This window comes from Hakea prostrata, chromosome 5 (assembly GCF_041222555.1).
Source record: "Hakea prostrata isolate BN-2017 chromosome 5, UWA_Hpros_2, whole genome shotgun sequence".
NCBI classification, from domain to species: Eukaryota; Viridiplantae; Streptophyta; class Magnoliopsida; order Proteales; family Proteaceae; genus Hakea; species Hakea prostrata.
In genome coordinates, this window is record NC_142604.1 from 49,117,855 (window position 1) to 49,189,943 (window position 72,089).

The 72,089-nt window shown below is 38.6% G+C and overlaps 1 long non-coding RNA gene and 5 pseudogenes across 2 annotated transcripts; 5 read left to right on the top strand and 1 right to left on the bottom strand.

The window, feature by feature from the left end:
- The first annotated feature begins 2,150 nt into the window (after positions 1 to 2,150).
- LOC149016318 (ornithine decarboxylase pseudogene) lies at positions 2,151 to 12,757 on the top strand (annotated as a pseudogene).
- Positions 12,758 to 16,827: 4,070 nt separating this feature from the next.
- LOC149016319 (ornithine decarboxylase pseudogene) lies at positions 16,828 to 18,111 on the top strand (annotated as a pseudogene).
- An 11,867-nt stretch (positions 18,112 to 29,978) lies between these two features.
- Positions 29,979 to 32,370, top strand: LOC149016320 (ornithine decarboxylase pseudogene; annotated as a pseudogene).
- On the top strand, positions 32,133 to 34,858 carry LOC149016321 (magnesium protoporphyrin IX methyltransferase, chloroplastic pseudogene; annotated as a pseudogene).
- A 13,406-nt stretch (positions 34,859 to 48,264) lies between these two features.
- On the bottom strand, positions 48,265 to 50,090 carry LOC149016322 (mitogen-activated protein kinase kinase kinase 20 pseudogene; annotated as a pseudogene).
- A 17,860-nt stretch (positions 50,091 to 67,950) lies between these two features.
- LOC149016323 (uncharacterized) lies at positions 67,951 to 71,488 on the top strand. Of its 2 annotated transcripts, XR_016173720.1 has the most exons (4): positions 67,951 to 69,947; positions 70,044 to 70,312; positions 70,429 to 70,609; positions 70,710 to 71,488. It is a non-coding gene; the product is annotated as an uncharacterized LOC149016323 (long non-coding RNA). The 2 variants fall into 2 exon arrangements; XR_016173719.1 differs by having other exon boundaries at positions 70,429 to 71,488.
- The last annotated feature ends 601 nt before the right edge of the window (positions 71,489 to 72,089 follow it).

A 72,089-nucleotide genomic window follows, 5' to 3' on the forward strand; every position in this document is an offset into this window, starting at 1 on the left:
CAGTCATGTGAGTATAGGTATATGGCTATGGACAGTTGTATAGAGAGGATTCAAGTTCTAAGTGCTCATGGCATATCCATATCACCTCTCTTTGTCTCCTTGGACGTGTTTCTTGGAAATTTAAAATCTGGTACTCTTGACTTTGTTTCTTAAGCCAAACCTGAAGACTTGGACTCTCCATTCCAAAATTGAATCTTTTGTTGTCTTCTATATGGTAAGTATACAAACGCAACTATTCTTACTGATTTGTTTAGTCAATATCGACATAAAATTCTCATAAATCATAATAATATTAAAAAAGGTGTACGAGGAACAATGAGATCTGCTTTATCATATTCTGTTTTGTCTTGGTGCATTTCCAAAATGAGCTTTTTCTTGTTTGTTCCGTCGTGATGAATTGTAAATGATATGAATTCTATTTATTTATATAGTTTACTAATCAAGCTCGTCCCTACAATTCCACTCTACCAGTCTACCTCGTCCCAACAATTCCACTCTACCAGTCAACCTCGTTCGAACACTCCTTTCTAGACAACTCTCTCTCTCTCTTATATTTAACTATCAAGACAGAGACCTCATTATTCACAGGACAATTACATACCTAAATGTCGGGATTGGAATCCATCAAATATATTAGTGCATTCCTATAATATAGTTAAAATTTGATAAATTGAATTTACAACAATCACTACACAATTCAAGATTTAGATGAGTTTTGATCCTCAATCCACATGAAGGGAGAAAAAAATTTCAATTTGCATGGTTGAATGTTTAACACATGCTCAATATAATAATATTCTATTTAGAAAAATTTTAAAAATATAAGAATTTAAGCTTTTTCCTCTAATGTTTAACCCATGTTCAATATAATAATAAAATTATGTTTAGAAAAATTTTGAAAATGTAAGAATTTAAGTTTTTTCTCTAATGTTTAACACTTGTCCAATATAATAATAAAATTCTGTTTAGGAAAATTTTGAAAATGTAAGAATTTAAACTTTTTCTCTCATTTTCTAAAACAAAAGATTTTGTTGTTAGAGTGGACATAGGTGAAGAATCCAATCACGTAAACTGAAATTTTTTTCTCTCCATATGAGTAAAAGATTCAAATTCGATTTAGACTGATAAAGCCCTTGGACTCAAATTTACTTAAAAAAACTTAAATTGTTTTCCTACTCTTTATTTTTCGACTAAAATTCAACTTCAATCAATTGGGCTGAAGAAAGACTGAACCTTAGTTTCAGACACCCAAAAGAAACATCGTGCTTCCATCAGACCTCTAGGTGAATTCAAGATTCACTTTTTGCCTTGGCGTAGGACTTCCAAAGCCTTTTGAGAGAAGGCTCCAAAACTCATAAAAATCTTTAGGGAAAGATTGAAACTCCAAGTCTTTTTTTAAGAGAAGACTACAACTCATAGTACACTAAACAAAAAAGAAAAATCTAAGATAATTAACTAATTCTTCACAAAATAATAATAATAATAAACTAATTGATAAATAAAGAAGTACATGATATGAGTTTTGTGTTGCGAACAAGAATGTAGTTAATTGCTACCATAACTCCTTCCCCATAATTCGAAATTATAGCGGACATCTTAGCTAAGAAGGTGCTCGTGGTGTCGTTCACAACCGAGATGAATGCATTTATTTTTACCAAAGAAAAAGAACTGCATTTAAGGAGTCCATTCTCTCTCACAGCCACAGGCATCCAATGTAAAGGGAATTTGGAAATGTATTTATAATAATACCTAAACAGTGGAGGGTGTTTGGTCAGTAAACATTTATTCTGTTCATGGAAGACACGTACAATCGCCAAACAAAACAGGTCACTCTTATCCAAGAAAGAAAGGACAAATTACCAACCCTTCCAATTCCAAGTTCCAACTAAAATCAGAGATAGAATGTCGTTGGAGGATGCAAGTGCAGCTCCTTTAACCTCGCAATTCTGTCACGTGAATCACGTGCACGTTGCTTTGGTGCTAAATGTTGGTGGAGTCGAGCAAGGAATAAGAAGGATAGTGTAATCTAACTCAATCCCTTGCATCGTTGCTCTCTGTGCTAGCTGCGTATATATATTGATAGGATTCAACATCCTTTAGACCAGATAAATTCAACTCTCTCTCTCTCTCTCTCTCTCTTAGCCATGGGTATGGGGTCAACCACCACATCTGTTCTGCCAGTTTTAGGAGCTTCTGGGTTAAAAGGGAAGACGGTGACTAATCTATCAACAAGGAATGGTGTAACAGACTTCATACAGTCCATCATCTCAAAGAAAGATGAGCAAGACCCTTTCTATCTGCTCGACCTAGGAGTATTGGTAAGCCTTATGGACACATGGACTCATTCCCTCCCCAATATCCGCCCTTTCTATGCGGTCAAGTGTAATCCCCAGCCAGCACTGCTTGGCGCACTTGCAGCACTAGGGGAAGGCTTTGACTGTGCAAGCCCTGCAGAGATTGAAATGGTGCTAGAACTAGGCATCGCTCCTAGTCGCATTGTCTACGCTAACCAATGCAAGGCCGAGTCCCAACATCAGGTACGCAGCTAGTGTTGGCGTTAACCTCACCACCTTCGACTCGTTGGATGAAATTGACAAGATTCAAAGATGCCACCCAACCTGTGAACTGTTGCTACGGATTAAGGCGTCCGACGATAGTGGTGCCCTTTACCCAATGGGTTCCAAGTACGGTGCATTGGCAGAAGAGGTAAAACCTCTCCTCCAAGCTTGCCATGCTGCTCGGTTGGCCGTGATTGGTGTCTCATTTCACGTAGGCAGCTGTGCTTTGCACTCACGCACATACCGAGACGCCATAGCCGCCTCCAAGGCAGCTTTCGATACTGCAACGTCATTGGGCATGCCCCGTTTTCGCATCCTCGATGTTGGCGGAGGCTTCATGGTAGGTTCCCTCTTCAATGAGATTGCGACTATTAATGACTAAAATGGCATCATACGGCGAACAGAGGCGATCCGACGGTTCGAACTAGTAGAGTTCGACCGCGATTCATGGTAGGACCGACGAGTGATAGCATCCACCAACGGATAAGAAACCCCAAGGGTAGAGTCCTACGACCAACAACCACGGAGGAGTTCCAGTAGGTTAAAGAACTCTCCCAAAGAGTTACCCCATGGCAACCTCATTAGAGTCATATTCCAAATATAACCCATCACATACTCATATAAACACCCGGGTAAAACACTATGAGGGGTATTCAACTTGTGTGATCAATTACTTGAGTTCTCCATTGAGTAGTTGAGATCTTATTATTGGTATTGACTTGTCGGGGACCCGACCCCCAAGGCGAGCCGACTGCGGGTCGTGAGGGAAGGGGCGAGACGATCAACAATGGCGGTCGGGGAACTTGATCAAAAAGCCACGAAAACGATCGGAACGCTAAATCAACCCCGAATAATAATGAGGTGATCAAATTCCCTTATGAGGTAATATTGTCTTCAAATTTCCTTTAAGGTAATTTAACCATAAAGTCGACATCCCCTCTTCTCTTAAATCAAAATAATCATTATTGATGTCGAGTTTGAGGGTTGGATACTCTTAAATCGAGTAATCGAAATTGTAGGCAACCGTACACAGATTTATGAGAATCGACCAATATGTTGGGAAGCATCGGTTTTGCAAAAGTTACACTACTAACAAGGTTAATTGCATCATCAAATGCATTGTCACATTGAATTTTCTATTGGTTATATACAATTACCTAAAGAGATGACAAATTTACAGTGAATTTACCATGGTTACTAATTGATATTGATGATAACCATTCTTTATGTCTTTTTGCCAAGCAAGTCACATATTGACAATAACGTGAATTCATGATAAGGATTCTTTATTTTTGTCTTTGGCTGAAGCATCTACAATAAGTGATCTGCAGACTTTGGCGAAGCAAAACCCAATACACAAGCAAAGACAAGCCAGCCATCGATGCAGCTGGCCGCTGTCGGCGGAGGGGTATGAGAAGCCCCAAGCATGCTCGCTGGAACGAAGGGGAGAATCGCCTAATCGGTCTATCTCTCCCAATGATGACCGAGATGGGCAAATCCCGATCGTGCAGACGCAGAGTATCCAAAGCCTCGATCTATCGGCTTGCACTTGGGTGGGATACACGCAAACCCAGTGCTGCCAGTGGGAAGGGCGAGGGTAGCCGGGCGATCAGCTCACGCAGACGCAGGGAAAGACTTTCAGAGCTGGAAAGGTGTTAAAGTATGTCTTCCCAAGTTGAAGGAACAACCGTTAAGCATCATCGCCCTGGCAGATTCAGCAGATCATGGCCCGATCATGGTCAAATTCATAATCGGGAGTGCCTTTGGTTCTTCCCCCCTCCGGTCGGCTCAACTCCTTGGAGAAGCCTCTCGGTTCGCTGCTTCAACTCCGGAGAAGACGAGAAGGCTGTTGTTTAGGTCCCAAAAGAGACGATGTTGGTTGTTCAGCCTTGGCCGACTCCAGCCATCATATCCCTCGGTTCCAAAACACAGGCGCTCTTAAGTCTTAACTATTTTTCTCTTGCTGCGCCAGCGATTCATCTGGGAGCGCTCCTCGAGAAAAGGGGTACATCCTCCACTTGTTTACATCGCCTAATGGCCTTCACAGATGTTGAAAGCCAATAAATCTCAACCCTCGTTATTGAAAAGCAACCATGAGCGAGGTCAGGGAAAGCGGCTGCATCCAAAAAAGAAAATAAATATCTGAAGGAGTGCGGTAACGTGTGGATGAAGGCAACCATGACACCGCGGGATCGGCGGAGAAAGGCTTCAATGGCAACGACGGTACACACAGCAGCAAAGCTGGCCCAGCGTCTCAAGCGACGTGAAGAGCGATTCAGCTCGTTGGGTGTGCGCCAATGTTGCCAGCAGCGAATGTTCTCTCACGTACGTCACCATCTGAATCCACCGGCCATGAACGCATCCGCGCACCGATATCAGTCTCCCACCGAGAACGAGAAAGAAGACGACAAGCCGGCAAGTCACTGGAGTGTTTTGCAGATAGTGACGCTGAGATTTCTTGCATTGTTTCAAATTTCATGGCGTTGAAAAATTTATGCATCATGGCAGTCCCGTTGCAATCCTCAATTTAGCACCGGTCCCGCTGTCGCTGGTTTCCGTAAAAACCGCCCTCGACGTCTCCATAGTATGCGCCTGAGATACAAGAGGCATTGATATCAGGTTGCTGCCAGAGGTCGTGATATTTCGCGGGACGCTGCGGGTGAGGAGACGCGAAAATAAAAGCTCCGCCAGATCCAACCTTTTCTAATACGGTGGCGTTGCTTCTGGACTCTTCACGCCTGGCTTGGCCGAAGAAGAGTTAAGGTTTGTACGACCTCTTCACTCACTCACAGATCGCAGGGAGTGGGTTCTAAAGAACAAAATCCCAGCGAAGGCTCCAACCAAGCAGCATCGACGTATCTGCAGCGATGTTGAAGTACAAAAATGGCAGTCCTATCAAACTTCACCAAATTGGTATGGGGCTAGTCAGGATGGCCTTGGGTCATATAATTGCCCCGAATGCAGACCCTAAAAATACTCAAAAAGTATTTGAGGGAAGCAAGAATAACCACCTAGTCATTCCCGATCAAACTCCTCGACCATCTCTAGAAAACGGACAAAAGTTAAAAGAGAAGGTAGGCGAGAAGTCCCTGGCATCTGAGAAAGAAATTCCAAATAAAGATCCTCTGATCAACGAAGATAATGATCGAGGAAGCAGCAACAATCCTCTCAAAAAACCAAAAAACAAAAGAGTTGAGTCCGGACCGAGCAAGCGGGAAGAGCGTTTGAGCAAACAAATCAAAGAGTTAGACGAGAAGGTAAACAAGTTAAACGATCCAAAGAAAGATGAGCTATATGCTTTTCTAAAAGAGGATCCTTTCATCCAAGCTATCTCTGAGGCAGAAATACCAAAAAGCTTCAAATGCCCAACTTTTATACTGTTCGACGGATCACAATGTCCAAAAACATATGCGGAACTGAATGAAAGATGTCATAAACAAGCAGAAATTTCGGAAACCATAGAATCTCGAAAGAGAGAACCAAGGGCCGAAAGAAGGAGCAGTCAAGAAAGGGCACCACCGACCAGGATGTTAGGGATAAGCTCGACCAAGAAAGCTCGAGCAGAATCCCCAAAAAAGCAAGAGATCAGTAATTTCCCACCACTGAATACAAGAATATCCGAAATCTTGATGCAAATCAAAAATCAAGGACATCTGAAGTGGCCGGATAAAATCCGAGCACCGCCAGGAAAACGTGATAAACAAAAGTATTGTGAATATCACAAGGATCACGGTCATTGGACGGACGATTGCAAAAATCTAAAGATGGAGATAGAAAACTTAATCTCTCGAGGACACTTAAAGAAGTATATCCAACCTAAGCAAGAAGGCCGACCACAGGACAACCCTGCCCCAAAGAGAGAAAGGTCGGACCACAGGGAAGAAAGAAGAAGTCCGGCCAAACGCCGACCTTAGGCGGATGAAAAACAAAGAAAAAGATCTCCAGTATATACTGTATTTGGTGGTCCGACAGAAGAATCAAATCGACAAGCAAAAAGAAAAGTACGATATATTGGGAATACTGAAACCCATAAAAATATATCTACTGAGCCAATAATTTTCTCTTCCAAGGATCTACAGGACATCATAATCCCTCATGATGATGCCTTGGTAGTCAAAATTCTCCTGGAAGGAACTGAGATCCATAGAGTCCTAGTGGATGCTGGATCATCAGCAGACATATTATCTTTGGACGCATTCAAAAAGATGAAGCTGAAGGAAAATATGCTCTTCCCATGCGAAACCCAGCTTTATGGTTTCACGGGATCATCAACCCGAGCAGAAGGAACGATCCGATTAGAGCTACGGATTGCAAAGCACCCACGGGATAGGATCGTATAGACCAATTTTATGGTCGTACGAGATTTATCGGCATACAATGCAATCATAGAACGACCAACCCTCTGCGCACTCGAAGCAGTGGTCTCCTTGCTACACATGAAGATGAAATTCCCGACCACAGAGGGAATTGGAGAATGTATAGCCGACTAGAAATGTAGCCGGCAAAGTTACAACGACTACATGCGGAAAAAGAAAAGGACAAACTCGACCATGACTATTGAAGTCAGGGACGACCGTGATGAAGAAACCTTGCAAAGAGCTGAACCAGTGGAAAAGCTAGAGAAAATCCACTTCTATCCCGACCAGAAGGAGCAAGGTACCATGATCGGTTCCGAGCAAGAAGCAGATTTCAAAACAGAGCTCACTGAGTTTCTAAACAAAAATTCTGATGTTTTCGCCTGGTCGGCTGAAGACATGCCAGGGATCGACAGGGAGGTAGCTGAGCATAAACTCTGTATTGATCCACAGGCAATTCCGATTGTTCAGAAAGGAAGAAATTTCGCCATTGAAAAACATGAAGCCATTCGAACTGAAGTGCAAAAGCTAAGACAGTCTGGCTTCATAAAACGCACAGACCACCCGTAATGGCTAGCTAATGTGGTAATGGTCCAAAAAGAAAACGGGAAGTGGCAGATGTGTACTGATTACACAGATCTCAACAAAGCTTGCCCGAAGGACAACTATTCACTTCCAAGAATCGATCTTTCATAGATGCAACAGCAGGACATGAAATGCTCATTTTTATAGATGCATATTGGGATACAATCAGATCCATGCACCCCGAGGATGAAAAGCATACAACATTCATGGCCGATAGGGACAGCTATTACTATAAAGTAATGCCTTCGGTCTAAAAAATGCGGGAGCAACATACCAAAGAGCGGTAAATAAAATCTTCAAACATCAAATTGGTGAAATATGGAGGATATGTGGACGACATGCGGTGAAAAGCATCTCAAAAGAAGATCATCTAACCGACCGCGAAGTATTCAAAGTACTCCAAAAATACAAGATGAAGCTCAACCGAAAAGTGCTGGGTATCTTGGAAAATTCCTCGGGTTCATGGTATCCCAAAGAGGAATCGAAACCAATCGAGAAAATCAAGGCAATTTGGATATGAAAGCACCCGAACCATCAGAGAAGTCCAATGCCTAACGGTCGGGTGGCAAGATCGAATAGATTTATTTCTAGATCAGGGGAGAAATGCCTGCCATTCTTCAAAATTTTAAAGCAGGTAGCAGGTTAGAAAGGAAACATCTGGAATGATGAATGTCAGGGAGCATTTGAAGACCTAAAAGACAAACTATCCCGACCACCCTTGCTCATTATGCCGACCAGCAGAAGAAGGAGCTACAACTATATTTAGCCGCCGTCGATGGCGGTTAGTGCAGCTCGTGCAAGAAGAGGGTAACATATAACAACATGTCTACTATGTCGGCCATGTCCCGAATGATGCCGAGACTCGCTACCCGAAGTGGACAAACAAGCCCCAGCACCGGTTATAGTGGCCGAAAACTCCGTCCATATTTCCAATCTCATCCCATTACAGTGATGACTAATTTACCACTCAAAAAGATCCTTCACCGACCAGACCTGGCCGGAAGGATGGTGACATGGGCAATGGAATTGAGCGAACATCAAATAGAATTCAAACCCCGACCAAGCATCAAAGCTCAATCCCTGGCAGACTTCATTGTTGAAAAACAAGAAACAAGTCAAGAGGAGGACGAGCAAGGGGTAGAATCGATCAAAAGATGGACTCGTCGTGGACGGATCGAGCAACTCGCAAGGAAGTGGAGCAGGCCATTAATGAAAAGTCCGGGGGATTTGAAATAAAATATGCCCTTCGCTCAAGTTTAAAGCATCCAACAATGAGGCTGAATATGAAGTCATGTTAGCAGGACTCGGGATGGCCAAAGCTCTAAGCATTCAACATCTAGAAATCAAAAGTGATTCACACTGATTGTAAATCGGTGAAGGGAGTTATGGAGCCAAAGAAAGAACGATGGAGAAATACCGAACCTGGTCAACAATTACAAACAAGACTTTAAAGAGCTAGAAATAACTCAAGTACCAAGGGTTGAAAACGACCGAGCTGATTCATTATCTCGCTTGGCTACGGAAGGAATGGATGTCCAAGCACCAGTGATCTACCTGAAGAGCTTGATAGCCCTAGCATAAACAAGGTCGACCACATGCAAATTTCAACCGAGCGGGGTGGATGGAGCCGATCATACATTATCTTGACAACGATCAACTCCCAGAAGACCAAAAAATTGCTCGGGCAAAAGGCAAAGAGCATCCAGTTCACGATCGGGACGGACTATTATACAAAAGATCCTTCACCTGACCACTTCTAAGATGCTTGGGACCATTAGAAGCTACAAATGTTTTAAGAGAAGTTCACGAAGGGACCTGGGGATCTCACGTAGGATCCCGAACACTCTTTAATACAATTATACGCCAAGGATTCTATTGGCCGACCTAGAAGAAGATGCCAAAGACTCGAAGAAGTGTGACAAGTGCCAGCACACGCAAAGATCTCCCAACCCCTGCAGTTCCTTTAACATCAACTCTATCCCCAATACCTTTGCAAGGTGGGGAATAGACCGGTAGGGAAGTTACCTAAAGCATCGGGAGGAAGAGAATACTTAGTAGTGGCAGTAGACTACTTTACAAAGTGGGTAGAAGCTGAACCCTTTGCAACTATCAGTACCGAGCAAATGAAACGTTTTGTCAAACATAACATATCGTACAGATATGGAGTTCCAAAAATATTAGTAACCGACCATGGAAAGCAATTCGAGAATGCAGCATTCTCAACATTCCGCAAAGAAAAGGGATCGATCATAGATTTTCTTCAGTAGCTTACCCCCAAAGAACGGCCAGGTGAGGTTACTAATAGAACCATGCTCGACGGGTTCAAGAAGAGGCTTGACCAGCTCAAAGGGAGATGGGTAGATGAACTACCTAGTGTACTGTGGTCGTACCGAACAACTCCCAGGACGACCACCGGAGAATCCCCATTCCGACTAGCATATGGAGCAGAGGCTAGAGTCCCAGAGAAATCCAAATTGGATCACTTGAGAAATAGAATTCGAAGAAGAGGCAAACATCGAAGGAATGTGAACCAACTGGATCCGATTGACGAAGTAAGGGACAAAGCCCAATTCCGACTTGAAGAATATCAACAAAGGATAGCGACATATTATAATGCCAAGGTTCGAAATGAACAATACTTGCCCGGTGAACTGGTGCTCCCAACAGCTGCCAGATCCAACCAATCAAGGGAAGTTATCCCCAAATTGGGAAGGACCATACATAGTATACGACAAGTCGCCCCGGAGCATATCATTTACAAGATCCGAGACGAACACGAATCCCCGATCATTGAATTCAAACAATCTCAGAAATACTATCAATAAGAATAGCATCCGAGAAAGTTGTGAACATGACAAATTTGAGCGTTATTCCAGTTTGCTATTTAAAGTGTGTAGACAACATGGAGATTCATAATCCCAAGAAGTCAGATTAGTTTTTATATATAAATAAAGACATTCGTACAAATTACTACTCAACTTCAACAAGATGCTCGAAAAAGACCAAAATCTCAGCGAAAAAGACCGAAAATCTCAGCAAAAAAAAAGACCGAAAATCTCAGCGAAAAAGACAAAATCTCAGCAGAAAAAGACCAAAATCTCATAAAAAAGACCAAAATCTCAGCAGAAAAAGACCCGAAAATCTCAGAAAAAGACCGAAAATCTCAGAGAAAAAGACCAAAATCTCAGAGAAAAAGACCGAAAATCTCAGCAGAAAAAGACCGAAAATCTCGAGCAAAGAAAAGACCGAAAATCTCAGAAAAAAAAAACCTAGGCAAAAAGACCCGAGATTCCTAGGAAGGCCCTACGAATCTTAAGGCACAAAAGACCTAAGATATTACTAGGCGAAAAAGACCTACACTCAATAGGCAATAAAGACCTAACATTCCTTAGGCACGAATACTTCAAAAGACATACCAAGTTATCATGCCCGGGAGGTAGGGGTTATGGACGAACATTTGTTGACGAACACCTATTTAGTCCATGACCGAACAAACCACTATACCGAACAGATGGCTTGGAATGATACAAGTGCATGACAAGAACGAGCACATATATATCGAACAAGGGTATTCCATGACCAAGTAAACTTTACAAAGGAGGAAAATATGCCAAGAATGGTATCATACCGAACAAGTATACTTGGTACAAAAAGAGGAAAATACCATTGACAATTGTTCAATTTACATAGGCAAAATAACCTATGATAAATTATCCATTACAACTACTATCAACGAAAAGAAAAAAGAAAAAAGAGATGCGAAGACTTACTCGCTTGAAGCTCCGAAGAAAAGAAGAAGAAACGAAAGTTGTAAACTCTTCCACGGGGGACAAACAGACCGTTTTCAAACAATCGCAAGAGGAAGACTCCGTTTTCAAAAAACTTGCAAGAGGGAAAATTTGCAAAACACAGAGGAAGAAATGAGGAAGAGACGACAATCACCTTATATATTGGAAAAGATTCCAATCCAAAGGCCTTCGAATCCCTTAAAAGAACGATGAGGATTAAACCATCCAAATATCCCCATCCAACGAGCGACAAGACATCACGTGGACGGTAGGAGATCAAAGCTCTCACATCCTCGAGCATAAACGACGTGACAGCAATGACACGTGTCAAAACACGCACACTTTTGAAAAACGTGCTCGCCCGCGCAAAAATGATGGTTACTCATGAGTGGACGTTACAGATTTCGATAAAGAGTGTGTTAATCGGTTCGACCATGCATCCTTTAAATTGAAAAAATACTCCTTAACCGAGCACAAAGTCCGACCACAAGGGACGGGGGCTATGTTAATGACTAAAATGGTCATTTATATCTCCCCGAACCAGCAGTTGCACATCCGACCAGGTCGATACTAGTAGAGTTCGACCAAGCGATTCATGGTAGGACCGACCGAGTGATAAACAGATCCACCTAACAGATAAGAAACCTCACAAGGGTAGAGTCCTACCGACCAACAACCACAGAGGAGTTCCAGTTAGGTTAAAGAACTCTCCCAAAGAGTTACTCTCCTATGGCAACTCTCATTAGAGTCATATTGAATATAACTCCATCACATACTCTATATAAACACCCGTAAAACACTATGAGGCGGTATTCATACTTGTGTGATCAATTACTTGAGTTCTCCATTGAGTAGTTGAGATCTTATTATTGGTACTGACTTGTTCGTCGGAGACGTACCTCGACCCCCCAAGGTCGAGCTCGTATCTTGCAGGTTCGTGACAGGGAAGGACGAGCGAGATTCCGTATCAACAGCGACTACCATCACGGAAGCTTTGTGCGACTACTTTCCTGGTGAATCTGGTCTAACTATTATCTCTGAACCTGGCCGATTCTTCGCGGCCACTGCATTTACTCTCGTGGCTCCAATCATTGGTACACGTGTACGTGGCAAGCGTAGGGAGTACTGGATCAACGATGGGATCTATGGATCCTTTAGGAGAGTAATTCACAATGAGCCTGTAACAGCCGAGCCGCTGGCTTGGTCATCAAACCGATCCAACCCAACATGCAAAGGGGAGAAGACCTACACGTCCACAATTTTTGGTCAGACATGTGATGGTGCAGACACAATCCTCAAGGGCGACCAATTACCTGAGCTCCGGTTGAACGACTGGCTTGTATTTCCCAACAGGGGTGCTTACTCTTCTGCCTGTGCGTCCACCTTCAATGGCTTTAACGGCTCAACCATCTCCACCCACCTTGTTTTTATAGATCCGATCGATGACACTGAGTGTCCAAAGAATAATTAAGGGAAGGAAAAAATAATAAACAAAATAAAAGAATGTTCGAGCACCATAGAATTGGGGTTAGTATTGTTGGATTTGGGTGTCTTGTATTTTGTGAGTCCATTTAATTATAGTTTTACTTGCATTTGTAATTGAATCAGGGTTTAGGTCAGCTACTAGTACTGGGTTAAAATTGTGATTATATTGGAATTAGAGTTTTAAGTTTCCCTATAAATAGTCTTGAAGGATAACCTAGAAGGGCAAGGGAAGCAAATGGTAACACTTTGTAGGTGTGAGGTGGTGCAAGGTTTTTTGAAATAATGGAACTTTTTTTTCTCTCTGGTGGACATAAACAGGGTTTTGTTGAAACAGTTAAATTTCTCTTGTATTTTTCTTGTGTTCTTCTCTATTCATCGTTTTGCATCCGTTATCCCTAACAAGTACCACTATTTTTTAATTCTTCAAAATTATTCGTGAATTATTCTTCTTAATTGGATTTTTTGAATAATATCAATAATTTTGTTTGAGTCTGAATTGAAAAAAAATGTTCTTAAATTATCAAATTCTTAGAGTTAATTAAAACAAAGTTCATGAATTATATTCAGCCAAACAGAATTATATCCAAATTATTCTCTTATATTTAACTAATTTTCAAAGCTCATCGTTTACTTTTATTCATTTTATTTTATTTTTGTATGAATAATGGATATCATGAACACTCAAATGCCATGATGTGCTTTTTTGGATTAATGATGGAATTAGATGGAAAAAAAAATCACACATATTTCAAACTTTTATATTACTTCTAGATATTATAAATATTAAAGATCATGGCTGAATTATTTCATAAAAGTTTTTTTGATAAAAGAACAAGTAGCCTTACAAATGATTGAAGAACATTAAAAACCTTTACATGATAAAATAAAAAATAAAGTCATGTTACAGAATAAGGAGAAGATATTTTTTGTTGTATGGAAAAAAAAAATGCATAATATAAGTATATTTTGCTTAACTTAAACATCTGACTTTTTTGTACCCAACTTCATATTAGTAAAACTCATACTAAAAATAAGTTAATAAATAAATTCCTTATTAGTAAAGTGAATACTTTTTGGATATAATATTTTGAATTAGTGATGAGAGGAGATGGAGGAGAGAGAACTCTGGAGAAAGAAGCTCTAGAGAAAGATGGTGCGACTAAGGCATCAGTGTTTCTGCGTTTACAACCTTCGGAAAAGGCTGGTAATGGCTTCATTCAAATGGTGGGTGGTGGTAGATCTTTTGCAGGGGTGGTAGGGACTTCGATTATGCCTGAGATCGATTCCCTCCTATCTCCTATGCAGGCAGGATCTTATCGGCATATTGTTATTCCTCAAACTGAGTACAAGCTGCAGCGTACTCAATTTCTTTTCTCCTTGATTGGGAGGGTAAACTTTCGTTAGACGACAATGGATGCTCTATGTGATCTGCCATCAAAATCTTGGAAACTGAATCAATGAGTTTTTTTACATTCTTTGGGGAAGAGTTTTGTGATTTTTCAATTTAGATGTGAAGAGGATTTGACAGAAGTTTGGAGATGAGGTGTCTGGAATACTGGCAATCAACTTATTTGTTTCCAACGTTGGCGACGACCGGATTTTAACATTCATGCTCCCCAACCTTCTGCCAAACTGGTTTGGATTCGCTTCCCTGATCTTCCTCTTGAATACTGAATACTGGCACGCCAAGGTATTACTCTCTATTGCCAAGACGATCTTCCTCTTGAATACTGAATACTGGCACGCCAAGGTATTACTCTCTATTGCCAAGACGGTAGGTCGTCCGGTTTCTTTAGATCGTCGTACTCGTCTAGGTTCTGTGGGACATTACGCTAGAATTCTGGTGGAATTAGAATTGGAAGCAGAGTAGTGCCTAAGGTTCAAATAGAATGCCTTGAACCTGGTTCCACATGTGTTTTCAGTTTTCTTCAAAAGGTGATTTATGAGGATGCCATTCATAGATACTTTCAATGCAATGAGAGGCTAGGCCAAAACCCCTTTAATCCTCCGCAAAAAAGACCACCCAACCCCACACGAAGATGAAAAAAACCCCCCCCCTAAAAGCAAAAGGGGGGGGGGGAGAAACACCCCCCCTTTAGTGGAGGCAGGTTTGGTGGATTCTACGTCAGCCAATGGGAATTTAGATAATTCCTCTTTAAATCCAAAGTTATATGTTAATGAGGTTTTGGATTTGGGTAAGGATTCTTCCTCGAATCAGTTTTCTCTCCTACTCAAGACAACGACCCTTTTGAAATTCAAAAAATCCTAGATGTGGGAAAGAGTTCTAAACTACTTGGAACCCTAATTTGATTTAAGGAGTTATCAATGATGAATTAGGGGCTAGTGGTTCAGCCAACAATTTTGAATTTAAAAAATTCTTAGATGCGGCTAGGAGTTCTAAATCAATTGGTAACTTTTCTATAGAGAGTCCAATAGTGGGACCCGCAGATAAAAATGAAGTTTGTGGTTTGGCAAATACATGTGAATTTCAAAAAGCCCTTGATGCTGGTAAGAGTTCTACTCACACTGGTAACCTTCATTTGGGGAGTTCTCATGTGGGCCCTGAAGATGAATTTGAGGTTAGTGGTTTGGCCAACATTTTTGAATTTAAAAAATCCTTAGATGAGCTGAGAATTCTAAATCAATTGGTGAATTTCCTTTGGGGAATTCACTAGTGGGACCAGATAAAAATGAAGTTTGTGGTTCGGCCAATTCATTTGAATTTCAAAAGTTCTTGCGGCGGGTAAGAGTTCTTATCAAATTGGAAACCTTTCTTTGGGATGTTCATTGGTGGGACCCGAAGCTGAGAAGGTAATTAGAAATTCAGCCAATGAAGGAAAGTGCTTAAGAAGGAGCTCAATGGGGGCTGATGTGGCAACTAGGGAGGATGATTTGGAATCTAATGAGACCCATTAGAGTTCGGCCAGGCCATATTCTTCTGATTTGTTCTCCTATCAATTTTGAAATTAAGAGGCTAGGGCTAGTCTTTTACTCATGGCTAACAGGTGGTCGAGTCTAGATCTTTTTCACTTGGTCTTACACTCATGTGAGTGTAGGTATATGACTATGAACAGGTTGGATATAGAGAATCCAAGTTCTAAGTGTTCATAGAGAATCCAAGTTTTAAGTGTTCATGTCATAATGTCATATCCAAATCACCTCTCTTTGTCTCCTTGGACGTGTTTCTTGGGAACTTTAAATTCCAGTACTGTTGACATTGTTTTTTAAGCCAAACCCAAAGACTTGGACCGTCCATTCCAAAATTGAATCTTTGGTGGTCTTCTATATGGTAAGTATACAAGCACAACTATTCTTAGTGATTTGTTTAGTCAATATCAACATAAAATTCTCATAAATCATCATAACATTAAAAAATGTACGGGGAACAATGAAATCTGCTTTATCATATTCTATTCTTTCTTGGTGCATTTCCAAAAGGAGCTTTCTCTTTTTGTTTGTTACTTTGTGATGAATTGTAAAGGATGTGCATTCTATTTGTATATGTAACATAATTATTCACACGACAATTACATATCTCTCTCTTTATGAAAAAGAAGATAAGTAGAAGGTGGCTATGGGCCATTACTGCCCATCTTTAGCCCATATAATTATTAATTTCCGTATAGATTGCAAACATTTTTTTTCTATGCGCAAATTGCAACGTCTTTTTTAAGTAATTTTTCCCAATAATGTCACATGCTGAATTAGTTATTGGATAAATTTTCTTTAGACTTTTTAATACAATGTCACATGATTAACTAATTTTTTTCCTGAACAATGATTTCCATGTTATTTTATGCGTTTTCAATGACTAGAGTATGGTGCTATACATAAAACTATTGTATCCTGACCTTCCTTAGATCATTAAAAAGTATATTTTATCAATATTTTTGACAACTTCACCCTATCAAAAACTATTGTATCATGAGAATAGTGTTATATTTATCTCCTAACTCGATAGCGTGCATCTTGCTTTCTATGCTGGGTAAAAATATTGGTAGGATTCAACATCCTCTAGACCACAATTCAACTCTCTCTATCTCTATATCTCTCTCTTTCTTAGCCATGGGTATGGGTTCAACCTACGCATCTGTCCTGCCAGTTTTAGGAGCTTCTGGGTTAAAAGGGAAGACGGTGACTAGTCTATCAACAAGGAATGGTGTAACTGACGTCATACAGTCCATCATCTCCAAGAAAGAAGAGCAAAACCCTTTCTATGTGCTCGACCTAGGAGTATTGGTAAGCCTTATGGACACATGGACTCATTCCCTCCCCAATATCCGCCCTTTCTATGCAGTCAAGTGTAATCCGCACCCAGCACTGCTTGGCGCACTTGCAGCACTTGGGGCAGGCTTTGACTGTGCAAGCCCGGCAGAGATCGAAATGGTGCTAGAGCTAGGCATCTCTCCTAGTCGCATTGTCTATGCCAACCCATGCAAGGCCGAGTCCCATATCAGGTACGCAGCCAGTGTTGGTGTTAACCTCACCACCTTCGACTCGTTGGATGAAATTGACAAGATACAAAGATGCCACCCAACCTGTGAACTGTTGCTACGTATTAAGGCATCCGACGATAGCGGTGCCCTCTACCCAATGGGTTCCAAGTACGGTGCATTGGCAGAAGAGGTAAAACCTCTCCTCCAAGCTTGCCATGCTGCTCGGTTGGCCGTGATTGGTGTCTCATTTCACGTAGGCAGCTGTGCTTTGCACTCACGCACATACAGAGACGCCATAGCCGCTTCCAAGGCAGCTTTCGATACTGCAACGTCATTGGGCATGCCCCGTTTTCGCATCCTCGATATTGGCGGAGGCTTCATGGTAGGTTCCCTCTTCAATGAGATTGCCACAACCATCACAGAAGCTTTGTGCGACTACTTTCCCGGTGAATCTGGTCTAACTATTATCTCTGAACCTGGCCGATTCTTCGCGGCGACTGCAGTCACTCTCGTGGCTCAAATTATCGGGACACGTGTACGGAATACGTGTAGGGAGTACTGGATCAACGATGGGATCTATGGATCCTTTAGGGAAGTAACTGAGAAAGAGATCGTAACAGCCGAGCCGCTGGCTTGGTCATCAAACCGATCCAACCCAAAATGCAAAGGGAAGAAGACCTACACGTCCACAATTTTTGGTCAGACGTGTGATGGTGCAGACACAATCCTCAAGGGCGACCAATTACCTGAGCTCCAGTTGAACGACTGGCTTGTATTTCCCAACAGGGGTGCTTACTCTTCTGCTTGTGCGTCCAACTTCAATGGCTTTGATGTCTCAACCATCTCCACCCACCTTGTTTTTTCAGATCCGATTGATGACACTGGGTGTCCACAGAATAATTAATGGAAGTAAAAAACAAATAAATAAAATAAAATAATGTAGTTTAATTCTTCAAAATTATTCGTGAATTCTTCTTCTTAATTGAATTTTTTTTGAATAACATCAATAATTCTGTTTGAGTCCGAATTGAAAAAAATAGAGTTATTATAATTATCAAATTCTTAGAGTTAATTAAGGGCCTGTTTGGTTACATGAATCCAGTTTCAAATCTCTGGATTCATGAATCTGAGAATTATACCCGTTTGGTTGTAAAAATCTCTAGATTGATGAAATCTAGAGATTCACAATTTTACAATAAAAACGTGAATCTGTACATTTATGGGTAAGGGGTGAAATCCAGAGATTTCAAAAAATCTATACATTTGCACATTCACAAAAATCACGTCAATCAAATAGTTTTTTAGGATGAATCCACAGATTTCATTCTACAACCAAACATCTAATTTTATAAATTATAACTCCATAGATTTGAAATCTCTAGATATTTGAAATCTCCAAACTCATGTAACCAAACAGGCACAAAGAATTCGTGAATTATTCATTTAAATAGAATTATATCCAAATTATTCTCATATATTTAATTAATTTTCCAAGCTCATCGCTTACTTTTATTTATTTTAATTTTATTTTTTATGAATGATGGATATCATGTACACTCAAATGCCATGATGTGCTTTTATGGATTGATGATGGAGTTAGATGGTGATGCGTCCAAAATCTGCTCAGCCCTTAGATCACGTGAGAATGACTGCAAAACAATCATCAGATGTGGCCCGAACGTTGGAGTCGGGAGTCCACCTCCGATGGCTAAGTCAGTTGATGAACTGATCACAAAGGCTCTGACTAGATGCAAAGCTAAAATAAGAATACGATACTTGAGAATATGATTCAGATACCTTCTCCGTACGTTGGTGATGTCTTCTATAGAGTTTACCTTTAAATCACATTCGTTGAACTCGTACGTGCCTTCTTCTGGTGACTGTCAGATCTAGACGTGTTGGGTAATCTGTAGAACCGGGTCTGGGTGAGTCATGTTGTGAACCGTTTTTTTTTTTTTTTTTTTTTTGTTCAAGCTATTTGTATACATACCTTAGGTTTGGTTCAGCTGGGTTAAGGATCAAAACTCAACACACGAAATCAGTTTTGGGGAATTTTGGGGGTTCTTGCTCGAGGGTTTCGCTCGAAGGTTTCAAGTTCTCCTCTGTTATGTTGATATCTTGAAGAAGGATTGGTCGTCACTGCAATCGAAGGCATCTTTAGTGAAGGAGAGTGAATACGAAGGTTCTCATGGAGACTTGCTTCGGTTCCCGTTGAATACACACCCTGTCTTCTCTGTTTCGGTTCTTCTTCGATGGCTTGCGATCTTGATCAGAGAAAGAGTTCTTGAAGGCATCGCATATGGTTCAATTTGGTTACCTGTTTATGCTTTGTTTTCCCTTTGATTTGTAAGTATATTCCATACTGTTTCCCATTGTGAGATTGGACTCTGGAAGTCCCGGAGACGTAGGCTTGCAAGAGCCGAACTCCGTCATCATTTTTGTGTCTTTCTTCTTGCTTTAATTGGTAATATCTCTTAGGTTAATCACCACCTGCGATCATGAATTAATACTGGGAATAACAAGACGGTTAGACCCGTTAGTGGAGTAATGGATAACTTCCCTCTTGATTGCACGATATTGATGTTACAGTCATGGCTGTTATCCAAGCTAGCACGAATGCCCGTTCTGCGAGTGTTGATAATCGTCACTTTGACCAGTTATTAGTCCCGAGAATCTCGAACTCGTGCATGCTAACTAATATTGTTAGGTTTCTTCCTGAACACACCATCTCTGAACCTGGTTCCCTCGAGTCTAAATCAGTCGGTTCGTCCCCGGCTGAGGTTGAGGGTTGAACCAAGGCGGACCCTGGTTCAACGATATTTTTCCCGTATCAGATGGATAAAAAAATCACTCATATTTCAAACTTTTATATTACTTCAAGATATTATAAATATTAAAGATCATGGCTGAATTATTTGACAAAATTTTTTCTGATAAAAGAACAAGTAGCGTTACAGATGATCGACTAAAGAACATTAAAAACCTTTACATGATAAAAATAAGTAAATAAATAAACTCATGTTATACAATAAGGTGAATATTTTTTTTTTGTTGTATACATATGATATGTATATTTTGCTTAACTTAAACATCTGACTTATTAGTAAAGAGAATAATTTTAAAACCGAAAAATCCAAATCCGAATTTTAGTTTGTACACGTTTTTGACTGCTCTAATAAATTAATTCATCGAATTATTCTCCTCAAAATAATTCACGAATCCAAAATAAATTTCTGGTTAGTCCCAATGAAATTTAGGAAGTCTAAATCTTGGATTAGTATTAAAGAATAATAATGATAATAAAAGCATAAGTTTGGAGTAAAAACATACTTGAGCAAGAGTAACTACACTATCTAACTGAATTCTAGCCGCGAAATGTCATCCGTCATTAATTCAGCCTCTCTTTTCATATAAAGTGCTTTTTCGAAGTTTTTTAAATAATAGTACGGAGATGATGCTAGATGTAAAGGATAACCCTCCAAATAATTCAAATTCAAATCCAAATCTACCTAATTAATCAATCCTACGGTCAACCAATCAAGAAGAATTTGAATTATGGCCAAAGTGTTGTAACGATTCAAATATTATAGTTTCAAATATTATAGAGTTTTTGACTGTTACCCACTTTAGTGGGGGTGGCACTCTAGTCTCTTCACTTTAGTGCCCCAAATTACAATTTATCCATTTCAAAGTTACAAGATACCCACATTTAAGTAATTCAAAATTTGAAATTGAAATGACTACAATGTCATTAGGGTAATGGCGTGACCAAATCCCTTTCACCCATCTCCTTTCTACACTTTACCTGCCGAAAACCACTTGCCACCCACCATTCACCTCCCAAAAATCTCCCTCTCTCTCTCTCTCTCTCTCTCTCTCTCTCTCTCTCTCTCTCACTTTGCCTGCCGAAAACCACTTGCCACCCACCATTCCCCTGCCAAAAATCTATCTCTCTCTCCCTCCATATAATCATCCTCTCTCTCTCTCTCTCTCTCTCTCTCTCTCTCTGCCGGAAACCACCAATTTCAACAATTCCTCCCTCCATATAATCAACTTATCTCTCCGTTCGTTTTTCCTGTTCCATTACCTAGAGTCCAACTAATAAAAATTTCAACCCGGACGACTTTGCCATAGTTTGACATCCTTTCCTCTTCCATCTTTCGTTTTCCCTTCTTCATTTCTTCCTCCTCAAGTGGTATCACAAATTCATGAAAACATCATCAAGTAACAATACAAACTCATGAAAGCATCCTAAAATTTTTCAAACATTGCAAGTCTTTTGTTCTTTATGGGAAAATAGGATGAGTTCTGGACTACGAAGACAAAAGCAATTGCAAAAATACAGGGAAAATGTTCGTTGACACACAGAGATTGTCACTTATCCACAAATCAAACCCAATCTGCGTATTTGCCCAATAAACCCAACTAACCCCTTCACAAAGCAGAAAAACTAAATGACACAAACCCAAGTGGATATTTCTTCTTAGGAATTTATCCATCTGTCCCTACAGCGTGAAGGAAAAACTTGAAAAAAAGATTCAATAATCTTTTGGTACACCACAGAAGCAATGAAAGCCCACAAACCCTGTCATCATTTGGTACACCAATTGTAGACGAGGAAATTATCAGAGTTGTGAACAATCATCCATCCGTCACCTGAAAACCTGTAAAAGATTAAAAACATACCCCTAATTTTTTTCAAAAGATTTGGGTGGATTTCAATGTTCGAATGAGTTAAGGTTTCTGCAACTTAATTTGGCTACTTTGATGAAGACGGAGAAGGAGCTGATGCAGTAGATTTTTATTAAAATCTATTTTTTATAAAGTTTCAAAATTAGTTTTGGAATTTCTTTATTTTAATTGTTTTGCTAGTGTGTGAAACTCATGAGTTATGGGTGGTAATGAGGCACCCATGAGTAAAGGAGGCCCTTCATGACCTTGATTATAAAGCTCTTCAAGACATTGATCATAGGGTGTGAGGTGGTTATGAATATCAATTGCAATTGATATGAGAATCTGAAAGGCATTGATCATGGTATAGGTGGGCTTACTTGTAGGGTGGAATTTACTCAAATTCAAACCATTGACCTTAAATTCTTATTGCATCTTCATGACCATTATCATGATTGGGGTTAAGACTATTGAATGGATTAAATCCAGTTCATGCAAAAGAGGTGAATATGAGAATAAATTCTTCATTTAGTGGGGAGGTTAGGTTAAAGTGATTTATTCCCATTAGTAGAAAAGGGACAAGTCCACTCCATTAGTAGAAAATTGATTCTCTCCTTTGTGAGGGAGGTGAGTCATTATGATTCAATGTCAATTCATTGCCTTGAGAATCTCAAAGAGTGTAAGTTGTGGTTTGGGCTTGTATAAACTCAACCACTTCCTTGCATATTGTATGTAATATATACACTCCTCACACTTACGTTATTGGTTGTTTTCTTTTCTTTTTTTTTGAGTTTGTTTTAGTGTTGTGTTGTAGCTTTTGGCTCCTTGAAGGGACTAGAAGAGTTATCTCATCTTCTAGTTGGAAGTTGATCTTGGAGGTAATTGTGTGAAAAACCCTAGGTAGTAGGGCGTATCAATTACCTTAAAGGTAGCACCCAAGATGTGACTGCAACATTAAGTTCTCCGCTTAATGAAGGATCTTTAATTTTCAATTGTATTGCAATTCCATTATTGTATCTTTAGAATTTGTAATACAATTACCCAACATGTAGATACAACTTCCGATTCACTATGAACAACATGAGCCATGGTGGTGTTAAATTCTTCCAACCTAGTTGATGATGACCATTTAGGCCATCCATTGATAATCCACCTGAAGCAAAATCCACAGTTGTAGCCATGTAAATCAAATGCAGACTTCTTTTACCCCAAATCGTAGGGAACAAAAGAGGAACGAAGATTTTGGGTGGGTAAATTGTAATGTAAGACGCCAAAATGGGAAGACTGGAGTTTCACTTTTACCACCTCCCCCCCCCCCAAAAAAAAAAAGTAGGTAAACTGTATAAAATTCAATATTATAAGTACGACCTTCCATTCATTTTGAGGTGCGGAAGAATTCTCTCTCAAACAAATTCTAACTTGGTATCAGTTTTTAAGCCTTCGACCACAGTCCACGATACTTAGGACTTCTCCTTCCCACCACCATGAACTTGCCTACTTCCTCGGGCACCTCCATTGACATAGCCTTTCCTCTAATTTCTCCTATCAACATTGTCTCCCTCCAATCTATGAAGCTTTATCATAGTAACTATCTCCTCTAGAAATCTCAATTTCATCCATTACTACATGCCCTTGAACCTTATGGATATGTTGATGAACCAATCCACCTCCACCTATGATCATCACTTCTCCCTCAACCACAACAACCCAAGTACCGCATATTATCAATGGAGCAAGCAAGACCAGATGATTTTATCCTGCATCATCTCCTCTCTCTCTCTCTCTCTCTCTCTCTCTCTCTCTAAAAGTGCCCTCTCCCACATTGTTGATCTCTCTACATCCCATGCTGCATGCAGTTCTCCTGAGCACACCTATGCCTCCCAATCTCAGGTCTAAATTATGCAATGAAAGTATCAGTTACTACAAATTCGATAAGGCCACTTTTCTATGGCCGAAATATTCAGAAAGTCTAATGTACTATTGGTAATCTCGCCATTGCTGCATAACCCGTATTTGATGTTGATATCATTCTCACCATGCCTCATGGCCTAGGCACCGAATATGAGTCTTTTGTCTCGTGTATTACTTCTTATCTTGATCCCCTCCCTCTAGATGACTTCATAGGGGTATTGGTGAATTCAAAAAATATTCAAAGATCAAATGCACTAGCACCTTGACTTACCTTCCTCAGAAAGTTCATTTAACCACCAGATCTACAGCCCAACCCTCTTACCTAACCGTGGCCGTTCAAACGTCTATGGTAGAGGATAGGCTCAAGGTTATTCCAACTGAGGTCCCCATGCAGGCAATCTCCCCCCTCTCCTACCAACTCCCACTATTGCTCGTCAAATATGAAACGAACATCAGAAACTTTCTTGTGTGACACTTGCGACTTCATTTTGTACCTCATGGTACCTTGACTCAAGAGCCACCCATCAGGTGACATCCAATGTAACACACATGGATATTGTTGGGCCTTATCATGCTATTAGCCAACGTCATCTTGGCAATGGAGCAAGTTTGAATATACAAGATATTGGGAGTGCTTTTCCAACCCCATCACAGATTTTTACTTTATCAAAAGTTCTTCATGTTCCTTCAATTACTAAAAATTTGCTCTTTGCAAGTAAATTTACGCCTGACGATAATGTTTATATGGAATTTCACCTACATTCTTGCTTTGTGAAGCATCTGGAAATGGGGACTGTTCTTCTTCAAGGATCAATTAAAGCTGGCCTCCATCACTTCAGTCCATCATCCACCTCTCCCTCTATTCATCTCAGCAACCGTGTGTCTCAAGAAGCCCTACAAAGCATTCATCAAAGAGAACTATGGACTCTCCCCTTCGTAGTTCTAGCCTACTTTGCATTCATCTTTGCCACCAATTTTTTGTGTCACATGCTAGATGGGAAAATCACATAAGTTACCTTTAATGTAAAGTTGCTTTTCCATTCTAGTTGGTGCGCTCTGACATTTGGGGCCTCTCCCAATCACCATCTACACAAAGTTACAATTAGTGTATTTCCTTCTTGAATGATTACAGTATATTGATATTGGCTTTTTCCACTTGTATGTCGTTCATATGCATTTTTTATTTTCAGAAAATTTTATTATTATGTTGACAAAGTATTTAGTTCCAATATGAAACTTTTCAATCTAATGGTGCAAGGAATATGAATATTTTGACCATTTTTTCAAAGAGAAATGTATATCGCATCAATACTCATGAGCATTAAGAGTATATAGAAAGTGGGGAAGATAGATCATAGCAGATGTAGAAGCGGCGATAAATGAGTCACATAATTCACTCCACACACTTCTGAACTGAATGGGAGAGCAGAAAAGAAGCATAGACATATAGTAAAAATTGGATTGTCCCCAATGGCTAGAGCTTCAGTCCCCCTAATTTACTGGCCTACAACTTTTGAAATGGTTGCATTCTTAATCAATCGGATGCCCACACTGGTGCTTGGAAATAAACCTTTACTTCAGGTATTATTCCAGAGGGATCTAGATCAAACATTCCTTAAAATTTTTGGATGTGCATACTTTCCTTGGCTATGACCTTCAAAATAAATAAATAAATAGTGCTAATGTCGCTTCAAGCAATGTATTTTCCTAGGGTATAGCAACTCAGCCAAGGGGTATGTATGCTATGATCTTACCCTTGGTTGATCCTACATTTCTAGGCATGTTAACTTCGATGAAGCCAAGTTCCTTTTTGCAACTTCACCTCTAAACCACCCTAAACTCCCTAACACTCCCAAGTCAACTCCGACCATAGTTGCAGCTGATAATCTATTTCCCTATTCAAATGCAAATTTCAAAACCCAAATTCCTCTCAATCTAGATCACCTGATATTTCCCCTCAATAACACCTACCCAAAAATTCCAAAACCAACCCTCCTACTACCACCCAACAACCCAATCTCCCCCCCCCCCCAAACACACCCAACCAAAACCATAGAACCTCCACCACCTCCATCTTCCCAACCCACTTAGACCAAACCCTAGCATGTGCTTACCCCGATCAAAAATAGGTCACCTCAAACCCATTTAAAAATTGAACCTTCTAGCTACGTCTCCTGAAGCCAATCCTAAAACTGAACCAACTTCATATACTAATGCCAATAAAAACCCAAAATGGAGGATTGATATGATTGAATAATTTAATTCTCTCTTATGCAATGTCTTATGCAATGGTACATAGAGTCTTGTTCCCCATCAACCGCACATGAATTTGGTTGGCTATAAATGGGTACACAGTATCAAATGACACAATGTAGGATCGGTTTCACATTATAAGGTTCGTCTGGTCACCAAGGGGTTCCACTAGTGTGAAGGAATTGATTACCTTGACACTTTCAGTGCAGTTGCGAAACCTACCACCATCCGATTGATTTTCTCTTTAGGAGTTGCACTAGGATGGACTCTTTGCCAATTGGATGTTCAAAAAGCTTTTCTAGATGGAGAGTTAATTGAAAAGGTTTATATGGTTCAACCATAGGGTTTTGTTGATCCGGGGAAACCCAACTATGTGTGCCTCCTCAAGAAAGCATTATATGGTTAAAAACAAGCCCCTAGAGCTTGATCTCATCGTCTTAATACTTATTTCCTCACCTTAGAATTCTCACATTTCTCATCTGACACGACACTATATTTTCCTCATTCAGCACATCACACTGTCTATCTTCTACTAAATGTGGAAGCCATTGTCCTCAGTAGAACTAGTTCTTCTGAGCTTCACCCTGTGATTACAAATGTTGGCAAGGAATTTGCCATCAAAGATGTCAATGAATTAAGCTATTTTTTGGGGGGTGGAAGTTAGCTGATCAAACCAAGGTTTACAACTATGTCAGTCAAAATATTCCACAGATCTTTTACGAAAGGCAAACATGCATGAGGCCAAATCAGTGGAACCTACCTCCATCAACAATGCAACCTTAGTAGACCATAAACTCTATGATGATCCGTCACAATACTAACATACAATGGGTGCCCTTAAATATTTGGGTCTCACATTGTCACACTCCATTCAATGATATTAGACCTGCCCGATAACCCATGGGTGTGATCCACAGTCACAAGATTAGGTTACACTATGATTAATAAATAAGACATACAATTCCATAACCAAAAGAAATAAAATAGATAATTCATCAATTAATAATAATATAAAGGTTCAAAATCCCAAAATTGAATACCAAGAGTATTTGAAATATGAATATGCGAGTGGAAGCAAAATCAAAATGGTCTCATTATTGTTTACAATTCTTTTATCCTAAACCATTTGAAAAGTCTAACGACCTGCCTAAATTGGCAAACAAACGTAAACATAATCCCAACCAGGGCCACTATGCTCTCATAAGTAACCTCTTGAGTCTCAGGAGGGTTGGACTCCATAGGATCAGCCCCAACAGGAGCAAGAGTCTTTGTGCGCCTCAAAGTATTCCCCTGAGGGTTCATAGCTTGATTCCATCGGCGTCAAACTCTCTTGGAGAAAGGTTTCCTCATGACCTACAAAGTAATCTAAAGAAAAATGAGAAACCTACAAGGAATGAGTTCTAACGAACTTAGTAAGGCAACAATCATACACATACCATGATCAAATAAATATAAGGGGGGAAAATGATGTAATGACATGCTATGTATACATCCAATGAATCTAACTATGCAAGTCTCTATCTAGGCAAACATACAGTTAGATATACACTAACCCTCCTGTGGGTAGGTCTCGTCACTCTGATCCCTCAAGGAATAACTGCCTCTATTGGGATCCCGGGTAAAGGGTATGCTCCACGTCATCCACCATGGCCACAATATAGGTCCACACTCTTTCATCACAACCATTGGTCTGAGTACTAGTGCATGTTGAAAAGTCTAAAACATAGTGCAAGGTCATACAAGATCACACTACATATAGTCAAGATACATTTCCTAATGCCCAGTGCTCTGTTCGTCCAGTATCTTTCTCCACCTAGGAGTGCTAATTCTCATAAACTAACTACCTTTGTTGGACAACATTCCTTAACCCTATCGTCATCAACATATGCTAGGGCGAATGCCTCTCATATCTCCTCACACCACCCAAACCGTCTTTTGGACACCTATGAACCCAACCCTTAATATATGCAACCCTATCATTGCATGATAATAGTGGGTTTGTGTCTCCTCACGGACTCGTTACCTCTGTTTGGCACCCACAAGATCCAATCACTCGGCTTCAATAATTAAATGCCGAAAGGGTAGTAGCATGTAATGGGTAACCTAACCATGCATCAAGACTTCCTAGTCATGAACAACAACTAGGGAAAGTGCAATAAGCACCAAGGACAATAGTCCAGACCATAGTCCTTGATTTCAAGGATAAGGATACCAATCTAGGTATTTCCCAAGTCAAAGTCACACCAAACATCATCTCACGTCAAATATTAAAGTATAGCACAATAATTATCATTCATGAATCATAATAAATAATAAATCATGCATGATCAGTAATTACAAGATATCACTATCAGTCAAGGGATAATTAGGGAGTAATTTTATCATATCACATTTTGCATAAGGGCATTCTAGTCATTTGATGAATCTAGGTGAGTTTGTTAAGTGTGAACCACCAATAATAAAAAGGTGAGCCACCAGTAATTTGGCACTTAAGGGAGGTGCCTTTAATTTCACCTCCAATTTAAGGGAGCCACCAGTAAAAAACTCTAACAAATATTACATTAGTTTAAAGAAACCTATTGACGGTGTTCCTTGTATCGACAAGTATCAAATAGATACACAAAGATAAGAACTAATACATGTCTATACAATCAATGCATGTTGGACTACCTAAAAAGAGGGCAAAGAAAGGGTTTCTTCATGTCTCGTGACGAGTTGCTAAAGAGGGAAGAAAGGGCTTCTTGTTTCACATGTGTTGCTCAATCCTCTTCCATTGTCTTCACATTTAAACATCAATTTCTAGTCTGTGGCTCATTAATCTCAAAGTCAAGCCCTAGTTTAATCCTCTTCCCTTTGCTTCTTGTCGTTCCTTCCTGATTTGGTTTGATTAGGTTTTTGTATGCCTATTTGGTGCTTATGGGTGAAGAAGGTATTTAGATATTAAACTTTTTTTTTTTTTTTTGGGGTAGAATTTATATATTAAACTCGAATCTTATGAACTAAAAGATATTGGATGGTTAGATGGAAATGGAGCCAGGATGGGTAATTCATTGGTCCCTAGAAAATATGCCATGACCATACCATTAAACAATCATATCTTTTGGTTTTGTCTATCCAATCAATTTCAGAATTAAAGTGGGTAAGTCATTTATTTTTATCATGTAACAGGTACTGAAGTCTTAGATTCTTTCCATCCAACCTGTCTATGTGAGTGTGATTGTAAAGTTGGGATGTTGCTTCAGTACTGAGCATTAAATGCGCAGCACTGAACTGCGAACAGCTAAGACTAAGCCACATCATCCAATTGAATGCGCAGCACTGAAGCAAAATTGGTAAAGTTGTAGTAGAGAATATCCAAGTTCGAGGTGCTCATGTGAAAGTGAGATCCAGGTCACTTAACTGTCTTTATCTCCTTGGATGTGTTTGTTGGGAACTTTAAAATCTGGTGGACATTGTTTTTGGAGCCAAAGACCCGGACTCTCCCTTCCAAACTTGAATCTTTTGATGTCTTCTATAAATTAAGTATACAAACACAACTATTCATACTGATTTTTTGAGTCAATATCAACATAAATTTCTCATAAATCATAATAATATCAAAAAATGTACAGGGAACAATGGGATCTGCGTTATTATATTCTGTTCTGGCTTGGTGCATTTCCAAAATGGGACCATTCTTTCTATCAACATGCAGTGTGATTATAACTTTTTCTTCTTGTAATAATATGCTTTAGGTGGCGCCCTTTCTGCTTTTCATAAATGGTTTGGTCAGTACGTAAACATTTATAGTGTTCATGATGGAGGACACATACAATCGCCAAACGAACAGTTCACTCTTATTCAAGAAAAAAAGGACAGCTTACCGACTCTTCCAACTAAAATCCGAGATAGAATGTCGGTGGAGGGATGCAGCTCCGTCACCCTCGCAATTCTTTCACGTGCACGTTGCTTTCTGTTTCTGTGTTAGAAATCAGAATGTTGGTGGAGTCGAGCATATGAAGATAGTGTTATCCCTTGCATCCTTGCTTCTCTCTGTGCTAGCTGCGTATATATATATATTTATAAGATTCAACATCCTCTAAACCACAATTCGATCGATATTCTCTAGCTGTCTCTCTTTTAGCCATGGGTATGGGTTCAACCCACACATCTGTCCTGCCAGTACTTTTAGGAGCTTCTGGGTTAAAAGGGAAGACGGTGACTAGGCTATCAACAAGGAATGGTGTAACAGACTTCATACAGTCCATCATCTCCAAGAAAGAAGAGCAAGACCCTTTCTATGTGCTCGACCTAGGAGTATTGGTAAGCCTTATGGACAAATGGAGTCATTCCCTCCCCAATATCCGCCCTTTCTATGCGGTCAAGTGTAATCCGCACCAAGCACTGCTTGGCGCACTTGCAGCACTAGGGGCAGGCTTTGACTGTGCAAGCCCTGCAGAGATTGACATGGTGCTAGAACTAGGCATCTCTCCTAGTCGCATTGTCTACGCCAACCCATGCAAGGCCGAGTCCCACATCAGGTATGCAGCCAGTGTTGGCGTTAACCTCACCACCTTCGACTCGTTGGATGAAATTGACAAGATACAAAGATGCCACCCAACCTGTGAACTGTTGCTACGGATTAAGGCATCCGACGATAGCGATGCCATCTACCCAATGGGTTCCAAGTATGGTGCATTGGCAGAAGAGGTAAAACCTCTCCTCCAAGCTTGCCATGCTGCTCGGTTGGCCGTGATTGGTGTCTCATTTCACGTAGGTAGCTGTGCTCTGCACTCAAGCACATACCGAAACGCCATAGCCGCCTCCAAGGCAGCTTTCGATACTGCAACGTCATTGGGCATGCCCCGTTTTCGCATCCTCGATGTTGGCGGAGGCTTCATGGTAGGTTCCCTCTTCAATGAGATTGTGACAACCATCACGGAAGCTCTGTGCGACTACTTTCCTGGTGAATCTGGTCTAACTATTATCTCTGAACCTGGCCGATTCTTCGCGGCCACTGCATTCACTCTCGTGGCTCAAATCATTGGTACACGTGTACGTGGCAAGCGTAGGGAGTATTGGATCAACGATGGGATCTATGGATCCTTTAGGGGAGTAATTTACAATGAGCCCGTAACAGCCGAGCCGCTGGCTTGGTCATCAAACCGATCCAACCCAACATGCAAAGGGGAGAAGACCTGCACGTCGACAATTTTTGGTCACACATTGGATGGTGTAGACACAATCCTCAAGGGCGATCAATTACCGGAACTCCAGTTGAACGACTGGCTTGTATTTCCCAACAGTGGTGCTTACTCTTCTGCTTGTGCGTCCAACTTCAATGGTTTTAACAGCTCAACCATCTCCACCCACCTTGTTTTTTCAGATCCGATAGATGACACTGGATGTCCAGATTCGAGCTCGACTTTAGTGCTGCACAATTAATATACTTTTGAAAATACATAATCGAGATAGCAGCACCCAAGGAACTTCCATTAATAAAGAAAAGTATTAAATAAATAAATAAAATGAAAGAATGTAGGCACAAGCATCATATAACCTATGCAGTGGGGAACTCCAGATCGTGCGCGGCTGAGGCGGAACTCCAGATCTGAGCGCCCTTCCACCTGCCATTGTTTGAGGCGGAGGCACTCGCCTCTGTAGTCTCTCTGCCTCCTCTCCTCCCTCCTCTGTTGACCTCCTTCCTCTCACCCCTCATTTGCTCATCTTCCTCCTCTTCTTTACTCCTCCGAGCGGAACACCAGATCTGGTGTTTTCGCTTCGACCTTCCCCTTTTCTGCTCACCTCATCAGCTCACCTCTCTTCTTTTCTCTTTTCTTCTGCTCACCTCATCAGCTCACCTCTCTTCTTTTCTCTCCTTCTCTGCTTGCCAACCAGATCTGGAGCTTTTGGCTTCGATATGCTGTTTTTCCTTCAATCTCTCTCATCGCCTCATCCCATCTCTCTCCCACTTCGATCTAATGTTCTTCGATTTGTTGTTTTCTTTTTTTTTCTTTTTTCAGTTCAGAAATAAAAAATAAGAAATTTCTGGTTGCAGCGCACTTTGGTGCATACCGCAGAACAACTCCAGCTCTGGATACAAATTCTTCTATGGCGAGCTTTACCAGTACGCTTCTACGGCCGAGACGGATGGCAGGTCATAGCCTTCTCCGCAACATTGATGCTACCAACGCGACAATCGAAAGTCCGCCCTCGCGGCGTATTAGTACATTTGTTTCAGTTGTAATCCCTTTTGATTTTTATACTACGTTCCGCTATTTTGGTAAAGTGAGTTTCCGCCTCACTTCACTCCTTTTTGATATCATTGGATATCTGGTATCTTTCCGCACTCTGATTATTCTGATTGTTCATTTCTTGTTTTGAACCTTGTTTATAATATTAAACCTTGATTTATTTTTGTTCATGATTATGTTATCGCACATGTGGGAGGATGATTTCCTCGATACTTGATCTTCGGGGCTGTGGATCACACTCTCGGGTATGCCAGTTAGGATACCGGCTGGGAGGATGTGACACTCATGAGTTTCGTTTCGCATTTTTCAAAATGGAAAATTTCGGTGGAAATTTCGCAAGTTTCGATGGAATTTTGTTCTATGGTAACAACAAATCTGAAGTTTGAAAATTTGCTGTCATATTTTCATCAATAATATTTCTCCACATAATTTCAATAGAAGAATTAATTTCAAAAACCGCAGAACTGTATTTATTTACAGTTTCAAATCTTGCAACTTCAAGTGCATCTCAGAAACTGTATTCATTTACAGTTTCAAATCTTACAATTTCAAGTGCATTTGCAAAACTGTACTCATTTACAGTTTCAAATCTTGCAACTCCAAGTACATTTGCAACACTGTACTCATTTATAGTTTTAAATCTTGCAACTTCAAGTGCATCTGCAGAACTGTATTCATTTACAGTTTCAAATCTTTCAAGTGCATTTAACAATATTTGTGGTGCAAAGCTAGCAACCACTATATACAATAAATAAAATCAATTGTTAATAACAAACCACAATTGTTAAGGCAATCTAATATCTTATTATTTGTTTGATTCTTAGATTCAATAAAACGCATACCTTTTTATCATAATGCACTTACATTTCAAGACGGATAAGATAAACTCCATAGTTTACAAAAATGTGCGAGGAGGTCGATCATTCTTTTCAGTTTGGAATTGAAAACATAAGAGCAAATTACACAGGCACCCCAAAATGGAGGCTTTAAAGCATTGACACCCCACTTTATGTTTGAAAAACACAGACACCCAATTAATTAAACATGGTAGTCCATTCTGTTATTGAAACCATTAGTCCACTGTTTATTTTTTTAAAATTCCAAAAATGCCCTTATCAAAAACTAGAAAAAAAGGACCAAATTTATTCTCTCCTCACACGACTCTGCCGGTTCACCTCTCCACCTTCGGCTCCGGCTCCGGAACCACCACCATTATTGCCTCATTAATCAAACGGCTTCCCTTACTCTCTTCAATATCTCCAGCTTGAAAGCCCTCCTTTCACTCTTTCTCAATCGTTCTCCAACATCTAACTGCACTGCAAATCTGGCAACACAGCTTGCAAATGGATGGGTTTCCATAAATCTCATTTCTTTGCTCTCTCTCTCTTCCCTTTGGATTCTAGTTCATTACCTCCATTACAGACCCCATTGTTCTCGTTCTCGTTCTCCTTGAATCGACCCACCTCTATCAAATCACCACCCATTTTTGATTTCTGCAACTCCACCAGTTTCTCAATTAGACCCTCCTCAAGCAACTTGGATGTCTTCAAAGTTAAATGCTCAGTATGAATTCAAAATCAGGACGAGAAGAAGAACTATAACGCCCCCAAAAGCCCTTCCAGTTCCACCACTGTCGAATGCTACCGATGTGTCGTCTGTCGGAGCTGCCTTGGATGGCATAATGTTGGCCTTCTTGGATGGTGGTTCGATCGCCGCTGCGGCCACTGTGCTTTTGTTCGCCGACCCTGAGAAGCATAGGCAGCTCTAGGCTGAAGAGGCGGGAGGAGGCGACAAGGAGGTGGTGAAGGAGTACTTCAACAATTCCGGCTTCTAGCCCTGGAGGAAAATCTACGGAGAGACCGACGAAGTTAACAAAGTCCAACTTGACATCCAATTTGGCCACTCCAAGACCGTCGAGAATGTCCTAAAGATGCTCGCAGACGAGCGCCCCCTGGAAGGCGTCACTGTCTGCGACTCCGGCTGTGGCACTGGTTGCCTCTCCATTCCTCTTGCCAAGCAAGGGGCCACTGTCTACGCCAGTGATATCTCTGCCGCCATGGTCACCGAGGCTGAGAAACAGGTTTGTACTGTTAACAATTTTAAGTACTTTTATGTAGCTCCAACTCCCTGCGAATTGTCTCAATTCTTTTATGTAATTAACAAAAAACAATGGCAGGCAAGAGAAGAGCTTCTTCAAGAGGAGAATGATGGCAAGGCGAAAATGCCCAAGTTTGAGGTGAGCGATTTGGAGAGCTTAGAAGGGAAATACGACACGGTTGTGTGTTTGGACGTGTTGATACATTACCCGCAGAGCAAGGCGGACGGAATGATAGGGCATTTGGCATCGCTGGCAGAGAAACGTTTGTTACTCAGCTTTGCTCCTAAGACACATTCTGTTATGATCTGTTGAAAAGGGTAGGAGAGCTATTTCCTGGACCTTCCAAAGCCACTCGAGCTTACCTTCACGCAGAGGCAGATATTGAGAGGGCACTGAACAAGGTTGGATGGCGAATCAGGAAGAGAGGTCTTGTTACCACTCAATTCTATTTCACTAAGTTGGTCGAGGCTGTACCTGCTACTTGAATAACCCACGGATGATGCGAGGACACAGAAAGAGACAATTTGGCTTTTGAGTTGATTTTCTACTGCTGATCTCGCTCTAAGGGTTTGATTAATGAGGCAATAATGGTGGTGGTGGCGTTCGTTGGTGTTGCCGGAGCCAGAGACGGAGGTGGTGAGGTGAACCCATAGAGTCGTGTGGGGAGAGAGAATAAATTTGGTCCTTTTTTCCTTTCAGTTTTTGGTAAGGGCAATTTTGGAATTTAAGAAAAATAAACATTGGACTAATGGTTTCAATAACAGAATGGACTACCATGTTTAATTAATTGGGTGTCTGTGTTTTTCAAACATAAAGTGGGGTGTCAATGCTTTAAAGCCTCCATTTTGGGGTGCCTGTGCAATTTGCTCAAAACATAATGATACATAGTCTACTGTTTTTCTTCTCAAAACGCAATAATTCGAGCGGAGTTGTTCACAATTACTTCGAGCGGAATCATGCTGATAACGTGTTATAAAATAAAAAAGATATATTGAATATAAAGAAGAAAGACAAGATGAATTCAGCCTTTCTATTGAATTAATCATTACATATTTATAATGGAACTAACATCTTCTCTGATATAGTAATATCAGAGTCTACAAAGAAATACAATATATGATTCTCATATACAATAAGATAATCTTTGATATGGAAAGATAGATTGTCGCCAAAGATAGAAGATGCATAGAATGGAAATATTGACTATCAATATTGTGTAATGAGATGACTGTGATCTTCAATAATATGAGAGTGTGAATCACTAAGATTGTATCCTGAGGTAGTTGAGATCTTCAATTGGAAGTACAATCTCTTTTGGGGTAATAGACATCCATAAATAAATATTATTTATAACATTCATAAGGTTTTCTTTTTTTTTTTCTTTTGGGCGAAGGGTGTGAATTCTTATTGTAATCTTCTTTTTTATATATACATTTTATGAATAATGGACGTCATATACAGTAAAATGCCATGATGTGCTTTTATAGATGAATGATTAGATGGATAAAAAGTTCACACATATTTCAAGCTTTTATATTATACTTCTAGATATTATAAATATTAAAGATCATGGCTGAATTATTTGATAAAAAAAAATTATAAAAGAAGAAGTAGCCTTACAAATGATTGAAGAACATTAAAAACTTTTAAATGATAAAATGATTTAAAAAAAAAAAACTCATGTTATACGATAAGGAGAAGATTTTTTTTTTTTTTGTATGAAAAAAAAAATGCATAATATATGTATATTTTGCTTAACTTAAACATCTACTTTTTTGTACCCAACTTCATATTAGTAAAACTCATACTAAAAATAAATAAATAAATAAACTCCTTATAGTAAAACGAGTAATTTTAAAATCGAAATCCAAATTTAAATTTGTACACGTTTTTTACCGCTCTAATAAATTAATTCATCGAATTATTCTTCTCAAAATAATTCACGAATCCAAAATAAATATCTATGGTGGAACATCATTCTAGCAAAAGTTGGATTCTAGCTGCCATGTATGCAAGTCTAGTGGAACACAACACGCCAAGTAGGCTGGAATAAATTATACTTGGATTTAAGGACAAGTCAAATCCCTTATTTGGTGCGGGTGATCTCAATGATGAGATGGAAACAAAAGGTGGAGGCCCAGTGTCTGTCAGGAAATGTAAGAAATTTAAAAAAAAATTGGATCGATGCAATCTGTTAGATTTGGGTTCATCTGGTCCTAGATTCACTTGGTGAGGTCCTAAATGGAGGGGATTTAGGTGCATCTATAGAAGACTTGATCGTGGATTATGTACAACAGAATGGCGTTTGATGTTTCTTGAGGCTACAATAACAGTGCTTTCCTAGGATAAAATCTTATCATCATTCTATACTAGTTGACTGTCATTCTCATAAAACCGCGCCTCGTGAACGTCCATTTCAAATGGAGGCTATGTGGTTTACACATGATCAATTTGCTGATGTAATTAAGGAAGGTTGGAAGATGAGTGAAAGATTGTTGAATGCTCTCTTCTACCTTCAAGAAAAGCTTATTGCTTGGAACAAAGATACTTTTGGGAGACTAGATACATAAGGAAAAAAAGAGGCTCAAGGCAAGGCTGAGAGGGATCCAGAAATGAACTAATGAAAGTATCTTGAATCCTTTTCTTTTTAATTTAGAAAAAGAATTAAGATTGGAATTGGAAAAAAATTTAAGCAGAGAAGAAATTCTCTGGGCATAAAAATCTTATAAAAATTGAATTTTGCAAGGGGACAAAAATACACATTATTTTCATATCTCTACTATTTCTCGTTGAATGAGGAATAGGGTAGAAACTTTAGGGCCTGTTTGGTTACGTGAATCCAGATTCACAAATCTGAGATTTATACCCATTTGGTTGTGAAAATCTCTGGATTCATGAAATCTAGAAATTCATCTTTTTACACTAAAAACGTGAATTTGTAAATTTATGGGTATAGGGTGAAATCCAGAGATTTCATTGCTATTATAAAAACTCTAAATATTTGTGCATTCACAAAAATCACATCGACCAAATAATTTTTTAGGATGAATTCACATATTTTATTCCACAACCAAACAATTAATTTTATGAATTATGACTCCATAGATTTGAAATCTCCAGACTCATGTAACCAAATAGGCCCTTAAAAAAATGTGGATGGCAATTGGATTTGGTATCCGACTCTTCTTAGATCACATGTGGTTGATTTTTATAAAGATTTATTTTCTGCTGGAAGCCAAAATTTGCCATCTTTACCCTCATCACATAACTTCCCTATTCTTGATAATGATTGGTTAAGTATGCTTGATTTTGAAGTGATAAATGAGGACATTTTCAAGGAAGTAAAGCAAATAGGACCTTGGAAAGCTCCTGGCCCTTATGGGTTTCAGGCTGCCATCTATCAAAAAATGTGGTCTATCACCAGGAATATGGTTTGCAATACTATTCGGGATACATTTGCTAGAAACATGGATGACAAATTGAATGAAACATTGATAGCTTTAATTCCAAAGGTGGATAGTCCAAAAAAAATGTTTTGTGGGGCCCACACATATTTGAAAAAAATAGTTAAATTATTAATAATGATATTTTTTCTAAATAAATTAAAACAACATTACAAAAAAAATGTTACATCACTTCAAAACTAAAAAGTTAGATGCAAACCAAAATTTCTTTATTAGGAGATGCAAACCAATATTTTTCTTTTTTTTGGTAGGAGATGCAAACCAATAGTAGTTAGTTATCTTATTAACTGTAGATATTTTATTCACAATATAAAATTAAATATGAAAAATTACAAAAGAAATTTAAAAAAAAACAGCGAATATAAAATCAAATAAAAATAAATAAAATCAAAAAAGAGAGAAAAAGAGAAAAGATAAATAAATTGAGAAATAGAAGGAGTACCTAATTGTGAAGAATTTTTCTTTTCAAATTTTCCTTACCCACACTTATAAAAAGGAAAGAGAATAAATAGAAAGAAAAGATGAGAGATGAGAGAATAAATAAAGATTGAGGAGTTAGTTTATAATTAGGAATTACATTTTGAATATCTAATAATATTTTTTTTCAAAATTTTCCATAACCCACATTTATGAAAGAGAAAAGAATAAATAGGAAAAAAAGATTAGAGAGAAGAGATGGGAGAATTAATAAAGATTGAGGAGTTAGTTTTTAATTAGGATTGATATATATTTATACTTATTATTTTACTTTTAAAAATTGTTCTCAATATTGAGGGAGTGCCAAAAAAATGATATTTCACATGTGGGAAGAAAAAAAAACTGAAAGAACTTAAAGAAATTAATCAAAATTTTCAAAAAATCGGGGGCCATGACCCCTCCGGTCCCAATGTAGGTCCGCCTCTGTGCTCAATTATCTTGAGAAGATACTGTTGAATCATGCAAGAGAGAGAAATCAGAGCCACTTTCAGATTGTTGCAAGCATCTATTGGCATATGTTCATAAAATCTGCTCAATTATCTTGAGAACATACTGCCCTATCATGCCAGCTCTCTCTCTCTCAACACTCTCGTATCTTCTACTTCATCAATCGTGCTCAAGGGCCACACCAACAATCAACCTGAAGAAAGATTTTAGAAAAGTGGTCCAAAATGTGACTGGCCTTGGAAGGTTTCGGACATCTGGAGAACGACTTGATTTCATCTAGGGCAAAATTTTTGGCTTTATTTATTACATTTGATTTACATGATTCTTTAGAATGCGTTTTTTAAGAACACGATTCTTCAATTAATAATCGTTTGATTTTCAAAAATATGATTCTTTGACAAACCAGTTGATTTAAAATCAAATTTAACCCTTTCCTTTTGTGCCCAAAAAAACTATTTATGCATTAATAGGTACCAAATGGTTTCTGACACCCAAATCTATTATATCACATTTAAATGACAAAAATATGGTAAATCTCTTGATATATCAGGTGTTTATTGTGATGGAAGATAAATGTTTGCAAATTGTTCATAAAATTTTTTGGTGCATCTACGCATAAGTATAGAAAGAGACTCTTTTAATTTGTGCAACGGCTATCAAACAAGTTACTTTTATTGATTTATGAAAACTATTTTCATACATACTCATAATATTTAACCCAAGATTAGGGGTATAAATGAATAACCGAAATTCGCATCCGTATCCGTTTTAGGGTATTCGATTCTGTCAGATTACTAATAGGATGCGGATATGGTATACCCCTTTCTTACTGGTTATTATCTGTCTGATAAATTTATCCGATTCAGTTACTTATTTGAATTTATTTTCTTACTTTTATAGACCTTTTACTTGAGATTACTATTTTTCTTAGATTTTCTACTAAAATAAATACCAAAGTTAGGGGTGTCAACGGTTCGGGTTGGGCCTAACGGTTTCGAGCTGAAAAGCACTCAGCCCAAACACGGCCCATTAAGAAAATAACGGTTTCGGGCCGGTTTTGGGCCGGTGCGGTTTGGGTTCGGATGACTAAAGGTTTCAAATTGGGTTTACTAACGGTTTGGGTTCAGGTTTACTAGCGGTATGTTTTGAGTATTTTGTTGATGTGTGGAATTTATCAAGAGCATGTAAACACATATAAACATTAAGTTCTCTTCAAATCTCTTGTGTTGAGTGTTTAAAACCAAAAACTATTTTTCTACAAAAAGAACTAATATATAAAAGAAATCTAGCATCTTGATGAATTTTAGTGGGTTATATTTGTCTATTCTCCTTTCCCTTCTTAACACTTATAAAAATGGATCAAAATAAAGTATTAAAAGATTTTTAAATGATAATACATTTGCTAAATATTTACTAAACTCATCTTCCAAATGGTGAAGGCTTTGACAGGCTTGTTGTTTGCATATTCCAAAGCAAAATAATTAAGAAAACAATTAGAAACTTGGGGGTTTTCTTGGCTTTTACATTTAGATTTATTTTATTTTATTTATTTATAACAGGTTTAACAAGTTGGTTTGGGTTCGGCTGGTTTCGGACCAAACGGTTCGGGCTAACGCACACGAGCTAGCCCGGCCCAGCCCAAACAGTTGTGGGCTGAGGTTATTCAGCCCAAACACAACCCATTAAGCTTCGGTGTGGGCCGGTTTGGGCTATAACGGGCCTATTCGGTCTAGTTTTAACGGTTCGGGTTAGATTTTGACACCCCTAACCAAAGTTAATAAATTCTTAAATTTCAAACATAACCCTCATAAATAAAATGGTAAAGATGTCAACAGGGTAGTCGAAAACTTGTATTCAATTTGTATTCATACCCATTTGGAAGAATTTACTTGAGAAAATAATTATCTAATTATCATCCAAATTTGACTGAATCTGTCCAAAAACCAATAGCATATTATCCGAATCCGTCCGAACATAATATGATGCAAATATGATATTACCATTATCTGATCCAAATCTGATCTGTTTACTCCCCTACGACCAAGATAGGGATGTCAACAGTGCGGTTTGGGTTGGGCTTAATGGTTTTGGGCTAAAAAACATCCAACTCAAACACAGTCTATTTGCAAAATAACGATACAAGCCGGTTTTGGTTTGGTGTGGTTTGGGTTCAAGCTAACTAACAGTTTTGGCTAATACTTGGGTTGACTAACGTTTGGGTTAACAATATATGGTATGCAAAAAACAAAGAACAAAAAAAATAGTTGAGCATTCTATAACAAGAACTAAAATTCTATGGAAAGCAAAAATGTTATTGATCAATTTCCATTAAAAAATGAAAAGTCATTATACGTTGTAGAAATCCCACCTACCTTACAAAAATCAAGAACCTATATTGTAAGTGGTAACATTGGAACTGCAAGGATTCCAACTTGTGTTATGATTGATTGTCTTGAAATAGGGTTCTTGTGTTATGAATTTATTGATTTTTTTTCCACATCTGTGAAATATGTCTCTTTTTTGGGTTGGTATTTAGTTTGATATGCAAAAGAAATACCTCTGAATTAAATAAATATTTGCTTAATTTAAACAAACTTGGTACATTCAATTAGACAGTCACGCTTAATCCTTCTAATTGTCCCTTACAAATAGTATAATGATTATTTGATCTTTGAATTCATGCTCAATTTTTCTGATAGTTTATACCAATTATCTACTGGTAATATAATGATTCAAACAATATTTAATGTAAAACTATAAAATGAGTTATAACAGGTTGCGATTTGGGTTTGGGCTGGTGCAGGCTCTGCCACCTTCAGCCCAAACACAACCCATTAAGGTTCGATTCGGGCCGAGTCGGGCTATAACAAGCCGGTGCAGTTCGGTTTTAATGGTTCAGGCTACAAATTGACACGCCTAGGCCAAGACTTCCTTTTGTCCCTCTTGAGCCCTTCATTGTCTAGAGAAAGAGAAAGCATAACATTAGTTGTAGTATTAATTGTGAACGGTTGCATTGTAATGCCACAATAAGGAACAGCTAGAAAAGCCAAAAATAAGTTTTTATTTTGGACACCTACTATTGCTTAATTACTGCTTTATCCCCTACAGCTTTTGAAATTACTGATTCAAACTTAGATTTTACCTGTAATTACTGATGCCCCTCTTGCCGTTAAGTTTCGTTAGTTAAGTGATGATGCGTCATCTTTGATTTATCTAAAAATTTAAAAATAACCCTAAGAATATACTTACTTATATTTTTTTATTAAATTATATTATTATTCGTACTAGTTAAGAAAAAATCATCATAATTAAACAATCTTATTCTCTTTTTTTTTTTTTTTTTTTTTTTTGGTTATAACAATCTTATTCTCTAATCAAAATAACGAGAGCAAAGAAAGAAAAGAAAAAATTTTGTTTTCAAAATAAAAGGAAATAAATAAAAAAATGGTAATTCCTTATATTAATCTTTTATTTATTTACTTTTTAATTTGAGATTATCAAATCTTATAAGTTCTTATTTCCATTCGTTTTTATTTATAGGTTTTGACGTGTGGGTCCCCTTAATGGACCACAAACTAATGTTGGGTCCCCTTAGTGCAATATATTATGTGTGGGTCGTAACTAGACTAACACCATATTCAAATTTCAAATGTTGAGGGACCAAAATGCCCCTTATATATATATATATATATTAATTATTCTTTTTATTTTTAATCACTTATATTTCCCCATTTTAATTTACATTTATGTGATAAATTAAAATTGAGATATTCAAAGGATAAATTTTATATAAATTCTTTTATTTTAAGCTAAATTACAGGACTTGAGAAGCAATGCTTTCAAAGATAATCTTATTGAATTCTCTTTCTTTTTTTTTTGGTATCTAAAGTTCATTCGGTTCATCCGGCCAGCTTTTTTGCACACCTCGATTACATCCTCAAAGGGTGCTTTGTCATCCGCAAAGGTCGAATCCATGACCTCTCCACTGAGAAGCATAGATCTTACCACTCTACCAACCTGCATTAAATCCTCTTTCTTTGGCCCAACATAAAGCTTGTCTAATTCTTAGAGCTTCTACTTCAATAATCTTCTATCACCACATCTTCAAAGGATTTAAAAAAAAAATTGCCCATTGGTTTCTCCCCAAGCCTCGAAGCCTCCTTTTGGTGGATCCTCTTGTCTTGAGCCATCAACATTGATTTTAATGTAGTGTTTCTCTGGTAGATCCATCAAATCTATACGACCTATTCTCTAAGTGTGATGTATATGTAGGGAGATTGTAGCCCTTGGAGAGTTGAGTGAAAAAGATGATTTGGGAGGGAGATTTAGAGGGATTCTGATGAGTACAATCTTTTAAATTTACCCATAGTGACCATAGAGTGTTGAGGTGTAAGACCAAATGTGCATGTTGACTCTCCGAGATTCCTTCAGTGCAGCTTCTTCTAGTCGTGAATGTAATTAGTAGTTGGATCCCACAAACATTCTTGAATCTGAACCCATACAACTAGGCAAAGTAGGCATTGTAAAAGATACGATTACCACCACAAATGTTTGTGGCTATTTTTTTGGCAAAGTCAAGGGTAAAGGACCAATTGTTTACTCCAATTCAATCTTGGCCAGTAGAAGTTACTCAACAGATAGAGAAAGATGCAATGGGTCGGCCTCGATTCAAATTCTGTGACTAGGTTGATATAGCCTCGGTGTTTGTGGGCGAATTGATTTTATATATGTAGCCTATTGTACTTTCTATTTTGTCTTTTAGAGTTTTTTGTGCTTGTGTCCTTTTAATAGAGCATAAACTAATTATGGATCCATTAAGCGTAATAAAATACATATGGATCCCAAAATAACTAACATCATTTGACAATTTGATGGTGTTGTTAGTAATTCTTGATTGCAGAGGTAATAGCTAGTGTTTTTCAAGAGGCAGCCGGCAATGGCTAGTGTTTTCCGGTAGACAAGGTATAATTAGAATATGGGCGAATCTCTTTACTCATCTAATATTGGATATGAAAGGGTAATCTTTTCATAACACCCTTCTTATGGGCAAAATGGTCATTTCAATTGTAAAATTAATATAATGAATAACGAGTAATATTTGTTTTTGATAAAAATAAAAATGGGTCAACAATAATATTTCCCACTTAAGGTGGGAGACCAGAGTTTCACCCCCCCCCCCCCCCCCCCCCCACACACTTAAAGGTGCGTACCAATAAAAAAACTCAAAAAAAAAAAAAAAGTTACAACATGCCCATGAAGAAAGACTTGTTTGGAAAAAATTTTAGTGAAGATCCTCTCCACTCAGCCTGGCCCTCCATCTATTCTTCTACACTCACATAAGGTAGTGAGACCTACACTTATAAGTCTATTCATATCACGGAGAGCAATATGGGTCGCACATTCATGTAAGTGTAGAAAATTAGATAGAGGAGTAGGATGGGTGAAGAGGATCTGAATTTGAAAACTCTATGGTTGATGTAGAATTTCTTCGTCTACCTCTTAAATTATATATGGGCTTTGGGCCCATTTCTTAGAATGAAAGAAAGCCTGACCCATTTCTTGAAAATAGGTTTGAAGATGAGATGACGGTCGTTTGTAAATGTAGATATGCACCTGAATCTCAAGAGTATCATCAAATTGTCTGGTTTTCTGTTTCTTTCTGCTGCCTCTCAAATTATGAAGGCCTATAACGGCTCTTCACTTCTTTTATTCCCATTTGTTTTTGTCATTTGGAGTTACCAATTTTGAAAAATGAAGATAAGGGGTTCACTTTTAATTCTAGAATGGTTCTCTAACTCCATCACCTGAAAGGTTCCTTGAACCGTCCAGATATTGGAGAGATGTTTTTTGACTGGGGGTATTCACAGTGCATTCGGTTTCGTTTGGTTTCATTGTTGCAGTTCTTGGGTTCAGTAGACTTAAGAAGCCTGATAGGCTTAACATTGATAAATGCACTGCTGGAATTCTTCAGAATCATACAGAGTATGAACGAGAACTACAGGACTTTGTATGTTGTTGCAAGATTGAATTTCTTTTAGAACTTGGCTGGAAAGGTATAGCTTGAACTACATGGAAGATGGTGGGTGATTTTCGGTGGTCATGGGTGATGGCGGGTTGCAGTGAAATCCAGCAAACAAACTCAAAATTAGAAAAATTTGCAATGGAGCCAAAAAAAAGGTTGAATTGAAATATATGGAAACCAACCTGATGCCTTACGTTTTGATTAAGATAGGAGATAGTTTATGCAACTTGCTGGGTTATTATTTTCCCGTCCTGTCTATAAGTAGAAGAGTTTGATGAGCAGGAGAAACCCAGAAAGAGTCTCCATGATTTGAAGCATGTTTATACAACAAAACACCTATTTGTCTCACAGCTTGGTTCGATTGATTTATCAGAGCCACTTTCAAATTGGTGCATGTATGCATATCTATATATTGGCATATGTTCATCAAACTGCTCAAGCATCTTGAGATCCTACTGCCCCATCATTGCATCTCTCTCTTGAGAAAGTACTAGTACTGCCCCCATCACGGCACTTCTCTGTCTCGCGCTCTCTCTCATCTTGGTGGCTCAGTTGGCAAAGCCTAACGCTTCCACGTAGGAGGTGAGAGCTCGAATCCCCTCGGGGCCATGGGCGGGGCTTCGCTTATATTAATTATATAAAAAGCGCATTGAGGATGTAGTCGTGGTGCGCACAAGCTGGCCTGGATGAACCTCATTTAACAAAAAAAAAAAAAAATTATACTCAAGGACCACAACAAAAATCAACCAGGAGAAAGACTTCAGAAAGGTGGTCCAAAATGAAGACATGGTAGAGAAAATTTTGCCGGAAATGGTTTCTAGATGAAATCAAGTCGTTTTCCGATGATTTTTGGGTCTATTTATTACATTTGGTTTACATGATCTTTTAGAAGGGTAATTTTCGTCTGGACCTCTTTAAGGTTTGGTCTATATCAGTTTTAGTTCAAAAAATTGAAAATTTGCATCTGCCTCTCCTATACTATAGAAAAAGTCAATTTAAAGACAAATTATCACTTTTAATCAGTCTGTCCTTTTTATTTTTGCTTTTGTAATTTTATTTGGACTCCATGAAGTTTGGTCTCTGTTATTTTTAGTCTAAAAGAAACTGAGACTTTGCATCTGCATCCTATATGCTATATAAAAAGTCAATTTAAGGACAAGTAAAAAATAATAAAACATGCGGAACTCACAAATAAAAAATAATAAAACATTAAAAAACAAAAACTCCATTTCCCTAATCCTGTGGGCCCTTGCAATTTGTGGTCAATAAGAGTTGGGGAGCACCCTATTGGAGAGGACTCCTTTTAATTTGTGCAATGGTAACCAAACAAGCACATTAAAAAGGAAAATTACTATTTTGTTCAAAAGGGGAAAATCATTAATTTTTCATTCCCTTTGGACATTTTTACCCCCATATTGGTATGATTAATTTTAGGAGTAAAAATGTCCAAATAGATGAGAAATCACTATTTTAACTATTTTTGTAAACTCAAACTCAGTTTTAGCTAGTTTTGTTAAGTGAAACTTTGAGTTGTTATTTTTGTAATGAAAACTTAAAACTAGCTAATCAAGTAATTTTTCCATAAAGAAACTACCCATTGTTTAACCTGAGCCTCCAAGCCTGCTTTTGGTGGATTCTCTTGTCTTGAGCCACCAACATTGATTCTAATGTAGTGATTCTCTAGTGGATCCATCGAATCTATCCATCCTGTTCTTTGGTGTGATGCTTATATGCAAGCAGATTGTAGTCCTTGGAGAGTTGAGTTGCAAAAGAGATGATTTGGGAGGGAGATTTAGAGACATTCTTATGAGCACTAGCTCTCAGATTTACCCACAAATGTTGTGGCTAATATTTTACCAACAAAACCGATTTTCTACTCCAATTCAATCTTGGCCAATAAAAATTATTCAACAGATAGAAAATGATGCAACGGGTTGGTCTTGGCTCAAATTCTATGGCTAGGTCGTTATAGCCTCATTGCTTATAGGAGTAAGGGTCTGTTTGGTTACATGAATCATAGAATTTGAAATGAAATGGGATTTCAAATTTACGGATTCATAGTTCAAAAAATTAACTGTTGGGTTAGCCTCAAATCTATCGAAGTTCGTAGAGTTCCATCAGGTTACTCCGTGTGAATTCGCAAATTTTATATTTATGGTGGAATCCATGGATTCACTTAATACCCAAGAATAGCTTAATTCACATTTTTAGGCAAAAAAGTGAAACCTCTCGATTTCATGAATCCAATAATGTTTTACACCAAACATGTATAAATCTTTTGATTCATGAATGCAGGGATTTGAAATATTTGAATTCTGATAACCAAACGCCCTATTGATTTCATATATGTATCCCATTATATTTTATATTTTATCTTTTAATACAATTCATCATCTGCCCAAAAAAAAAAATACCTCACAAAGAGTGCAACAGTTAAGAAGTGAACATCCTTCAAGGCGTAACAACTCAGTGGTTGGCAGTCTCTTGTGCATTAAGAAACGTTTTCAAACTTATTCACAAGCATATGTTCCAGAAATCTTTTTCTTAATAAAATGTTTAATGATAATTTCAAGTGGTTTCCATTTTCTTCTTGGCCCAACTGGCCCAACAACTCAAGACACCTAACTTAGATTTTAAAAGGTGATGAATATTTTGGGTTGATTGATTACCTAAAGCATGAGCAAATGGTGACTTAAAAAAAGCTGGTGACGTTTAGACTTTAGAGAGGGTGGAATCAATCAAATGGGAAGAGCAAGTACATGAACCAAATCAATAAAATAATATTAAACACGAAATTGCCAAGAACAAAGTGGATCAGGCCAGTGAAAAATGGATGGATAGAATGAGAATTAATTAATTTTCAAATCCATTCAAAACCCACTTAGATACCCTTTACACGTTTACAATTTTAAAGGAAAACCAGTTTCAAATTTGAAAAATCCGACCCGGTCCAAGTCTGCTGCAGCCCTAATTCTTAATTTCTTATCATATCTCAATAAGATTTATGTAAAGTTTGAATTGACCTTGATTCTACAATGAAAATATTTGGTCATCATCAAATCTTGCTGATGTTGATTTCTAGATCATTCAATGGATCGACCTGCAACAAGGTTGGAGGCTGCGAAATTTCATCTCGATCTTAAAATTTTTGTTTCTGACAAGCTAAGTAAAGTCCAATTCCACTGATTAACCTTGTTTCTAACCTAAACCTTTGTATGGAGATATTAACATGCCTAGATTTAAACTCACGACCTTTTCACTAAGAAGTGTTAGTTCAACCACTAGAACAGCTTTGCATTGACGTAAAATGTCATTTAAGAGAGATCATTCAAATGACATTATGATTTTTCCCGATATGTAATATATTTAACCTTATCCATCACATGGCAAAAGCTAGAAATAAAAATAATCTTGAGAACAAACCTAACATTGATGATGTGAAGTATGAGCAAGCTTTGTAAATAAAATATCAAATGCGTGTTGTGGTTCCAGAAATTCTATTGAGGGGAAAATTTTCCTTTTTTAATTGATTTTTATTTTCTTGTGAATTCCACTAATCCAGTCAAGAAAAGCATCTTTTAAAATTTTCAGAAAAAAATTTATATGAACTATCGTCTTGCTAACGCCATGGCTTACAACATGAGTAAATCAATGTGTATGATCAGATGGTCGAAGGATTCTTCACCCATTATTATCCTTCTTTTATAAACTATTATTTCTCAGGAAAAATAGAAAGAAAAAAATCTCGTATCCTCCAAGGATATTCTAATTGATCACTTATAATTGGCCAAGAGTGAGTAATTCTTTATCGGTTTTTTTTTTCTTTTTTTAAATAAAACGAAAATACCAGATAAGCGTTTCGCACAAATGGAATATTCGAACGTATCAAATAGAGATATTTGGATGTTGAAAAAAAGAATGTTATCGTGTTGTAATCTTATGCTTATACTGTACAGTGGAATCTTTTTACACTAGTTTATAACCGTTGGATCGAATCATGGACCCATCAACCAGCTGACACTTCTAAGCTATGTACAACTCTCTCAAAAAATTAAAGCTATCGACCGGACCGGTAAATGAACCGGACTTCTGGTTTACCTGAACCTATCTTCCTCTGCTGCTAAATTTCCTCTGCTTCTGCAACTCATCTTACACTGATCCAACTATCTGAGAAATCCCAATTTGGACGTCTCTCTGTCACGAGATGCCGGATTCGATCGTTTGGTGAAGAAGATGAGGATGAATTGGGATCAGATCGAATGGGTTGTTCTTGATCACAAGCAGAGTAGTCTGGAAAGGACGATTGTGTGGAGCTCCACTCAGGGAAATCGAAAGCACTCCTCGGAGATGTGAAAACAGAAACTTTGTGTTCTTGAGGCAATGAAACAATGTCTTCTGCTACAAAGGGATGATTCAATAACATCTCGGCTGTCCATCTCTTTGATGGATCCTTCACAAGACATTTCCTCAAGAAATCCTTTCCCTGTTCTGAAATCTCCTCTGGAATTTCCGGCAATTCTTCCCCAAAAGCAATTCGAAACAAGAGCCCACTAACATCTGTATTAGGTCTCCGACTCCATGCCGGTCTACCCATGATCATCTCCGCCACAGCGCAACCGAGAGACCAAATGTCACGCGGTGCTTCATGCTCGTTTCTGGCAATTGATTCAGGCGACATGTAAAGAGGTGTTCCCCTCAAATTCAAATTCAAATTTTCAATCTCCCCTGTCTTCTTCGCCAATCCAAAATCAGCTATCTTGACATCATTGCTTCCATCCAAAGCAGGGCAAACAAGGATGTTCTGAGGCTTGATGTCGCAGTGAACAAAACCCTTTTCGTGAATGTAACGAAGTCCACTGAGAATCGATTTCGTGTAACGTCTCACTTCTGCTTCAACCAAAGCTCCACCAGATTTCTTCAGCAGATCAATCAAAGTACCTCTCGAAGCAAACTCCATAAATACATTATAGAATTTTTGACCATTTTCAGTGGTGTGATCATCTCCAAGAAAGCGAATAATTTTTGGACAATCTCTGAACAAAGCTAGAATTTCTTTTTCCCTTTGAAGAAAAGAACACTCTCCAACAATAGCTGATTTCACCGCCATTAATTGAGGAAGCTTAGCCAAACGAGAATCCCCTGACGGAATCGCCAAATCCACAGAACAGAAACTCCCTCGGCCGACAGATTTGCCTCGCCTCCACTCCATCGATGAACTCCAATGAACCCAGAAAGTAGAAGTTCAGTTTGGGTTGTTCTTCGACCTGCTCTGTTTGCTTGCGTTGTCGCTCTCTCTAACGCAGAAAACAATTTCTCAACGTTTTTCGATCGAATCTCTCAATAAATAGGGGGTTTCGGTTCAGAATTTTTTTCAAGAGATAAAAAAACAATTTAAGCACGTGGGAGTCCAAGGAAATTTTCTTTCCTAGCCCTTTCCTTGCGTGGGTACACAATTTCAACACGTGGGAGAACTCCGAGTTCACGCGGATAACCATGTAAAACGCATTGCGGTTTCTAATCACTTTCGAATTGATCATTAGTAAAATATTATATTGAATAAAAAATTAAAAAAATAATTATTGATGACTCCTTATATTATAATGAAATCACATATCAATTTTTTTACCTCGAAAATTTACTATTGTCCTTCTCAATTCAAACCAAGAGGCTATTAAGTGTTAGTTTTCAATGACTATTTTGCCTTTCATTAAATTCAAGTATTAATGCATAAAGTTTATTTTATCTTTTATTTAATGAGATATATATAAGTAAAATTATCATTTTGTTCTCATTATCGAGTGATGGATAAATTATTTGTTCTAGAGTCGACTTTAATTTATGAAAAAATTATAAGGAAGTTTTTTATTTACTATTAATCAAGGGTAAAAAAATAATTTAACTAATAATTAAATTATAATTTAATACTAATCAATATTTGGGGTTATTTTTGACTGTTTTAAAATTCAAGAGACGCCTTATCATTAGTCAACAAGACGACTTTTAACATCAAGGGAACAATAGTAAAAGAAGACTTTTATTATAGAGTTGCTAGATCGGTAATGACTAATACTTCTTACTAAAAAGATTGTTGATTCGACTCTTACTCATAGTATATATAATATTCTAATATAATTTGACTTTACTAGGGGAGGCAATAGTTTTGCTTTTTTTAAAATTTTTTCATATGGACCCACAAATGAGATGGATCATGGATCCCAACTATAATTGACGGCAATCCTACGTTTGGGGGCATCAAATGCAGAAAACCAAGTACGTTTTGGTGGGTTAAAACTTAAAAGAAAATGGAATAAATGAAAAGGTGGAGTTGAAAATTTGGGTAAGTTAGTTGTAACTAATAGTAATTGAAAAAAGATAGAAGATGAAATGGGTTACGTAGAATAATTGCTAACCACGAAAATATATGAGAATGAGAATGAGATCTCTCATCATGAATTGTTTCATCTCTCCTATCAGTCCTTCCCTTAATGAATAAAGGCTTGATCAAGGTTGGCTGAATTAACTTACAAAGGATTCATTAAAGAAGTGCAACCACATAATAGTGTGTGGTGTGTTTTCTACCTTATGTTTCTTCCTCAAGCTTCATTAATGAAATGTGGTGAGTTTTATAGATGTCTTTTTTTATTTAAAATTTTTGAAAAAATAAATGTCGAAGGAGGTGAAGGAAAGCCTAAGTCATTACCTAGGGGAGTTTTAGAGATCGATTTTGGGTGAATTACCTAACCTCTCTTGCTTTTCCATCACTTCAAGGGTATCTAATTCTTGCCAAAGTGGTTCTACCTACTCAAGGGAGGATTAGAGTTTGCAAAATTGAGAACAACTATTAAGTTATAGATCTAGGGATGTAATAAGGTAGATTGAATTGGGTCCATGATCTAGCTCTAGTTCTAACCCTAATCTAATTACAAAACAATTAAATGATACATAATTGTCCTCGGTTTTCCAAAAATAGCTAATAAAGTGGTATGATCAAGGTGAATTACGTATCTTAATCCACGTTGCCCATCATTAGGACCATCTTGAGGTGTCAATGATACCGTATCCACCCAAATCAGGCCTAAATCCGAAAACGGGTTTGGGTTACAGGGGATTTGAACTACAATATAATTAACTCTGTGAGAGATAAATAAGGTTCAAATTAAGCCCTCAAGCCAATTTTATATAGATTGAGTCGGAATAATTAACATGATAGGTTAGAGAAGATATGGTTGGTAAACTGGCTTGTTTCTACTCACAACCATGAAGGAAGACACTGATTAAACTAGCAAGAAATGATTAGCAAGTAATCTTGAGGGATTATAAATGGATGCCTTAGTTTTTAACTCACTATTCTCTATAGTTTTTATTTCATTGAATTTCATAAACATGATCTTCCCATAATTAATTAATATTAATGTTTCCAACATTTGAGAACTAATTGATGTATTAATGTATAAATTGACCAAACCCTTAATGTACACGAGTGCTGTTAGTTTACTTATAAATTTCAATTTGACACCCCTAGATCTAGTCTTGGTCTCCATAATTGCCATGCTTCAAACATGATTTAAGCTTTATTACTAACGAAATTATATTATATTATATTATATTGAAAAGGGAGCAAGTTTTGCATTGCCTAAATTATTCAAAAACCAATGTCAGACTAGACAGAAATCATATCCATATCTTAAAGGAGGATTAAGTCTGATCTTTAACTTAATTAATTATTGCTTAAAGTGTGTTCATTATTCACTAATTTATTTTTAAATATTGAATTGGAATAGAAGTGTGGACACTCGTTGTACACTTATGGTTCATATAGCCACCAATGATAAACGTGCAAGTCAAGGATCATTTCAGCTTAATCCGGATTAACTCTATTTAATTCCAATTCCATTTCATAATTAGCTACCCTTGGGCATTTTAAAAATCAACTCAAGGATGATTTAGTTCATCGTATCTATGTCAATTGAAAGAGACTAATCATCTAGATAAAAGAAAGAGACAAAAGACCAAGTCTCCTAGTATAAGTTCAAGAGTCCGAATCTCTTGAGACTGGGACGAAGCGGCTACTCTCTGAAGATGTAGTCGAGGTGCATGTAAATTGACACTGTAAACCTCAGTTCTAAAAAGAAAAGAATGAACCCAGTGGTGAAGACTCCTTACGTAACCATAACCATCAATTTTTACTGAGAGACTATTTCGATATTTTGATTTCAAGCTACAATTATGATCTACCGTACCATCATACAAAGACATACCACTAAACTACTCATATAGACACACTAGATATTTTAAGAAACGTATTTGTCTTAGCTTCAAAGATCATATTTTGTACCAATCTATATAAGATTCCACAGGATATGCTATGCCCACTCCATTAAGAAATACTTTTCTTTAGTGATTTTTGATGAACGACAAAGGAATCTTTAATGGTGTGATCAGTGACATAAGAAAAGTGGATTATTATGTATAAATTTTCTTGAATAAAAAGTAAGTGATCCGTCAAGATTATAACTAATCTTCTCACCTCCTTGATTCTTTCCAGGAAACAGTAAAGGGAAGCGTGGTGGTTATGAAAAACTCTTCCATCAGTTCTTTATTATAATAAATTATCCAAAACGTACAAAAAAGCTCACGTTTTTTCAATCTAATCCATTGAACAAAGTTTTCTCAATTTCACCACGTTTCTCTCACTTTTAATTATTAAAAATAAAAACAAAAAACTGCAGCCCTTGGTGGCTGCCATTCAATTCATACAACTCATGCATGAACATAAAAAAGTAATGGTTATTCAGTGGGACCCAGGCGAGAGCATTGAACCACTGGTTGGCAACTGGTCAGCTATCAAGACCGTTCTTGGTCAATTCTGGTTCAAGTTGACTGGTTCGAATTGGTTCGATTTGGTCCAATAAACTATAAAGGAAGCAGATATAGAAATATCTTGTCACTCACTAGTGCCGCCGAAAGGCCAAAGAGATTCGTAAAAGGTGGCGGAGAGAGAAGAGAAAAATAAAATTAGGGTTTGTCGAGACGTAAAGAGAGCCATGTGATGTTCGGAAGCCCTGGCCGGTGGTGTCGCTTTCAGGACCGTGAGAATTGAGAACCACCAATAGTTGCGTGCGTGCGTGCATGCAAATTGCAAAATGGGTGCGCGGTGAGTGAGGGTTGAAGGGATGAGAAGCTCTGCCCACCGTGCTTTGCTTTGCGAAGGGTTTCGTTTTGTTTTTTTAGGGTAAGTGGGGTGCACTGATGGGGCCTGAGAGACTTAGACATGCGCGCCTTGCGTCACGGCTTACAAGTTGGACGGCGGAGAAAGTGCGTGAAAGGTGGAATAAAGAAAGTTCAAAGTCTTAACCGTGAGGGCAGGGAGATTAACTGTTTAAATGCATGACTGATGAGCGATTACAGCATGACATAATCATTTAGTCAACCATAGGCAGCAAATATGCCTGCACGAGTTCGGAGTTTCTATCTTATTAGCTAGATGTCTATGTTCTTTTCACACTTCTTTATCACTTGCAAAGATCCTCTCTCTCTAATCTAGTATATCTTTCGGACTATTCTTTTACATTTACATGAGTCCTAATAGAGATGTCACTGTTAGACCCAGACTGATAAAACCAGTCAAGTCCAACTAATTTATGCTAGCACCAACCTGGGCGGTTTATTAAATGTGTCAGGCTTTGGTCCAACCCTATTATTAAATAATCAATCACAATCCACACTTTAGGTCAGTTGGGGACCCGACCGGTCCCATTGAAGTGCAACCCGATTAAGACTGACTTGTGAGACCTAACAAAGCCCAAACTGATTTGTTATTTTTACATATGATCAAAGGCTATATCATCCATAGGTTTATATTACAAAATCTACCTTCTACTTGTCTATTGTAAAATGTCAAAAGGAAGAAGAAAATAAAACTGTAATTTTGTCTAATTTTCTACTTAAAATAAATGAAAAAAAATAGAGAGTGGGGGGTCACATATTCTATTTTCCCTTACCTTTCCTCCATCTTGTTGGGTTGTGGCACAATGTCATTGATGTGGTGATGCTTGTAGTGCCTACGTTGGATGATTGCTAAATAAATTTCCTTACATCTCAACCGCTCAAAACACCATATGTATAACCAACTTAAGTGAAAGAAACTCAGAATGATTAAAAAAAACATATCTATTGAATCTCTCGGAGTTCCTAGTTAAGCACATGGGAGTTAAGAGAAAATTTTCTTTCTTCACCATTTCTTTATTGATTCAATGCTCTTCTTGTTGGGCATGCAATTTTTAACACGTGGGAAATCTCAGAGTTCACGCGGATGATCATCTAAGACGCTTTGCTGTATCTAATTACTTTCTAACTTAGAATTTATTGATCATTATTCATTATTGAATATTAAACTAAATATATAATTATTGATTACTATTATTATAATGAAATCACATATCAAATTTTGTACTTTATGAAATTAATATTGTTCTCTTCATTCAGACGAAATGGCTATTTGGTGTTAGTGTATAAAGACCATTTTATCCTGCTTTAAATTATTTTTTTTCTGGAGTAAAATAATAAATTCATTTTATTCTTCATTTAAATGAGGATAATGTGTAAAACTATCACTTTGCCTTCATTCCTGTTCTGGTGCAGACTTTAATTTGGGGGAAATTATTGTTTTTTGGGTAAATATTTGGGGGGAAATTGCAAGAGGTAAATTAAAAATGATTTAATTTAAATTTAAATTAATACTAACCATATACACTTGGGATTATTTTCAACATTTTAGAAATTGAGAAGATGCCACAAAAGCAAGTTCTTAACAACATGGGACAAGAGTAAAAACCAACAAAATAGAGGGTTGGATAAATAATTTCAAAAAAAAAAAAAAATGTAAGGGATAAGGATATTGTAATTTACCTATATATACTGCAGGAGGCAATAGTAATTACCCATAAATTGAAAATGGACCCACAAATGAAATGGGTCCCACCTATAATTCAATGTTTGGGACATCAAATGCAGAAGACCAAGTAGGGTTTGGTGTGCTCAACGGAAAAGGAGTAAATTGAGAGATGGAGTAGAGAAATTGGGTAAGTTAGTTGTAACTAATAACAATTGAAAAAATATGAAATGTGTTACGTCGACAAGTGTTAACCGTGGAAAAATATGAGAATGAGATCATGGATCGATTCATCTCTCCTACCTGCACTTCCTTTAAAGAATAAAGGCTTTCTTGTTGATCCAGGTTGGCTAAATTAACTTAGAAAGGAGACATTAATGAAGTGCAACTACAAGATAGTGTGGTGTGTTTTCTGCCATTTGTTTCTTTCTGAAGCTTCATTAATGAAGTTCGGTGGGTTTTGTAGTTGCCCTCTTTCTCTCAGTCTTTCCATTCCAATTTGAATATTCAAATAACCAGCTGCCTTCCATCACAATGTACAGCAATCATATTTTTCCTTTTTTCTATTTTTATTTATTTTGCCTTCGTCAAACAAGTCACAAGACCTAAACGCTCGTATGCCCAAGGAATAGGAAGGGAAGAGAACATGTGAAAGAATGAAAGTTAGAAAGACCTCGTTAATTTTAAGGCAATTATATTCAATCTAGAAATCATGCATAAATCTTATTTTTTTCGTGCAACATGTGCCATCTTCTTTTTCAAATTTTTTGAAAAGAAGTATTAAAAGAGGGGAAGGAGAGCCCAAGTTATTACCTAGGGGAGGTTTAGAGATCGATTGGGTGAATTACCTAACCACTCTCATGTTTTTCGATCACTTCAAGTGTGTCTAATTCTTGCCAAATTGGTTCACCAACTAGAGAGAGGATGAGAGTTGCAAAGTTGAAGACAAAACCAAAAACAATTAACTTCTAGATTTAGGGTTGCAATAAGGTTGGATTGGGTCTTTCAAAATTTTGACCCTGGCCTTGACCCTGGCCCTAATTCTAACTACAAAGTACTAATCACCTGCTAGAAGATACATTGTACATTTATGCTCCTGAAGGAGGCAAGTCCAGCAACTCGGGATGTTGAGTCGATGAGGATAGGCCTCGGGAGGATCTCGCATTTGTCTTATTCAATGATCATTGTATCTCCGCATTACATGTTATGTGCATATCAGAAGATACGTTGACCTCAAGCATATCAATCTGGAGCATAGTTCCCACCAAATTGTTGGGTATTCAGATGGAGATATGTCACATTAGCTGCTCAGATTTTCTAATGTTAGATACAGACTTCGTCAGAACGGTCACTGCACACAAATGGCATGTCAACCTTATGGAAAGCACGAATTCGCCCATGATGAATCCAACGGCCCTTGTCTTTTAGGTTCAACTATAAATGCCCCCCAACTACCACTGTATCTAGTAATGTTCATGCGCTCCCAACCTGCACTTTAGCTTTTCTACCCACTTAATTAAAAGCCCCTTCCTAGGATAGTGTCGTTGTTGAACCTGACTTGATATTCGAAGGTGGTTGACTGGACCACGAGTCGAGCCGCACTCACTTCTTTTATGTGGATAGATCTCACCCAAACCAGCATCAAGTCGGAGTCAAGAGTGGTCCACTCAAAGAGGTCAAATTTGGGTGCAACAATAGTTAGCCTACAAGGTGATATGAACAAGGCCACTCCTAGTCAAACACTCAACCCTAATCCACCCTCACCATCATGAGGACCACCCTGACCTCAAGTGTGTTGCCAAAACCCTCTTGGCCCAAACCAGCCCAAACTTGTCCAGAGCCCAACCTAAGCCTGACTTGACCTTTTCAACCAAAGGATGGGTTTCGGTTATATAATTAGCCCTGATAGGGTCGGGTCGGATTTGGGTTTACTCCCTGAGCCAACCTGGTCCAACCATACTTGACCTTGTGTTGATTTAGTTATAGATTGAGTTTGAATAACTAACATGAAATTATATAGAAGATATGGTTGTTAATATGGCTTGAATCTAGTCAAAACATCAAAATTAACTAGAGGTGGAGCTCCCCAAGGAGAAGATAGCCTTTCATGCACTTTTTTATCAGGGGCTTAACCATGAAAGACTGCTCGAGCGCCTCTTGTTGGATATGCCCGCTCGAGCGTTGCCACAAGTAGGTTGAGATATCAAAAACCAAAGAGTCTCAGAAGAAGGAGCTGACCACATGAACAAGAGCAAATAAAGAAAAACTCCAACATAACAAGAATCAGCCCACAAATCCAGTCAAAGGTGGTTAGACAGATCTAACGAAGCAATCGAAGGAGGCATATACTCCCCTGAACACTAGAAGGTCAGAGATTCTGATACAAGCCAAAAGCCAAGGGTTACTTAAATGGTCGAATAAGCTTCAATCCCAACCAGAAGATCGTGATAAAAGCAAATACTATGAATTCCATAGAGACCACAGTCATTGGACTGATGACTACAGGCAGTTGAAATCAGAGATTAAGAAATTAATCTCAAGGGTAGATGAAGAAATATTTTCAAGCATAACAAAGAGTTCATCAACCACCCAATGGAGGCAAGAAGAGAGCTAGGTCGACCAGCAGAGAAAGGCATCAAAGCCCTAGCAGAAATCGGCCGAAGAATGGGGACAACAACAAAAAGCGATCCCCATATTACACAGTGTTGGCCCAACAAACGAATCAACTCGACAAGGCTAAGCGAAGGCTCAATACATAGACAATTACTACTATAAGGTGATGACATTTGCTCTAAAGAATATAGGAGCTACCTATCAAAGGGCAGTCAACAAAGTATTTGCCAACCAGATTGGCAGAAATATGGAAGTCTATGTTGATGACATGCTAGTGAAAAATACCTTGAAGACCGACCACCTAAACTATCTAGTTGAAGTATTCGATATACTCTAAACATACAAAATGATGCTTAATCAGGAAAAATGCACCTTTGGAGTATCATATAGGAAATTCTTGAGTTTCATGGTGTCCCAAAGAGGGATCAAAGCAAACCTAGAGAAGATCAAAGCAATTCAAGATATGAAGCCCCCAAGAAGCATCAAAGAAGTATAAAGTCTTACTGGTTGGGTAACAACCTTGAACAGATTCATTGGTTGATCAGGAGAAAAATGTCCTCCATTTTTCAAAACTTTGAAAAATATAACCAGTCAGAGGAAAGAGATATGGAACAAAGAATGCCAAAAAGCTTTTGATGAACTCAAAAAGAAGTTGTCACATCCATCTCTGCTCATCCGATCGGCCATTAAGAAATAACTGCTTCTATATCTGGCCACATTGTCCATTGCAGTCAATATAGTGCTCATTCAAGAAGAAGGTAACATACAAAATTTAGTTTATTATATCAGCCATGTATTGATAGATGCCAAAAGCAGGTATCCTGAAGTGGACAAGCAAGCATTAGCCTTAGTCGTAGCAACACTAAAGCTCCGACCATACTTTCAGTCACATCACATTGTTGTGCTAACTAGTTTTCCCCTAAAGAATATATTGCACTGACCAGACTTGGTAAGTCAACTAGTAACCTGAGCGGTTGAAGAGCACCAGATAGAGTTTCGATCACATCTGACCATCAAAGCTCAAGCTCTGGCTGACTTCATTGTCGAAACTTCATAGCACGAGCAAGAAGAAAATAAATCCACTTTTGAACCAATTAAAAGGTGGATCTTATCTGTAAATGGATCCAGTAATGCACAAGGAAGCGGAGCAGGATCACTTCTACAAAGTCCAGGAGGATTTGAAATAAAGTATGCACTTTGTTTCAAATTCAGAGCTTCTAATAATGAAGCAAAGTATGAAGCTTTACTAGTCGGCCTCAAGGTAACAACTACTCTAAGATCCAAAACCTAGAAGTCAAAACTGATTCATAGTTAATTGTACGTAAATCAAGTAAATGGAATATATGAAGCTAAAGAAAAAGAATGAGCAAGTATCTAAGCATGGTCGACCAATATAGACAACACTTCACAAATTTTCTAGTCAAGCAAGTACCTAGAGCAGAAAACAACCAGGCAAAGGCACTCTCTCACTTAGCTACAAAAGATCTAGACATCATAAAGCTAGTGATTTATCTAGAAGAATTGTTAAATCTGAGCATATGCGTAGTCGACCACATGCAGATATAGACTAAACAAATCTAGATTGATCCGATCATTCGCTATTTAGAGCATAATCAATTTCCAGAAGATAAAAATGAAGCCCGGACAATTCAGCAAAGAGCAGCTCGGTACACTATTAGAGAAGATCGGCTATGCAAGAAGTCGGTAACACGACCACTACTATGGTGCTTAGGATATCCAAAAGCTATGTCCTGATGGAGATACATAAGGGGATTTGCGGAGCTCACATGGGTGCTCGAGAGCTTGCAGATAAAGTGTTAAGGCAATGATACTTTTGGCCTACTATACAAGAAGACGCTAGAAATTATGTTCAAAGATGTGACAAATGTCAAGTTCATGCCAACATACCACATGCCCTTGCAATGCCCCTAACATCAATGTTATCGTTCATTCCATTTGTAAGATGGAGAATAGACTTGGTAGGAAAGTTGCCAAAAGCTTCAGGAAGCAGAGAGTACTTGGTGGTTGAAGTGGACTACTTTACAAAATGGGTAGAAGTTAAACCTCTAGCTTCGATCGATACTAACCAGATGAAGAAATTCATCACACATAGCATTATATATAGAAATGGAGTTCCAAAAATAGTTGTAACCGACCACAGGAAATAGTTCAAGAATCTAGAATTCAAAAAAAATTTGCAAGGACCAAGGAATCTAACACCACCTCTCCTCAGTAGCATACCCTCAGAGTAATGGTCAAGTTGAAGTTACCAACAGGACTATGCTCGAAAGAATGAAGAAAAGACTTGATCAACTAAAAAGAAGGTAGGTAGATGAATTACCCAGTGTTTTGTAGTCATACCGAACAACATCCATAACAACTATCGGGGGGGAGTCTCCATTCCGACTTGCTTATGGAGTAGAAACTCGCATACCAGTCGAAATACAGGTCGGATCCCTGAGAGAAGAAGAATCCAACGAAGAAGCAAATATTGAAGGAATGAGGGCCAATATAGATGTCCTTGATGAGATAAGAGACAAAGCCCAATATCTTCTAAAAGAATATCAAAGAGAAATTGCGTCTTACCACAATGGCAAAGTAAAAATGAAGCAATATTTACAAGGAGGTCTAGTTCTTCACAAAGCATCAGCCTCAGATCCAACCAAGGGAAGCTAGCCTCGAATTGAGAAGGACCGTACATAGTGATCCAACAAGTTGCACCTAAAGCATACCACCTCCGAGATCTAGAGACTGAGCAAGAGATTCCTCGACCATGGAATTTGAACAACCTTAGAAGATATTACCAGTATCAAAGGGTTACACTCCCAATTTTGTTTCGCTGGTTAGCAATACAATCACTTTATTAAGCAGTCACTTTATGCTTTATTAAGCAATTCAATCTTTAATAGATATTCCAAACAAGCATGATGATTTGAACACACGATTTAAGAGTGCACTTCAAACTCACCATGTTTGGGGGGATAAGAGGTGTTCTGTTCACGACTATCGACCAAAGATATGCAAGGAAGAAACAAAATTCGAACGAGAACAGATTCATTATACGAACATCAACAAAGAAGACATGATCGACCCAAATAAAAATAGACATATAGTATGAACGTGTAAGTCAACCCAAAAGTAGACTTGCTACACTTCACAAAAAAACAAGTATATTAAACTATTACAAAAAAGAATGCTCGATCAAGGTTTGGCAGTGTGATTGACCCCTTCTTCTTCCAATGACTATCATATGTTTCTTCCTCGAAAGAACTGTTCTTCTTAGTCGGCTGAAAGATGCTCAACGACTAGCCTCAGGGATCAGCTCCCAAATGGAATCTGGAATCTCTACTCGAAAGCAAGGTAGCTAATTCAGCTTCCTGTTCGTTCAAGATCTACTGTGGTCTTCTCAAGCAGCATATATGGTCTCACCCAAAGATTGAATGAGAGCATAACCCATCCTATGACGATAACAGAACCGACAATTAAAAGATGATTAGGGAAAATAAAAGCACTCAAAAGCAGACTAGCCATACCTCATAGTAACATTGTGGGTTTGAAGACGACTCATCCCACACAGATAACTTTGGTTGGCAGGCAATAAAATGCCGGCCAACTAGTCATTGGCAATATGGGAGCCATACTAGCTGTTAAAAATGGACAACTCATTATTCAACGACCAATTTGGCCGAAGAACCGAGCTAGTAGCAGAATCTCTTGGAGAAGATGGAGTAGTTGGTACCGTCTTTTTGGGTCCTCGTCAACAGGCCCCCTCGAAAGCACTTCTTCAGATGAAGACTTGGTCGGTGTACTCAAGCTCAATACTTTCTTACTAGGTCGAGGTAGAAGATCGGACGATCGACCTTGTCCTCTTCACAAAAAGAGGGAGTCGTGGTTGGTCGAACAAATAAGTATCCAGGGCGCCATCCCTCTGTGTTCATCGGAAGAATACCATCCCTAATGAAATTCCCATCCCAGTTCAACTGATAAGCAGTCGTTTGGAAACATGGAACCAAAGGGCTTGTTTTTGCTTCTTAGTTATGAAAAATTGAAGAAACAAGGCCAATGTAGGAGTAACACTTACCTCATTCTATTAGCAGAACCCCATAAGCAAATAATGTTACGCCAACTATTCGGCACTAACATTCCCAAACACATACCAAAGTGGTTCAGAAGGTTAATGAAGACGGGGTGTACGGGGAGTCAGAAGCCACTTTTAAAAGCATCCTTGTAGACAACAAACTCCCCTGGAGGAGGCTTGTGGGCGCGTTCGTGTTTGGAAGGCACCCGAAGAAAGTATTCATTAGGAATCGCATAACGTATTTGAACAAATTCCAAGTCCTCTTCGGTCATTTTTGAAAGGAAAAACTTTGGACTCGATATGCTTGGGTCAAAATCAATATGTTTGGGTGTGCAGGGTTTCGACCTCTCAGTGTCGAGCTCCAACTTAGAGAGACTATCAACCCACCTTTTTCTTTTGGTTAGAGAGAAAAATCATCTGATGGTTCGTAGATGAAGATGGTTGGACTTCATCCAAATGCATGGTCAAGGGACTAGGGATGCATCATCTAAATGGTTGTGATTTCAAGCCGCTTGAGATTCGAAAACCGTCAGACGTCACCTTAAAAGACATGGCCATGTGGCAAGGAGTTAAAGGGGTGGCCAGACGTGCAGCCTTTTTTCTGCGCATCGTTCATGTACCATTAATGTTGAAGCAAGTGTCATCAATTTGATTTAAGCCAACTTAGGTTGGTCAAGAATAATTAAAGTTAGTCCCTAAGTCCAAGCATCACAACCAAGTGACTAGGGGGCATGTGTTAAAGATTAATCAGCGATAGATCGGCCAGAACAAATACAGCTCAACAAAGTCATGGTTGGACCACAAATGATTCAAAATAGGTGTTGTCTTGCAGTACTCTGCTCTTTCATAGCAACCGACTCCCTTGAGATTAGGGACAAGAATCCCAATAAGTTAAGAAGATTGGATTGCTATTAGAGTCTAGGTCGAACTCAGCAATTCCTATGTTAGTAAAACACTCCCTATCTAGATAAGGATTTAGTTATAGAGTTCAGATTGAATTCACCTACTACATGGCCCATGTAACTTCAAATATAAAAACCCATACCCACATTAGTATTGAGGTACGTTTTTCAAGAGATCATTCCAGCTAATTATTTTCTTGTTGCAACCTATTTTCTCCCTTCCGAGGTTGAATACTCAACTAACTTGGACTTCGGAGGTATTACTTGACCAACCCAATCAAGCACTTTCTTGCAGGAATAGTTGTTCGTATGGGCGAGTAGGATTATGTAGCAACAAGTTCCTAGTCTCTCCATAATTGAGATTTAAGCTATATTAGTAACGAACTAATATTATCTTACATTATGTTATATTGAAAAGGCGGCAAGTTTTGCATGGTTAGTATTAAAAAAGCCGCGGTCGACGAAGGAGTGACATTAATCAAAGAAACCAATGTTAGACTCACGGTACAACATGTCGCCAACATTTCGAGATATGTCGGCGAAAATTCGGTAAGTCGCTCAAGGGCGACACGAAACCTACCTTCGAAACGACATATACCAAAAGTCGCCGAAAATTGGGCGACAAATCGGCTAATATCCGCGACTCAGTGAAATGTCGGCAAGAATCGCCGTTATCTTGCATTTTCCGGCGAACAGTTCTATGCTCCAGGCTCGTACATAGATAGTGAACGGAACTCGTCTCACTCTTTCTCTTCAAACGTCACTGGAGCTGATAATATGTTGTTGCAGCCAGTGGATTCTTTGTCTTCGTGCTCTCCGACTTCCGTTTTCAGTCTCGACCCATCACAGTTACAGACCAGAGCACTGGTCCCTCTGTTGGCTGTGAAAACCCCTAGGAAGCACATCGGCGGGAAGGTCTCTCGCTACAAAAATTCTGCAAAAATCTGCGACATCTTTGGCCATCGCTGCAAAAATCTGCAACTCATCCATCTCCAGCCATCTCTTTCTCTCTCGTTGCAAAAATATGCATCTCCAGCCATCTCTTTCTCTCTCGTTGCAAAAATCTGCAGCTCCAGCGAACTCGATCTCTCCGTCTTCCATTTTCAGTCTCGACCCATCAGAGTTACAGACCAGAGCACTGGTCCCTCTGTTGGCTGTGAAAACCCCAAGGAAGCACATCGGCGGGAAGGTCTCTCGCTGCAAAAATTCTGCAGAAATCTGCGACTCATCTTCCGCCATCGCTGCAAAAATCTGCAGAAATCTGCAACTCATCCATCTCCAGCCATCTCTTTCTCTCTCGTTGCAAAAATCTGCAGCTCCAGCGATCTCGATCTCTCTAGCTGCAAAAGCAAACCTCGCTGCAAAACTCCATGTATTTCTCTCTCTCCAGATCTCTCTCTTCTCTCTGCTCTCCAGCAAACTCTGAAAGAACGAAGCCATTAATTTACTTTTAACCTTTTTAAATGTCGGCGATATTTCGGTGGTTTCACCGACCACCGACACCCGACTTAAAACCGACTTTTCGAACCTTGGTTAGACTAGACGGAAACCGTATAGATACTTTAGACGAGGAGTCCTATCTTTAACTATTCACTAATTTTATTTTATTTTTTTAAATCTATAACTGGGATAAAAGTGTACAGACCCTTCTTTTTTTTTTTTTACACACACTTGTTGCACATTTATTATTTGTGACATCAATGACAAACGTGCAAGTCAAGGATCACTCCAGCTTAATCCATATTTACTTTATTTAATTCTACCTCCATTCCCTAATTAACAACCCTAGGGTATTTTAAGAATTAAGTCAAAGGAATTATTCATCTTATTGGTATCAATTGAAAGAGACAACTCATCTAGATAAAATAAAGAAGGTTTTCTACGTAGCATGCATCATTTTTTGTTGAGAGACTATTTTGATATCTTGACCTCAAGCTACAACTATATTCAATTAACTATCACGTATAGCAAGACATGTGTTACGTCTGTAGGTTTGATTTTACATGAATGGGGCCCTCTAGTGAGAAATGGAGCTCCGTGATCTTGGAGACACCCAAGTTGCATTTGGGCTCATTATTTAACTGCCAAAATTACCCTGAGAAATGTAAAGTTTTGATTATATCTTGAATTAGGGTTTTGATATAAATATGTAATTCACTCTCCTTCCTCAATAACTGAACAAAATTAGTAGTTTTATATTAGGGTCTGTGGGGCTATTACATGTATCGTAAAAAAAAGTCAAACCCATGATCTCTTCTTTTAGAGATGTTGATCATTATCAGCTGAGCAACCTTTTGGGGTCCCTCTATAATTGACTTTTTCAATAATTGAGATTAGTAGATTATTGATGACCATGAATTTTATTTCCATTGAAGATTTCTCAAGTTAAAATCTTGTGTCTATATCCATTTTTTTCTTTCTTTCTCTTTTCTTGTGTGGAATACTCCCCAGGTCAGATCCTAACAACCTACCCTTGAACTAAGTCATCTAGATAAACTAATATTTAAGAATATGTTTGTCACTTTGTCTTAGCTTCACAGAACACATTTTGTACCAATCTATATAAGATTCCACAGGATATGCTATTCCCATTCCCACTCCAATGAGAATTACTTTAATGGTTTGAATCTGTGATCACTGACATAAAAAAAGTGGGTTTTCAATGAATTTTCTTTTTTAAGTGAAAGAAAAGTAGGTGAACCTTCGAGATTATAACTAATCTTCTCATCTCCGGCCTTGATTCTTTTCAGGAAGCAGCAAAGAGAAGCGTGTGGCAGTATGAAGACCTCTTCCACCAGTTTCTTATTTTGGTAATATTATAATTATTATCCAAAACTTACAGAAAAGCTCACATTTTTTCAACCTAGCTAATCCACCGAACAAAGTTTGCACCACGTTTCTCTGACTTTTTAATTACAGTAAAAGTTAAAAGAATTGAAAAAATGCAGCCCTTGATGGCAGCTAGCTATTCAGTTCATACAGTGCATGCATGAATTAACAAATTCGTTGAACCACTGGTTGGAAATTTGACTGCAATCAACACTACCGTTCTTGGTCAATTCTGGTTCAATTAGACTGGTCCGAACCGATCCGGTTTGGTCCGGAGTGAGTAGAAATAGAAATATCTATTGTCAGCACGTGATCCGGAGTGCCGCCAAAGGGATTCGTAAAAGGTGGCGGAAGCAGCACGTGACGTTTGTCGAGACGTAAAGAGAGGCTGAGGGGCACGTGATGTTTGGAAGCCCTAACCGGTGGCGTCGCTTTCGGGGCCGTGAGAACCGTCAGTAGTTGCGTGCTTGCATGCAAATTGCACAAATGCGTGCGTCAGGCGTGAGAGTTGGAAGGGACGAGAAGCTCTGCCCAAGGGTTCTTTTCGCTGTTATTGGTAAGAAGGAATGGAATGGTGGGACCCAACACCTGAGACACTAGACATGCGCGTTGTGCGTTGCGCATTGCGTCACGGCTTACAAGTTGGGGGGCGGTGAGAAAGTCTGCAGCATCATGAGAAGGAAAGCTCAACCGGTGAACGTGTGGGGAGCGAGACCAACTGTATGCATGTGTGACTGATAAGTGATTCCAGTGGAATATAACCAGTTAGCCAGCCGTTTCCATGTGGGCACACTCAATATACTAAGCGCCCATTTGATAATGGTCATGGTTTTTATGAGAACAACGTTTTTTGCATGATTCAGACATAAATTTTTTTTTTCAAGATTAATTTTAGTAATTTTATAAAAGAATAGTGTTTTGGATACAATTTTGACTATTTGGTAAAATTTGCTGAAAACATTTGAGACAATGGAGACTTTTAAAAGATAAAAAATTAAAAAAAAAAATACTCTTATGAAAATGAGTAATTAGAAGTTGCATATGAATAAAGCTTAGGTTGAGTGTGCCTCTTTGATGTAATTTTGAAGTGTTTTTTATTTTTGACAACGACGAAATAAATCAAAGTTGTTTTGCAAAAAGCTTCTCTGACATGAAAATTGGATCAGTTTATTTTTTGAAAATGAGAGAACAACTCGTTTTTTACCAAATACTTGTTTGCATTCTTCGGTGTCCTGAGAATGAAAAAACACCAAAAACTGTTCTTTGGCTCGTTTTTTTTTTTTTTGGTAACCAAATTTCATTAAGGCTGAGCAGAAACCGAGGCTGATGAAGATAGCCAAGGAGTGGAAAGTGGCCAAACTGTCGTGCCCGCCATCGACAGGGCCATCCTTGCTAGGTTATGCGCAATTAAATTGCAAGACCTAGGGATGAAAGCAAACCTACATTCTTGAAAATCCAATTGAATTTTTCTAATATCCTTAACAATTGGGTCTATGTTAAGAGGAATTCCTATCGAGGAATCATGAAGTATGCGTATTAACGCTGCACAATCGGATTGAAATAACACACAATCCACACACTCGCCTATTGCATCCACCATAGCCGCCCTCAATGCCAAGGTTTCCCCAATAATTGCCATTTCAAAACTTGACCTGCTGGAGACTGCCTTCTTCATGGATCCATTGGAATTATACATCACATAGCCCAAGCCCATTTGCTGTTGGGCTGAAAGGAGTGATGCATCAGTTTGAATCAAAACCCACCCCGTGGGAATGGAAGGACTTGAGTCATGGATAAGTATTGGAGCAGCAGAAACAGTAGTCACATGTGTCCTATACAGCTGAGTTTCTCTAACTTTCCATAATTCTTTATGGAGAGTTAGTGCTCGAGTTATCACATCCAGCGGTGTGGCTTTATCCAGCTTGAAGATAAAATTGTTTCTGGCTATCCATATTTCCCAGAAGATAAGAAAACAGAGACTCACCAATTTTCTGGAATCAAGCTTATCGCGTGGGAGGATCTTTCGCAAGGCTTCCATCCAATCTGCAGTGTGTAGATGTTGAGATGTAGGAGGCTTGTAGGTTAAGGGACTAGCGAACCAAACACCACGAGCAAAGTCACATTCGAAAAAGATGTGTTCAGCGGTTTCTTCCTTATTACAGCCACGTTGACAAGCATAGTCACCTATCATGTTTCTTCTTCTCATATTTTCTCCAGTAGCCAGGCCATCCGCACAAACTCTCCAAATCAAGTTTCGGACCTTTGGTATGGTATGTGATTTCCATATCATATTCCAAGTGATGCTGGGTATGGATTTCCACCGTGGTGTGCTTGAAGAAGATGTCTGCAATTGCTCTAATGCTGTGGCCTTGTTTGACATAGCATGATAGGTTGATTTCACAGAGAATTTACCTGTGTTGTCAGCTCCCCAGATCAATTCATCATCAGCAGGAAACATACCCAGATATATGCATCTTATGTCAGCAGCATCAATTGGATGAAAGAGACTAGCCAATAGATCCTCTTTCCAATATCGTCCATTTTCCTCAATGAGATCAGCAACCCAAACAATGGAGCAGTCTGCTGGTTTTGGGTGTCTAATTTTGCCTCCCTATTTATTGAGCAGCCATCTATCTTCCCATATTTTGATTTGGGATCCTTTCCCTACCTTCCACCTTACATTTTCTATCAGAATGTTTTTACCTTCCATTATGCTTCTCCAAGCCCAGCTTGGTTTTTGGCCTAAATTTGCATCCAACAGATCAGAGCCAGGGAAATATATTGATTGAGTGAAACGAGCCCATAATGTTGTAGGTTCAGTCCACAATCTATATGCCATTTTGGTGAGAAGAGCCATATTCTGTCTCTGTGTATCCCTGAAACCTAATCCACCATTTTCTTTTGAAGAACATAATCTTTTCCAACTGATCCAGTGTGTTTTTTTTTTCCTCCACCTTCGCCCCAAAAAAAGTTCGCTGAATGTTTCTTCAGATCAGCATGTAAACTCAGGGGAAGTTTGAAATGGGCACTTGCAAATTGAGGGATGGCCATGGCCACTGATTTCAGAAGGATTTCTTTACCTGCCTGGGATAACAACTTCAATTTCCAGTTTTCGAATTTCCGAAGCACCTTTTCCTTCACAAAACCAAAGGTGTTAAGTTTGGAGATTCCAATTTCAGGAGGCAACCCCAGATATTTAGTAGGTTCCTTAGTGTAAGAGATCTTCAGTATCCTAGAGAACCAACGTTTGAACTTGATGGGAGTGTTGGGGCTAAATACTAAGCTAGATTTCTCCATGTTGATCTCCTGGCCACTTCCTTGACAATAGACCTATAGAGTGGCCTTGAAATTGTGAATCGCCTTGAGATTGAGTTCAGAAAATAGAAGTGTGTCATCTGCAATAATAGATGTGAGATTCTGGGTGCTCTATTTTGGACTGATATACCTGAGATATGACCAGCTTGCTCCTCCCTAGCTATAAGAGAACTAAATCCCTGTGCACATAAAAGAAATAAGGCCGGAGAAAGGGGATCTCCTTGGCATATTCCTCTTGTTGGAGTGATATGGCTATGGATATTTCCATTGATCAGCAACTTATATGACACGGAGGACACCAAACTCATAATCAAAGAGATCCATGAAGGTTGAAAGCCCAATCTTACCAGCATAGCCTCCAGGTATGACCATTCGACTCTGTCATATGCCTTCTTCATGTCTAACTTGAGCCCCAAAATTTTTTTCTTCCCTTTCTTCCTGTTCTTGATGTAATGAAACAACTCATGCGCCATGAAGATATTATCAGAGATGTGGAGATGGAATGAAGGCTGATTGATATGGGCTAATTATCTCTGGTAAGAAAAGCTTTAGCCTTTGTGCAATAATTTTTTATATCACTTTGGCTGCCACCCCTCCCAAACTGATTGGGCGAAATTGTTCTGCTAAATCAGGTACTGGCACTTTTGGAAGAAGGCATATATAAGAGACATTCATTTTCGAGTCCATGACACCTGTAGAGAAACACTCAATTACAAAATTAGTTAAAGTGTGGCCTGTTGTGTCCCAGAGTTTCTGGAAAAAAACTCGGGGGAGACCATCTGGTCCAGGAGACTTCAATGGACTTGGTATTTGACAGAGTTTGAGATTCATTGCCTCAGTGACAACAGGATGAGTGGCATGAAGGATTTGATGCATTGCTTTGGAGACTACAGGAGTTGAGGTAAAAGCCTGGGAAAAGTGGGAGGATAGAATTTTCTTGATTGCTGATAGGTCTGTAGTCCATTCCCCCTCAGCTTTTTTGAGTTTGAGAATTTTATTGAACTGTCTTCGTTGTAGGGTGGAAGCATGAAAAAAGGCCGTGTTACTATCACCATCCTTCAACCATGAAATCCTGGATTTTTGTAACCACAGCTGTTCTTCCCTTGTCAATTCCTCCATCAACAAATTGGATAACCTTTTAATGTTTGCTTGTGAGAATAATGGGCTTGGCAACCTCTGTGCTTTCTCCAATTCAGCAGTAAGCTTCTTGATATTCTCTTGTATATTACCAAAGGTATGTTTATTCCATTTACAAAAAGTAGATTGACTGAGCTCCATTTTTTTTCTGATTGCTACAGCCGCAGATCCTTGATCTTCTTTTCTCCAAATGTCTGATGCTAGAGTAGTGCTGTCTGGATGACTAAGCCAGGCATATTCAAATCGAAAGGGGCGTTTTCCTTTGGTAGTACGTCCAGCAAAATCCAACAGAATAGGTGTATGGTCTGAACCGAAACCAGGCTGAATGAAAATAGTAGCTTCAGGGTATAAGACCCTCCAAGGGAGATTGCTGAGTTCTCTATCCAGTCTAATGCGAATTGATGCAAGACCAGCCCTTCTATTTAACCAGGTAAAAGGCGCCCCTTTGAATCCCAGATCCAGCAAGTCACATGAGTTTAACATCTCTTTAAACCTTTCACAATCATGTGAAATCTTTCTTGATCCTCCTTCTTTCTCCCTCCATCCTAGATGTGCATTGAAGTCCCCAATACATAACCATGGTTGTGATCGATGAGCAGCAATGATTTCTAAGTTCTCCCAAACCAGATGTCTTCTAGATTTAATGGGGTCTCCATATACAAAGGAAACAAAAAAAGGGGGTTCGTCCAACAGTGACATTTCTGTATCAAGAATTCTGCTTGTTGCTGACGGAATGGTTAGCTTAATGTGTGATTTCCAGAAAAGTGATAATCCCCCTAATTTGTCGATCGATGGAACATGAAAAGAGGATGGAAATGAGCTGATAGCCTTCAGATGTTGTACATAGGCCGGGGGTTTCTTTGTCTCCATAAGGAAAAGTACATCCGGTTTCTCAGAAAGTAACATCTTCTTTAGGAAACTACGTGTAGCAGGGCTGCCCACACCCGTACATTCCTCTGTTCTTTGGCTCGTTACTAATGTACTACTAGGCTGGAGTGAGCTGAGAGGATTTCTGAATTTGTTAAGTATTTACTCAATTTAAACAAAATTAATACACTCAATTGGACATTCAAACTTGTCCATTACATGTACTAGAATGACTATTTGATATTTAAATTTATGCTTAATTTTTTAAATTGTTTATACCAACAACCTAGTGGTATTATGATTTATGATAATGCAAATACTATTTAAAGTAAAACTACAAAACGGGTTATAACGGGTTGCGGCTCAATTTTGGGCTGGTGCAGGCTCTGCTACCCTCAGCCTAAACACAACCCATATCAATGTTCGATTTGGACCGATTTAGGCTATAGCGGGCCGATGCATTTTGATTTTTACGATTCGGGCTACAAATTGGCACCCCTAAATATAAGGGATAGAAATGACAATTTTGATTAAAAGGAAGTCAATCCAACCGAAGCACAATGAATTACAATTACATAAATCAGGCACAGCGGAATTGTTAAAAGTAAATAATCCCACATCGCTAGAGATTAGAGAAGCCACGGCAGAAAACGTGTATAAATACAGAAGGTAGT